At 44.5% G+C, this 72,089-nt stretch overlaps 1 protein-coding gene across 1 annotated transcript; it reads right to left on the reverse strand.

The window, feature by feature from the left end:
- Nucleotides 1–26,707: 26,707 nt before the first annotated feature.
- Nucleotides 26,708–46,532, reverse strand: LOC141133465 (histidine N-acetyltransferase-like). The gene is made up of 3 exons (XM_073622854.1): nucleotides 46,105–46,532; nucleotides 31,202–31,426; nucleotides 26,708–29,981 (listed from the first exon to the last, which is right to left on the reverse strand). Exons 1-3 carry the CDS (start codon nucleotides 46,336–46,338, stop codon nucleotides 29,346–29,348), a joined length of 1,095 nt encoding a protein of 364 aa, XP_073478955.1. The 5' UTR covers nucleotides 46,339–46,532; the 3' UTR covers nucleotides 26,708–29,345.
- Between the last annotated feature and the right edge of the window lie 25,557 nt (nucleotides 46,533–72,089).

Here is a 72,089-nt window from a genome sequence, read left to right on the forward strand (position 1 = left end):
CTGTGAGATGGACATCACACTGTGTTCCGCCATATGTCTTAGAGCCTTTTATGATCGTTTTAAATGTGAGTAGGAACTTTTATATCCCAATAAAGCCTGGACTAGTTTTAACAGAGTACTTAGATCTCCTTTTACTTACATGTGCCTGTGGAACCTTTGGGAGATTGTCATCTGCTGCACTGGCCATACTTTACACCTAAAGGGACACGCACTGTTGATTCCCTGTTAGCTCCGGAGTCCCTTGAGTAAGCAAGCAAGCATCTCAGTGGTGGAGGGATTGTCACGCATATCGTGGGTCTCTGGACCTCTGTCTTCCCACACGTGGATTTCTCTTGCAGCTGTCTGGGCATTGTGGTTCATTCTATGGAAGATTTGGACTTTTTAATATTTTTATATTGATGAAGCACCCTGGAGTTTAGGCAGGGTTGCTCCTAAATTTACCTGCCAGGAGTAGCTACTTTGGCTAATTTTTCTCTTCTGCTGCTAGGTGACGGGGTACCTGGTGGCATTGGATACGAGAAGGGCAACGCAAGGTCAGATTATGGGTATATAGGGTATCTCAACCAATGGGCAAGGATTTTCTTGGATCCCTTGGCCTGCTGGGAGAACCTATATATTTGGGTGGAGTCAGGCGATCACAGTTTTGTGCCACCTGGACAGCTGTCTGGGTGGAGGTGTGTTGTATTGCCCGAGCTTCTAGGCCAGAGATTGGGCCTAAATCTGGCTGCTAGGCTGTATGAGGGCCTATCCAGAAGCAAGGGAGCAGCGCAGGGTTGGGATTGCGGCTTGCAGTCAAACCAGAATTGATGGTTTTTCCAGCCGGATAACCTGTCTCGGTGGGAGGTAGAGGGGAAGCTGTTGCCACTAAGGGACCGACCACCTTATTACCAGAGACCACAGTGAGTAGCTGAAGCAAGTACCGGAGCAGTATTCTCACCAACCGGGGACGGTGAAGAATGGTGAAACTGTCAGAAACCATGAATCAGACTGGGACAGAAGTACAGTTAAATCTCACTTGTTTAATAATAATAAAAAAGGTAAACAGAGTAAACGTAGTCAAAACATAGCCAGAGTTCAGGAACCGTAACGGATAGTCAGACATGCCAAAACGTCAGGGAGCCAGAGATGAACGTAGTAGAACAGCAAGCAGGATCTGGAGCCAGAAGGAATGTCAGCCAAGCAAGTCTTTAACAGGAACACAGAAGAGCGTCTCTAGAGATGTGACCAAGGCAAAGGCAGAGATCATCTGAGCTGGACAGCTTAAGTAGGCAGGACTGACGAACAGGATATCATCAACAGGTGAGTCACTGTGGAGAGATAGGAGCTGGCAATCAGCCGACAGCTGAGCGGCCAGCTCAGAGAAAGAAGGGCTGAGCCCAGCCCTGACAATACCCCCTCTTCAATGACCCCTCCCCCTCAGAGGACCACCAGGCTTGAGGGGAAAACGTCTATGAAAATCACGAAGGAGGACAGGGGCATGTACATCCGAGGATGAGACCCAAGAGCGTTCCTCCGGACCGGACCCTTTCCAATGCACCAGGTACTGTATGTGCCCATGGAACCTACGGGAGTCAATAATGGACTGTACTTCATACTCCTCATAGTTCTCAACCAGTACAGGGTGAGGACGAGGCACCAAGGTGGTAAAGCGGTTGCAGACCAAAGGTTTTAATTAGGAGACATGAAATACATATTAGAAGGAAGGTCTAATGCGTAAGCCACTGGGTTAATCCTGCGAAGAATATGGAAAGGCCCAATAAACCGAGGTGCGAACTTCAGAGAAGGAACACGAAGTCGGAGGTTGCGAGATGACAGCCAGATCCTGCCCCCAACCTGGTAGGAAGGCGCAGGCAGGCATCTGCGGTCAGCATGGAGTCTGTACTTATCATCAGGATGTCACAAAACCTCCTGGACTTGTGCCCAAGTGGAACGAAGACAATGGAGATGCTCCTCTAACGCAGGAAACCATAGTTCCCTATAAACGGGAACAATCGGGAAGCAGAATTCAAGGCACGATTGTGAGCAAACTCCGCCCACGGTAAGAGGTCTGACCAGTTGTTATGATGGTCAGAAATATAGCAATGTAGGAATTCCTCCAAGGACTGATTGGCTTGTTCTGCGGCCCCATTAGACTGCGGGTGATATGCAGAGGAGAGAGCAAGCTGAATTCCCAACTGTGCACAAAAGGCTCGCCAGAACCGGGACACAAACTGACTACCACTGTCCGAGAAAATCACCTTGGGTAGCCCATATAAGAGAAAGATCTCCCGAGCAAAAATGGAAGCCAGTTCCTTAGAAGTGGGCAACTTAAGTGGAATACAATGAGACATTTTCGAGAACCGGTCAACCACCATAAGGATAACTGTGTTGCCCTGGGAGTTGGATAACTCCACAATGAAATCCATAGACAGGTGGGTCCAGGGCCTCTCTCCATTGGGTATGGGTTGTAGGAGGCCCACCAGAAGGTGTCGTGGAGTCTTACTCTGAGCACACACGGAACAGGCAGCTACGAAGGCAGTTACATCAGCAAGTAGACTAGGCCATCAAAATTGTTGGGAAATGGCCCAAAAGAATTGATTCTTCCCAGGGTGGCCAGCAGCCTTGGGAGAATGGTAAGTCTGGAGCACGGCAGTATGGAGACTCTCTGAGACAAAGCAGCGGTCACAAAGTTTCTCAGGAGGATCATGGACCTGAGCAGCAAGAATTTTGTCACCCAAAGGAGAAGTGAGACTGGAGCGAACCGTAGCCAGAATACGATCAGGAAGAATCACAGGAACCGGAACCGACTCCAACTTGGAAGTGGAGGAAAATTGTCATGACAAGGCGTCAGCCCTTACATTCTTAGTACCGGGTAAGAATGAGACAATATAATTGAAACTAGACAAGAAAAGAGCCCATCGTGCCCGTCTGGGAGAGAGGCGTTTAGCCTCAGACAAGAATGTGAAATTCTTATGGTCAGTAATAATGAGAATCGACACAGTGGTACCTTTGAGATGTCTCCATTCTTTCAGGGCTAAAATGATTGCTAACAGCTCTCTGTCACCAATCTCGTAATTGCACTCCACAGGTGACAATTTCTTGAAAAAGTAGCCACAAGGATGCATAGAGGTAGGACGTTGAGACAGAAGGGCACCAACACCAGTCTCAGAAGCATCAACCTCAAGGATAAAAGGTAACGTAGGATCAGGATGTGCCAACACAGGAGCAGAAACAAAGGCAGCCTTGAGACTCTCAAAGGCCTTAATGGACTCCGGAGACCAACACTGTGGGTTACCGTCCTTTCTGGTCATATCAGTCAGGGGCTTGACCAGAGACGAGAAGTTATGAATAAACGTCTGATAATAGTTGGCAAAGCCAAAAAAACGCTGCAGAGGACGTAAACCCCTGGGTCGGGGCCACTGTAGGACTGCTGAAAGTTTCTCTGGGTCCATCCAAAAACCAGCAGTGGAAATGACATAACCCAGGAATTTAACTTGTTCACGATGGAATTCGCACTTCTCCAATTTACAACAGAGATTGTTCTCCCTTAGTTTCTGAAGCACACAATGGAAATCTGTGTGGTGGCTCTCCAGGGACTTGGAAAATATGAGGATATCGTGGAGATAAACCACCACACATATCTGCAACAAATCTCGGAGGACATCGTTAATAAATTCCTGGACTGCCGGGGCGTTACAAAGGCCAAAAGGCATTACAAGGTACTCATAATAGCCTGTTCTGGTATTAAACACAATTTTCCACTCGTCGCCCTCCTTAATCCTCACGCAAGTGTATACCCCTCTCAAATCAAGCTTTGTGAAAACCGCTGCTCCTTTGAGGCGGTCAAATAACTCCGTATTTAACGGAATCGGATAGGCATTCTTAATCGTGAAACTATTGAGACCCCTATAATCAATACAAAGTCTCAGTTCACCATTCTTCTTCTTCACAAAGAAGAAACCAGCACCAACAGGAGAAAAGAATTTGCGGATGAAACCTCGAGAAAGTGCGTCTGCAACATACTCCTCCGTGGCCTTATCCTCCAAGACCTACAAAGGGTAAACCCGGCCACAAGGGGGTATGGCACCAGGTTGAAGGTCAATTGCGCAATCATACGACCGGTGTGAAGGCAAACTACTGGCTTAACCTTTGTCAAAGACATCGCTAAAATCGCGGTACTCCTTTCGGCAGGGAGGGGAGAGAAGAGGTGCACAAGACCTTGGCTACCTTCTGGAAGCATGTCTTACTGCATTGTGGCGACCAGGAGAGAACCTCAGCATGGAGCCAATCAAAAGAGGGGTTGTGCCTCTGTAACCAAGGATAACCAATAACCAGCGGGAAACTTAGGTGCACAAATAACTTGGAATTGGATTATCTCATGGTAAAGAGCCCCTACAGCCATGGACAACAGAACAGTCTCATGAGTCACATGGGCAGGCTGTAGAGGTCAAGTAAATTTTGTAAATAAGTAATTTTTCTCCTTCACTGATGGGCGCTGATGAGGCAGCACTGATGGGCACTGATAGGCTGCACTGATGAGGTGGCACTTATGGGCACTGATTAGGTGGCACTGATGAGAAGGCATGAATATGCTGCACTTATGGGCACTGATAGGTGGCACTGATATCTGGCACTTATGAGCACTGATAGGCAGCACTGATGGGTGGCACTGATGGTCACTGGGCATAGATAGGCAGCACTGGTGGGGACAGATAGGCGGCACTGGTGGGCACAGATAGGCAGCACTGATGGGCGGCATTGATGGGCAGCAGTGATGAGCATTGATAGGCAGCAGTGATGGGCATTGATGGGCAGCACTGATAGCCAGCACTGACTGGCATCACTAATGGCCACTGAATGCTGGCACTAATGGCCACTGATTGCTGGCACTTGTGGGCACAGATTGGTGGCAATTGTGGGCACTGGTTGGCACTGATGGGCATTGATGGGTGGCATTGATGGACAGCAGTAATGAGCATTGATGGGCAGCACTGATAGCCAGCAGTGACTGGCATCACTAATGGCCACTAATTTCTGGCACTTGTGGGCACTGATTGTTGGCAGTGGTGGGCAATCATTGCTGGCACTGGTGGGCACTTAATTGTAATCAGGGCACTGATGATCAGTGCCCTGATTACATACCTAGCTGTCCCCTGTGAGGAAATGCCGCTGATCAGCTCTCCTCTCCTCACACTCTGTCAGTGTGAGGCGAAGACTGCCGATTACCGGCATCTCCGGGTTTACATGTGACCAGCTGTGATTGGACACAATCGGCCAAAAAGGCTGTGGCTCTTTACACAGATCGGGGTTGTGCGGTGTCATAGCAACGCGGCGAGGTCGCAATCGCGGGAAGTGCGAGAAGGGTCGTTCTGGGAGGCAGTCATATGACGTCCACCCAGAATGAGAGCCACACCGCCCAGACGGTGGGTGGGCGGGAAATGGTTAAAGGAGTCTTTCTCCAAGTCTGGAGTCAATGAGGATGGCAAACGTGATCAACTTCTTCAATATTTTTTTTTTTTTTAAATTTGGCCTTTTTAAATTTTTTTAACAAAAAATAAAAACCGCAGAGGTGATCAAATACCACCAAAAGAAAGCTCTATTTGTGGAAAAATTATAAAAATTTCATTTGGGTACAGTGTTGTATAACCGCGCAATTGTCATTCAAAGTGCAACAGTGCTGAAAGCTGAAAATTGGTCAGGACTGGAGGGGGTTTAAGTGCCCAGTAAGCAAGTGGTTAATAATAATAATAAAAGGTAAACAGAATAAACGTAGTAAAAAAATAGCCAGAGTTCAGCAACCGTGACGGACAGTCAAACAAACAAGCCAAAACACCAGGGAGCCAGAGATGAGCATAGTAGAACAGCCAGCACGATCTGGAGCCAGAAGGAATGTTAGCCAAGCAAGTCTTTAACAGGAACACAGAAGAGCGTCTCTAGAGATGTGACCAAGGCGAAGGCAGAGATCATCTGGGCTGGACGGCTTAAGTAGGCAGGACTGAGGAGCAGGATATCATCAACAGGTGAGTCACTGTGGAGAGATAGGAGCTGGCAATTAGCCGACAGCTGAGCGGCCAGCTCAGAGAAGGAAGGCCTGAGCCCAGCCCTGACAGAAACTTCAGCGGGTATCAAGCCAGGGACCCAGCCAGTGGAGGTGACGCTTACAGAGCAGCCTTGTGTGTCAAGCCAGGGACCGAGCAGGCCAGTGGGGTAAAGCTTGAGAGATATCTTGAGTACCAAGCTAGGGACCAAGCAGAGAAGTGGGGGTGACGCTTGAGGAAGATACTACAGTGAAGACTGGAGGAGCTCAAGAGATTCAGTGGCAGTGAATCATCAAGTCTAGTGAGAGAGACTGGGAGCTCAGTAGTCTGGGGAACTACAAGAAGTGATTGTAGTGGAAGGGAAGGAACTGTTACACTTTGTGTTAGAAACTGTTAAAGACTGTTGCCATAGGAGACAGCGCTCCTCCACGTGCAGATGTGGCATCTTGCTGGATGCCTTTCCCTGCATGGCTGTTCTCCTATAGAAGTCTCGGAGTCTGCCAATTAACCTTGCCACTACCTAAGGTTGTCCTGGCCCTAAACCCCCCCTCCCAAAGAGTAGGGATGGGTGAACGGTTTGACCCAAGCATAAGATCGGGCCGAAATTTCGCTGTTCGGTTGTTCAGCGAACATCCGAACAAACAGGTAATTCGACCATTTGTTCACCCCCCCGAACCGACCACAATGCATTACAGCGCTGAAAAGTGCATTGCAAGCCCTGATTGGCTGAAGCAGGGAAAGCTTCAGCCAATCATGGCACAGAGCACTGTCAGAGTCATGATTGGACACTGTCATCATGACTTTATACAATCATGGCTCATTCCCGCCCAACACTATAAAAGTAATCTTTCAATGGCAGCCATTTTCAGTGTGATTTCAGGATTGAGAGAGATAGAACAAGGCTCTGTTCAGTGCTATTAGTTAGTGTGCTATACTGTGCTATACTGTGCTATTTTTCTTCAGTTGTCAGTGTAGAATATTAGTTTAGTGTCAGTCTAGGGATAGGTGTGATTGTAGTGAGGAGAACCATCATTCAGCTTTGCATAGTGTGCAGCTAGAGTAGGGACAGCTCAGATAGTTTCACTGTAGTGTAGTGAGACCGTGTCATTCATACATACATTAGTGTAGAGTAGGGACAGCTCATATAGTTTCAGTGTAGTGTAATGAGACCGTGTCAGTAATCTTTAAATTAGTGTATAGCTAGAGTAGGGAGAGTTTAGATAGCATCAGTGTAGTGACAGTGGAACTCCATCTATTTAATTGCGCTACTGCCAGTTTAACGCCATTTACTTCTGTGTGCGTTACTGCCAGTTTAACACCATATAGTTTTGTGTGCGTTACTGTCAGTTTAGCGTTTTTAACGCCATATAGTTCTGTGTGCGTTACTGCCAGTTTAATGCCATATAGATCTGTGTGTATTACTGCCAGTTTAACGCCATGTAGTTTTGTGTGCGTTACTGCCAGTTTAATGCCATATAGTTCTGTGTGCGTTACTGCCAGTTTAATGCCATATAGATCTGTGTGTATTACTGCCAGTTTAACGCCATGTAGTTTTGTGTGCGTTACTGCCAGTTTAATGCCATATAGTTCTGTGTGCGTTACTGCCAGTTTAACACCATTTACTTCTGTGGGTGTTACTGCCAGTTTAACACCATATAGTTCTTTGTGCGTTACTGCCAATTTAACGCCATATAGTTCTGTGTGCATTACTGCCAGTTTAACGCCATATAGTTTTGTGCGTTACTGCCAGTTTAATGCCATTTACTTCTGTGTGCATTACTGCCAGATTAACGCCATATAGTTCTGTGTGCATTACTGCCAGTTTAACGCCATATAGTTCTGTGTGTGTTACTGCCAGTTTAATGCCATATAGTTCTGTGTGCATTACTGCCAGTTTAACACCATATAGTTCTGTGTGCATTACTGCCAATTTAACACCATTTACTTCTGTGTGCGTTACTGCCAGTTTAATGCCCTATCTGTGCATCACTGTACAGTTGCCACATTATATTGCAGTATATTATAGTGTATCCGTTGAGTGTGTCTGTGTAGTGTGAGTACTCAAATTAAAGTGCACCAAACACCTCCTTACATTGATTAAAGTGGATCTACATACAGATTTAAACTTCTTCTTTGCATTTGCTTATAAGCACTGCCCCCTTCCTCCCAATAATGTCTGGAAGGACAACAAGGAGAGGCAGACATTCCCTCGGCACTGTAAGGGGGCCAGCAACAAATGTGTCCACAGGCAAAGGTGGACGTGTTGGTGAGTCCTCAGGCAGGGCATAATTTCCTCTATTTAGTGAGTTTGCCCATGTTTTCCAGCCACAGCATGCAGAGGAGGTGGTGGACTGGCTTATTAAACCTTTCTCATCCTCCTCATCCTCTGTCACGCAAGCAGAGAGAAGTGTGCAGTCCCCTGCAGTTGCCAGAGTGGATAAACCAGCCTCCTTGTCCACATCTTTTCCTGCCATAGCCCCAACATCAGCCATTGAGGAGTCAGCTGAGTTATTTGACCACAGCGTCAGCCACTTGCTCCTTGATGATGCCCAGCCATTACTGGATTCAGATGTTGGTTCTGAGGTTGAGGATGACAGGAACATGAGTCTAGAGAGAGGGAGGAACACTGGTAGACAAATTGTCATTCATGTTCCCCAAGCCGCAGCGTATTGCTAAGTTGTCTCCAGTGGTAATGATGAAGATGGAGGAGATGGAGATGGAGATGATGATGACGAGGTCACTGATGTGACTTGGGTGCCAGATAGAGCAGAGGAGGAAACTGAAGGTGAGGCGGCACAACCCCAAGGAGGCCGAGTAGAGAGCAGCCACTCTATTCCATCACATTCTGCAGCTTTTATTTCCTGGCCCACTCCCCCGAAGCTCAGCTGTCTGGGCCTTTTTCAGCACATCTGCAGCAAATCGCACTGTTGCTATCTGCAAACTGTGTCTCAGGCACATCAAACGTGGCAAAAACACCAACCATTTGGGTACCGCATGCTTAACAAGGCATTTAACGTCCAACCACTCCCGTGGCACTCTCTGCCCGTTGGCAAGAGCACCTAAAAGCCACACAAAAGGGGCACAAATCTGTCCCTTCTCCTCCTCCCCCTTACCCACTTCAGTCTGCCCCTGCTATACCGAGTAATTTCCTCTCAGCAGCCTCCACTGACAGAGATGGAATAGCACTGGGTGTCCCAGGTCCTAGCAGCACACCACCAGCTGTAGACTGTAGCCAGCAAATTTCTCTGCTACATCCACTGCAGCGGGAAAAAAAATACAGTCCCTGCCACCCACATGCCCAGCGTCTAAATGCAAGCTTGTCAAAGCTGTTGGCTCTCCAATTTCTGCCATTCAGCCTGGTGGATTCTGCCCCCTTCCGTGAATTCGCACAATGGGCTGTACCACAATGGCAGGTTCCCAGTCGCTAATACTTTTCACGTAAGGCCATTCCATCTCTATACCATCATGTGGAAGGGAATGTTCTGGCATCGTTGGGCAAGGCAGTCAGCCGTAAAATCCACTTTACTGCTGACAAGTGGTCCAGCAAGCATGGGCAGGGATGATATATTTTGTTCACAGCACACTGGGTAACACTGCTTGCAATTTGAAAGGATGCAGGACAGGGCTCGGTGCTGCAGCTTGTCATGCTCCCACTTCTCTATACAGCTGGTAGTGATGATGCCAGACCTGTGAGCTCTACCCCCTCTTCCTCCTCCTCCGCCACCTCCATGCCCTCCTCTGCAGAATTGTTCTATGAACATCAGGTACCCCCTAAGCATTCAAAGGGCTATTCCCAGAGTCAGGCTAAAAGGTGCCATGCAGTGCTTCAGCTGGTGTGTTTAGGGGACAGGAACCACACCGGATCAGAGATTCTTGCAGCTCTGCAGGGACAGGCCCAGAGATGGTTCACACCACGCCAGCTGGAGCCAGGAATGGTGGTGCGCGATAATGGCTCAAACCTCCTGTCCGCCCTTAGATAGGGAAAGTTGACACATGCCATGCCTGGCAGATGTCCTCAATTTGGTGGTGCAGTGTTTCCCAAATACGTACCCAGGGTTGCAAGATGTGCTAAAGCTGGCCAGAAGAGTCTGTAGCCATTTCAGACGGTCATGCACAGCCAGTGCTCGGTTGGCTGAAATTCAGCAGGAGATCCACCTGCCCGTACACCACCTGATTTGTGACATGCCCACCAGGTGGAACTCGACTTTGTCAATGCTGCAGCGGCTATACATGCAACAGAGAGCCGTCAACGAGTACCTGTGCAAATAGGGCATGACGACAGGCTCAGGCCGCCTCGGCTTTTTTTCCCCATGCCAATGGCTGATCATTAAGGATGCATGCACTGTATTGTCACCATTTGAGGAGGCCACAAGGATGGTGAGCCGTGACAGTGCATGCATCAGTGACACAATCCCTGTTGTGTTCCTGCTGGAGCAGACTCTGCGTGGCATTATGGACAGGGCACTGGAGGCAGAGCAGCAGGAGGAAGAGGAGGACTTCCTTTCCTCTCAAGGCCCACCTTATCCAGACACCATCATTCCTATGTCACAGAATACACAGGAGGAGAGAGGGGAGTAGGATGAGGAGGAGGATTCCGGCACTTTCATAGGCTTCGAAGAAGAGACAGACATGCGTCAATCTGTAATCAATGGCTTTCCAACCCCAGGACCCTTGGGAGTAGTACGTGGCTGGGAGGAGGAAGTTCCAGATGCTGTCATCCTGAGTGACCTCGAGGAGTCTGCTTCTCAAGCCTCAGCAAATTTGAGGCACATGGGCAACCTCATGCTTCAAAGCCTGCGAAAGGACCCAAGAATACGTGGCATAAAGGAGAACGATGATTACTGGTTGGCAATTCTCCTTGACCACCGTTATAAGGGGAAGGTCTCACAACTCATCCCGTCCCCACAGAGAGTGCAGAAGATAAAATATCTTGAGGACATGTTAAAGAGGATTTTATTGAACGTTTTTCCCCACTTCAGTAGGGTACAGTGTCATGGAAAATGTTTTGAGTCTTCTGTTGGTCAAGAGAGGAGTGTTGAAGAAGGCGTCCGCCTGAGTGAGGCATTTCGGATTTTTAGAGTTGAAAATGTTTTTATTAGCAATAAAAAAAAAACATAAATGAAAGACAATCTTTCCATAAAAAAAAATGTTTTACAAAGCAATGATATCCAGTGTGCCAAATGGCTATCGCCTGCAGCAAGGCTGGTAACTATGAAACATAAGGAGTCATATTGTCAAGTTATATCATATAAACCAAAATAGTAAAAGAAGGATGAAGAAGAGAAAAGAAAGGGGAGTAAGGATAGAGAAAAGGGAGAGAAAGGGGGGGAGGGGAAGGGGAACTGCTAGCCGGTACCGAGGGGGAGGGGCTCCAATTTATCAAATACTGTCATTAATCAGGGATTAGGTAAAGATCAAGTAATAGGGGGAGCTGACTTCGGGGAGGTAGGAAGCAACGTATTCAGCGCGTCTGAGGAGGAGAAGCACCGCCAGACCGACCATAGTATGGTAAATTTCTCATAGGTATCATTGTCCAGCGCCAGCATCTCCTCCATACGCATAATATTGTTCATGGTGGAGATCCAAAGAGCTAACGGGGGGATAGTGTTTGTCTTCCAGAAGAGAGGTATGAGTTGGCGAGCAGCAGACAGAAAGAAGCGTAATAAACAGCGTTTTTAGGAAGCTATAGATCCTGGTAGGATAGAGAGAAGAGCTATTTCAGGAGTCATCATGGATTTTTCCATATACCTGAAATACCTGTTCCCAGAAGGGTCGGATCCGATCACACTCCCACCAGACATGAAGATACGTGCCTGTGGCTGCATTGCATCGCCAGCAGGTGGATGAAGTGGAGGGGAATATTTTCCGCAAAGTAATTGTAATTTCGGCCGTGCGAGTAATTTATATTTAATTCTAAATAAACCTTTGTTCCATATAAAGTGGATGGAAAGGGAGCGAAGTGCAGAGAAAAAAGATTTGGGGACAGTAACTGATATGGTCTGGAATAGATATAGTAGTTTGGGTAAAGTGTCCATCTTGAGGGTATTAATGCGTCCAAACCAGGGTATAATTTTGTCCCCCCAGGAAGCTAAGTCTTTACGGAGACGGGAAAGGAGGGGGATATAATTTAAAGTGAAAAGATTGGAAAGGTTAGCCGGTATTGTTACTCCCAGGTAAGTGATGCCCTTGGTCTGCCAATGGAATGAATAGTTGGAGCGAAGTGAGGACATGGTAGATGCAGAGAGAGAAATGTTAAGTGCCTCAGTCTTGGAAATATTAAGCTTAAAATTGCTTAGCCGTCCAAAACATTGGAATTCTAAAAAAAGGGAAGGAAGAGTTATATGGGGTTGTCGGGCATAAATGAGTAAGTCATCCGTATATAATGATAGCTTATGATGTGCAGATGACATGCGGATGCCTTGTATTGAATCATTTTGACGGATAGCACATGCCAAATGTTCCATTACAATAACCAAAAGAAGGGGAGAGAGGGGACAGCCTTGGCGAGTCCCGTTGGCGATGTCGAACGCTTCTGACGAAGTACCATTCACCAAGACCGATGCAGAGGGATGGGAGTAAAGTGACATAATCTTGGAAGTAAAGGGGGATCCTAAACCAATTTGTTCAAGGGAGAGTTTCAAAAAGCGCCAATTTACCCGGTCAAATGCCTTCTCTGCACCAAAGGAGAGAAGGCAAACCTGTTGGCGGTGGCGTTGAGAATATGAGATGAGGTGAATTGTTTTGGTGGTGTTGTCCCGGGCCTCTCTGCCCGGAACAAAGCCAACCTGATCTCTATGTATGATCCCGGGGAGTAAAGGGGAAAGATGGTTAGCAAGGATTTTGGCAAAAAGTTTAAGATCTATATTTAGTAAAGAAATGGGGCTGTAACTACTGCATTGGGAAGGATCTTTATTAGGTTTCAATAGGATGGATATGTTAGCTGACAAAAGTTCTTTGGAGGGGAGGGTGGCATCATCCATAGTGTTAAAGGCCTTAGTTAGAAATGGTACCAGCAAGGGCGCAAAGGTTTTGTAAAACCTCGGGGTGTAGCCCCTGGAAGACGTGATGATGTCACGAAACGCGTAGGGCGGAGCCAGACGACGCGCTGACGTCACCCCCAAGCTAATCGCATTCCAGTAGGATGGGTTTGTCCGCGCTCCTGTGGCCAAGGAACCGGACTTTAGGCTTTTTGATCTACTATGTTTGTAAGTGTGCACTCTGTGTTTTTTAACTTTGAATAAATTTGTCAGTTTTACACTATGTGAGTTTCCTCCATATATTTTATGGTACCCTTGCCCTGGGTTTTCGCTGGTATGGCTGATGATGAGATGACCTCTAGTGGATGCCGTTAACAGTTTCCATTCTCCGGCTCACAAAGTTATCTGCTTGCTGTGATCCTCTGTAGTGGGGGGTCACGGCCATCTGGTAAGGAGTAACCCCTTCCATTCCCGGTGGTGGACCCTCCCTTGTTGTCACGGATTAACACTTACTATCACGTGGACTTGTTTTATATTTACGCTGCTGTTTTGCAGCCATTAGGATGCTGTATTGATTTTTCATTCAATGGGATTTTTTTGACCATTATCACATGTTTTTTAGATTCACTTCATTTATACTTAGGATGTTGTATTGACTTTTCATTCAATGGGACTTTTTTTTGATCATTATTACAGGTTTTGAGATTCACTTCATTTATACTTACCATCACTATCTTCTTTCATTGTAGATTCTTATGGTATGATATATAGGTATTAGCGCAATTCTTATTTTTTCTATTCTGTACCCCAGGACCCGGACATTTACCCGGTTTTAGTCCTTGGCATTTCGGATTTTTAGTCCTCGCCTCCCAGGGCTGTCAGCTTCCACATCCCATTGGCAGTTTCTGCACTGGGTCATGAGAATAGACCACTGGCCAGAACTTGCCCGGTATGCTTCTGAGTTGTTGGGCTGCCCTGCATCCAGCGTGCTTTCAGAACTGGCATTCAGTGCTGCAGGAGGTTTCGTTACTGATCATAGAACGCGTCTGTCCATAGACTCCGGGGACCGTTTGACTTTTATAAAAATGTATCAGTCCTGGATTACCAGTGTAGCGCCCTGCTCCTGTTGACCAGGCGCTTGTATGTAAATTTAGTGGCTTATCTCTTCTGTACATAGTTCAGATTCCATGTTATGGCTAAATTAGCCTCTGTTCCAGCATTGGCTGTGTTGCATGCAGTTCCACACTGTCGTCTGTAGGTGTCGTTGTCACCACAGGCCAGTGATGGAAGGGCAACAGGCTAAGGTGTATTGAGTGTCCTTCTTCCCCAGAAACAGCCCAATGGGAGTGGTTCGCCGCTGTGCATTCTGGGAAAGGATACTTAAGGGGCAGACGCCATTTTTTCGCTCTCTCACCTCATGGCCCTCCTGGCCTAAGGTATGTGACAACTCCCTTTCTGTCTCGGGGGCTCTGCTGGCCCGAGGCTATGTGACTGCAAGTAGGCCCAGAAGCTGTCTGGGGCCTACTGGTTCAGAGGTGGTCCTGTGCTGTCTGTCCTGTGGGAAGAAGCCGAGGGGAAAGATCCGGGGGAGGACTCATCTTGGAGAGGACCGAGCAAAAGGCTGGTATCTCAAGATGAGCCTGGTGACTCAATTGGAGGATGCATCCTAACCAATCTACCTCACAGTACTGCTGGATGGCTTAAAGGAACTTTTGGTACTGTGTTGCTGTGTTCGTTACCATTACTAAATCCTGTGGCAGAGGATCGTCCAACTAACACTAAATCCTGTGGCAGAGGATTGTTCAACAATTATTTTTCTCATCAAGTCTGTAGCAGGGACTTTTGTCCGTGCATCATTCCGGCTGCTAGGCCGGTGAGAGAGGCCTATCCGGGTGAGCAAGATCCGTTGACTGAAGGTGTACTTGTCTCCGGGATCTCAAGTTCCTCAGTGATCTGTACAAGGTATCTGAACTTTCTCTTAACCTTACATCCCTTTACTGCTTAAGTTGTTTAATAAAAAGCATTGGAAAAAGAACTAATTGACTGGTGCATACATCGGTGGGCGCAAGGCCCAGTATACACTCTAAATTTCTGGTATGGTGAACTGTGGCTAAAGGGTGACCCAAAATAATAATCAACAGCTCTTTCGGGGGTCAGTGTTACACCAGCTATGAAGCCCTTGATGCTGATTGTCTTTTTGGGATGTGGAATCTCTGCAGGACTCTGAGGCTGCCTAGCTTTGAGGGTGTTCAATCTTTTCATCTGGAAGAATATTTTTGGTATAGCTTTCATGGGCACAATTAACACCCAAAGACTAATTTTTCTGCACCTGTTTGACAGGTGCATATCATTGCAATTTTTTACAGCAAGGCCAATTCTTGCTTTCATCAAGATTACCTCTATAGGGTTATGGTGGGAAGGTGCCACCGACACCCAAAGACCAATTTTTATACACCCGTTACGTCTATCCAAAATCAAAGTGACACCAGAATGTATCCAAAAAATCTCTAATCTTGTTCCCAGTGCACTATATTGTGGCCTCATCATACACACTGGCTCCCCAGCTGTTGCTGAGCAAAATAAAGACAGCTTACAGGGAAATTTTTTTTTTTTTTTACTTGATAAATGCAATTATTGCTGCAGCAGATTCTACACATGGTACAGATCTATCACTTTACAGGTAGACGAAGGGGACCCCCCAGGCACTATATTGGAAGGAATTTTTAATTTTTATGCTTTCACTTTAAAAATAAAAAAAAAAATCACTGCTCATTTAAAAATGACGTTTTTCACAAACTTTTTTTTTATTGATACGTGTCCCCCAGGGCAGGACCTGGACCCCTATAACCATTGTATGCCCAATTACTTGCATATAAGCCTTCAAAATGGGCACTTTTGATTTTTGATGTTTGGGTCCCATTGACTTTAATGGGGTTCGATATTCGGGTTCGAACTTTCGCGGTGTTCGAAAGTTCTGGTGCGAACCAAACAGGGGTCCATTCGGTCCATCCCTAGTTAAGAGAAATAAAATCACTTTTGCATCCAAGAAGTTTCTGGCGCCCAATGAATCTACTTTGCATTGCACCCACCATGCCTCTCAACCCACCATATACAGAAGGATGTCAGCTATCTCTGGCCCTGGAGGTTCTCATTAGACTGAAGGAGGCCTGGGACCTTGCTACATTACCTTTGGAATTTTGATTTAATTTCTTTTGCGCTGCTCTTCTTTTTAACCTTTAGTGTATTTTGAGTCATTGATCTGGATAGGATATACAGATCAGAGCCTTCAATTTCCAAGAAGTCGTAGGCTCCTACTATTTTACAACACTTACCAAAGCACTAGAGTTACACTGCCTTATGACCTTCATGTCAGAGGCCATGATTGTTGCACGCATACCACTATGCATCTGGTTCCATGTATGAAACCTAAGCAAAATGGCGGACGGATTGTTTTGATGCCGGCGCCATTCATTCCAATGGCGGGCTTCAAGAAAATGGCCGCTAGGGAAGTAGGGAACCTAATTAAGAGGACTATTTAAAGACATGTACCTTACCCAGTGTTATTACCTGATGAAGTCATGTGACGTGACGATACGCGTCGGGATTGGAGCACTGGGTACATTCATAGTCTGACAGCAGGAGACGAGCTCGGTGCTCGTGGATGTTTTTACTTTGTTGATCATCTCATATGTGAGTTTGTTCTTCATGTTTCAACCAATAAATTGTTCCATATGCGGGATTATGCTATGAGTATTCTCTCTCTATATCAAAATCCATTGAGTCTCTATCTGGCAACACCTGGGAGCAGGAGCGGACCGAGGATCCCACACAAAGGGTGTACGAACTCGGCGTTTGTGGATTGACGCCTATGCTCCTTTCTAAAAAGTGAGTGCATCACTTTTTGGATCCGCCCCTGTCCCACTGTGTTTATCGCAGAATCACGCTATATACAATTTTTTGTGTTTCTCCATATGATCTAAATATCTGCCACTGGGATCGTTCAAGTAACATAAAGGGGACTATCATACCATTGCATCTACCATCTCTATCTGTGACCAGTATATGCTGTACACATTACAGCAGTAAGGTGAGCTGCTTGCAGACACAGAGGTGTCGTCAATGAAGATTCTATTTTGAACACGTGTGTTTCCTGGTGGTGGGATTGATCGATTTTTGCCTTACACGGACTTCTTCCATTATATCATATTACTACATGGACTTTCTGTCACTTTAAAATATTTTAAAAATATTTTTTTGGATTTACTTTTGTGTGTATTTACATGAGCATTTATTTAGTTCTATGTGGTATATGTTTCTTATATGTTCCTCATGTGTTCATTTTTGTGATTACACTGCACAAGCTATCATCTGTTGCACTAGGATTTTTTTAAATTCCAGGATTATTTGGTGATAACACGTATATAGTTTTTGTCATTTCACATTTTTTACCCTTCACATATCACTAGCATCTCTTTGCAGCACCCCACTTTCCTCCATTTCTTACTCACACAGTGAAAACATCATCACTTTATCATTGATTCAACAAAGGCCTTTTCACAAAGTGTCAGAGTGTTTATTTCCTTTTTTGTGAATTAGTAAGAGTACCCCTTACTCATTCACATGGTGGATGGTAGGCATCTAGGGACCCCCTTTTTTTAAAGGGGGGCTTCCAGATTCAGATAAGTTCCACACCTGCAGACCACCACAACCATCAGTTCAGGGTTGTGGAAAAAAGGTCCTTGTCCTCATCAATATGAGAACAAGGTGCTTTGCCAGGGGCATCACCAAGGGCAAGAAGCCCTTCTCATGTTTAGGGCATATGGCCTGTTATGATTAAGGGGGGGGGGGGGGTGTGCACACTCATTTCACCACTTTTCCTCACCAGCCAGGCTGCGTGCTTGGATAAGGGGTAGGTAAGGATTTTTTGGGGGAACCCCGTGGGGTTTTTTTCCTTGATTTTTGCGTGGGACCCACACCATTCCATTTACATATTTGTTTGCATAGGGTCCTCCTTAAAATCCATACCAAACCAGAAGGGTCTGTTAGGATTTCTTGGGGGGACCCCCATGATATATATTTTTTTGGTTTTCTTTTTTTAAACTAAACTTGTGTTTACACTTACCTTTCATGTGGGAATCCCCGGTACATTAGGCAGAAGGCCTACTGGGCTTTTTGCTTTGTGTTTTTCTGAATCAACGATTATGAGAAAAGTATTTAAATTTCAATAGACTGATATTGATCTTTTTTTCAGCCTCCCTCACCACGTTATTTTGTTACCCATGGATGCAAGTAAAGAGAGCAAGCTTATTCTACATCATTAGATTCATAATACCATTTCTCACAGAACGACCTTCAACTGTAGGACATTATCAGCTGAGATGATTAAATGAATGGCTGAACTATTCATATCTTTTTCACTGCTACGAGCCCTTTGTTGCCACCACCAGGGCCATGAATGGGACTCCCGGTACCTCTGACGTCTTAGCTTTACATGACGCGGCAGAACCTAATTCAGAAGCCATGGTGCCAGAAATAAGAAGTCTCTATTGAGCCCCTCAGATGGAACCACAAACAGCTCATCAGGAATAATGATAGCCTAGTGTTGCAAATAAAGCATCCGATTGCTCCCAGACTGATCTCAAGAGCACACAGATGTCTTCTGATCAAAGACAGCACGCAAACAGCTGATCTCCTGGGAACCAGGCTGATTCTTCTATCTCTGCCTGGAAAGCTGAATTTAGAATAGCATTAATGGGGTTTCCTTCCTCCCTGGGAGATTTAACCAATCCCTTCTTCAGCTTCATAATAACCGTCCAGTAAAATTCCCATTTAAAGTGGAGCTAAATCTTTAAAACTAAAAATCATCAGCAGGGAGGGCCTTTTGAAGGAAGAAATTTTTTTAAGCTTCTTATAGATGCCGGGACTGTACACTGTACTGCATACACACCACATGGATCCAGAATGCATGTGCAATTCATGAGCATCATCAGTTTCTGCCCAATGTGTGAAGCAAGCCAGTGGACCCAGAAAATAGAAATAACCTAGCAGGGGGGGGGGGTGGATGTGTCATAGACACCCTTTAGAATTCCCTGAAAATGTTGGTGTTTGTGTCCAATTGATATACCTATCAGAGAAGGGTACATAAAGGCTGTCATGCCCAAACTGAGGTCAGAGTGTCCGTACTAGACATTTCTTCCTTAGTGCACTCCCTCCTTGGCCACTGCACCCATAAACACTGAAAATTGCATGGTTGAAGAGTTTTGACATAGGGGAGGGCAGAGACTGATATGAAATTATGGAATTGAGGCTGCCCAAGCAGATCTTCTGCAGCCTTTGTCCTATAAAACAATTTGAGCATTTAAGCAAGTTCCAAAATAGTGTAATTGATTCATTGTCCCGCATTGCCTAGACGAGACTCCAACAATTTGATGTCCAACAAAGTGATTGTAAAGTCTAGTTTTTTTTCTATTAAAATAAACAAACATGTTATACTTACCTGCTCTGTGAAATGGTTTTGCACAGAGCAGCCCTGATCCTCCTCTTCTTGGGTCCCTGGCTGGAGCTCCTGACCCCTCCCTCCTGTTGAGTGCTCCCACAGCAAGCAGCTTGTTATGGGGGCACTAAGCCCAGCTGCAGCCCCGTGTATCCATTCAGACATGGAGTGGTAGTTCGGCCCTGCCCCCTCTCTCTCCTGATTGGCTGAGTTTAATTGACAGCAGCAGGAGCCAATGACGCAGCTGCTGTGTCTCTGCCAATCAGGAGGGAGAGTTCTGGACAGCCGAGGCACTCATGGATAGAGATGGGGCTCAGGTAAGTATTAGTAGGGCAATGCGAGACTGCGCTGATGGGCACTGGTGACTGATAAGGCTGCGTAAATGGGCAATGGCGAGGCTGTGCTGATGGGAACAGGTAAGGCTGAGCTGATGGCCACTGATCAGGCTGTATTGAAGGCACAGGTAAAGCTGCACTGTTCAGGCTGCATTGATGGACACAGGTAAGACTGAGCTAAAGGGGCACTGATCAGGCTGCACTTATGGGCACTAATCAGGCTGCATTCATGGGCAAGGCAGTGCTGATGGGCACTGGCAAGGCTGCACTGATGGGCACTGATTGGGCTGCATTGATGGGCACTAGTAAGTCTGAGCTGATGGGCATTGGTGAGGCTAAGCTGATGGGCACTGACTGGCCCAGATTTACTCCCTTTGCCGCCCCAAGGCCGGGCCCTTCAATGCCGCCCCCCCCAACCCCCCCACACACACACACACCACCAGAAAGAGCCCCCAGACATAATACGGTCAAAGACTGCAGACATGATACAAGAGATGGTCAGAGACTGCAATCATAGTACAGGAGATGGTCAGAGATTGCAGACATGATACAGGAGACGGTCAGAGACTGCAGTTCCTATGGACATTAGTAGATAATGGCCGATCGGCCCTCTCACCTGACCCAGCGATACAGCAACGGTTCCCTCTGATCAGGAGTCAGCTCACTCTGAATTGCCCGTGGCAAGTCTGTTGGGTAGCACCCAGATCTGTATTCCTGCAATGACTCCATTCCTTTCTCCGCCAGGGATGGCGCTAGGCTGTGTGGCTTTCCCTCTGGTGGCGCAGGGCAGCGGGGTTCTCTCTCTGATGGTGTTCCCTCAGCACTGCTCTCTCCCTCTGGAGTCCTGGGTGTACTTTCCTGGGTGTAGACCCCCCCAGGACAAACCACCCCCCTCCATTAGTACAGACCCCCCCAGGACAAACCCCCATCCATTAGTACAGACCCCCCCCAGGACAAACCACCCCCCTCCATTAGTACAGACCCCCCCAGGACAAACCCCCATCCATTAGTACAGACCCCCACCAGGACAAACCCCCCTCCCTTCATTAGTACAGATCCCCCCAGGACAAACCCCCCTCCCTTAGTACAGTCCCCCCCTAGGACAAACCCCCCTCCCTTCATTAGTACAGACCCCCCCCAGGACAAACCCCCCTCCCTTCATTAGTACAGACCCCCCCCAGGACAAACCCCCCTCCCTTCATTAGTACAGATCCCCCCAGGACAAACCCCCCTCCCTTAGTACAGACCCCCCCCTAGGACAAACCCCCCTCCCTTCATTAGTACAGACCCCCCCTAGGACAAACCCCCCTCCCTTTATTAGTACAGACCCCCCCAGGACAAACCCCCCTCCCTTCATTAGTACAGACCCCCCCCAGGACAAACCCCCCCCCTTCATTAGTACAGACCCCCCAGGACAAACGCCCCTCCATTAGTACAAACCCCCAGGACAATCCCCCCTCCATTAGTACATACCCCCCAGGACAACCCCCCCTCCATTAGTACATACCCCCCAGGACAACCCCCCTCCATTAGTACAAACCCCCCCCCAGGTCAACACCAGCTCCATTAGTACAAACCCCCCAGGACAACCCCCTCTCCATTAGTACAAACCCCCCCAGGTCAACCCCCACCCCCTCCATTAGCACAGACCCCCCCCAGGACAAACCACCCCTCCCTTCATTAGTACAGACCCCCCCAGGACAACCCCCCCTCCATTAGTACAGACCCCCCCAGGACAAACCCCCCCTTCAATTAGTACAGACCCCCAGGACAACCCCCCCTCCATTAGTACAGACCCCCAGGACAACCCCCCCCTTCATTAGTACAACCCCCCCCCAGACAAACCCCCCCTTCACTAGTACAGAGCCCCAGGACAACCCCCCCCCCTTTACTAGTACAGAGCCCCAGGACAACTCCCCCTCCATAAGTGAACAGATGGAACAGATGGAGACAGGCTTGGGCGGGAGTGAGAGACACAGGAGAACACGCGCCCCCCCTGCCCCCCGCACAGAGACCAGCCGCTCCGATCTCCGGCGGCTGCTCTCCTTCTTTGACAGGAGGAGGGAGGGGGGACAGGCTGAAGCCTCGAAAAAAACAGCAGCGGCGGCGGTGGGAGCGGAGGGAGCCGCGTCTGGACACAGAGAGTAGGAGGAAGGAGAGGAGCACTCTAGCGCTTCAGCGCCCCCACCTCTCTGGTGCCCGGGTGCGCTGCATGCTGCTAGGTTAGTGTGGGGGGCGGCTGAGAAGTCGTTGCAGGAGCGGCGCCGGGCCGCCCCTGTACCACTGCCGCCCCGAGGCCTGGCCTCGGTGGCCTTATGGGAAATCCGGCCCTGGGCACTGATCAGGCTGCATTGATGGGCACAGATAAGGCTGCACTGATGGGCATGGATCAGGCTGCACTGATGGGCACGGATCAGGCTGCATTGATGGGGACTGGTGAGGCTGAGCTGATGGGCACTGATCATGCTGCACTGATGGGCACTGGTCAGGCTGCACTGATTAGACTGCATTGGTGAGGCTGAGCTGATGGACACAGGTAAGGCTGCACTGATCATCCTGCATTGATGGGCACTGATTAGGGTACATTTATGGGAATTGGTGAGGCTGCATTGATGGGGCTGAGCTGATGGGCACTGGTGTGTGTGTGTGTGTATTTATCATTGCAGCATGCACACATACAATGATATCGCAAACAAAAAACATCACAAACACATACTGACATTACACATAGCTCCCAACTGTCCCTGATTTCGAGGGACTGTCCTTGATTTGGTGCAATGTCCCCCTGTCCCTCATTCCTCCTCATTTGTCCCTCATTTTGGTCTGATCTATATAGTTGTAAATAAAATGCACTTTTTATCTTTCAGAAAGTGTTTCCCAGTGCTAAACCTTTCATCCAAATGATAAATTGCTGCATTTGTACATTTTAAAAGCCAATATAAAGGAATAGTAGTGGTAAAAAAAAGCCCTTGTGGATTTAATTAACCTTTTTTTTTTGGTTAAATCTCCTTTAAGGGGGTGTGGGAGGAGGCATGTCCTATGCCAGTGATGGTGAACCTTGGCACCTCCGATGTTTTGGAACTACATTTCCCATGATGCTCAACTACACTGCAGAGTGCATGAGCATCATGAGAATGTAGTTCCAAAACATCTGGGGTGCCAAGGTTCGCCATCACTGTCCTACGCCTACACACGTTTGCATGTTCCTCATTCCCATCTCAATGTTGGGAGGTATGTTACACACTCACAGAAACTATGACAGCCAAACAATAGAAATTACTTTCTCAAGACAGGGGTACATTTTTTTTAGACCTGCAGGGGTACTTCACCGTAAAAGGTTTAGAAACACTGATATAGACTACATAGAATGCATGCTTTCCATTTCGAAGATTGTCATCTGTGTGCTCAGCAGTGTGGCTGAGAATGAGAGGGTGTGATTTATGTTGAAGTGGGTGGGTTCATATTTAACATGTACAAGCCTAGTGTATCCACCCACATCCACTGCAATTTCCAAAGGTTCATGGGAAATGTAGTTCCTTTTCCTGCAGAGAGAGAGGAGAGGGAGCAATCCTCCTCCTTGGCAGAACTAATGCTGGTATCTTTTAGAGCTGCACGATTCTGGCCAAAATGAAAATCACAATTTTTTTGCTTAGAATAAAAAGATCACGATTCTCTCACGATTCTTGAGACGTAAAATCTTTAATTAATTAAAAAATAAATGAATAAATAAAAAATCTAACCAGTAAAGTTAGCCCTTTTTTTTTTTTTTTGTATAATGTGAAAGTTATTTTTTCCAAAAAAATTGCATTTGAAAGACCGCTGCGCAAATACAGTGTGACATAAAATATTGCAACAACCACAATTTTATTCTCTAGAGTGTCTACTAAAAAAATATATATGTTTGGGGGTTCTATGTAATTTTCTAGCAAAAAAAAAAATGATTTTAACTTGAAACCAACAAATGTCAGAAAAAGGTTTAGTGTTTAAGTGGTTAAACTTTTTTCACTTACACACAAAGTCTATTCCATTGACAAATTGTTACAATGTTTATACTTAAGTTCAACTGATAAAGAATGTTTTGATTCTTGGTATACTGCCCGGTTTTTCTCTTCCTTTCTTTTGAGAGCTGTGGCTTCAGAAGAGCAGAGAGAATTCTTTGCATAGAAAGAATTGTGAAACACTTTAGTCAAGATCGCGATAACGATTCTTGACGATTAATCACGATAACGATTCTTAACGATTAATTGTGCAGCTCTAGTATCTTTTGAACTACAGAGGTGACTTCCTGAAAATTCAATTAGACTTTCCTTTTCAAATTTCTTTGAAATAAGAAATTTCGCAAATGCATTAAAAGTTTAGTGTGGGGGGGGGGGGGAGCCGCTCTGCACCAGATCACACCTCCAGGGTCTGGGGCGCACACGCGCACTGCCGGCGGCCTGTTACTGCTGTGATCGAACACAGCGGGAGCCAATCAGCAGGCCCGGCAGATGTGATATCCTCCAGGACCCGCCGATCATTCAAGAGAAAGGCAGGAACACAGATCTTTACATTCCCCCAGTCAAAGCACCCCCATAGTTAGGAATTACTCCCAGGGAACACATTTAAGCCTTTGATGGCCCCTGATGTTAACCCCTTCCCTGCCAGTGTCAGTACAGTAACCATGATTATATTTTTTAGCACCGATCACTGTATTAGTGTCACTGGTTCCCAGTGTCAAAAGTGCCAGCTAGGTGTTCGATTTGTCCGCCACAATATCGCAGTCCCGCTATAAGTCGCTGATTGCCGCCATTACTAGTAAAACATTTAAAAAAAAATAAAAAATATACCATTGTTTGTAGACACTAACTTTTGCGCAAACCAATCAATATATACGTATTGTGATTTTTTTTTTTTTTTACCAAAAATATGTAGCAGAATACATATTGACCTAAACTGATGAAGAAATTGGATTTTTTTTATTTGGAATGTTTTATAGCAGAAAGTAAAAAATAGTTTTTATTCAAAATTGACTTTTTTTTTGTATGTTGCGCAAAAAATAAAAAACCATTGAGGTGATCAAATTTTTTCCCTGTGGGGGAAAAAAAGGATTACATTTTATTTGGGTACAGTGTCGCACAGCAGTACAATTGTCAGTTAAAGTAACACAGTGCCATATCGCAAAGAAAATGGCCTGGTCATGAAGGGGGGGGTAAACCTTTCCGGAGCTGAAGTGGTTAATAAATCGACGTGATTTTTTTGTGTAAAAAAATATAAAATACATTTTTCTTTCTGCGTTTCTTTAAAAGCTTGTGGCAATAGAATGAAAACTTCAAAAGACTCACCATCAGTGGCGGCTGGTGCTCAAATATTTTGGGGGGTACGCAAACAGACTGAAAAATTCTGAAAAAAAAAACCCATCAATTGCAGCCTCAATGTGCCCATCAAACGCAGCCACTGTGCCCAAATGTTTCCACTGTGACCGCCCCCTCCCCCCCCCCCCTGCCCGCTTGCCTTCTGCCCGGCACTTACCCTATCTCAGTGGGTCATCAATTTCAGCCTCACTGTGTCCATCAAACGCAGCCACTGTGCCCATCAATTTCCACCACTGTGCCCATCAATTTCCGCCACTGTCCATCAAACGCAGCAACTGTGCCCATCAAACGCAGCCACTGTGCCCATAAAATGCTCTCACTGTGTCCATTAAATGCCGCCACTGTGCCCAAATGCCACCACTGTGCCCATCAAAAGTTGCCACTGTGACCCCCCAAGCCCGCTGCCGTATGCCCGATACTTACCCTATCTCAGTGGGGCATCAATTCCGGCCTCACTGTGCCCAAACGCAGCTGCGGTGCCCATCAAACGCCACCACTGTGCCCATCAAATGCTGTCACTGTGACCCCCCCCCACCCACTGTCTGCCCAGCATTTACCCTATCTCGGTGGGGCAGCAGGTGACGACAGCGAGCTGTGTCCTCCATGCGTCTTCTCCTGATAGGCGTCCAATCACAGCGCCTGTCGTTTCAGCCAATCAGGTGACGGGTAACACACCCGCGCTTCCTGATTGGCGGAGAGGCGGTTCAGTGTTAGAAAATTGAATATTCATTCGCTTTTCTGACACACCTGGGTGAACTGCGAGCGCAATGCCCTGCGCTCACAGTTCACCTTTTTTGAAGGCTATTAGAGCCTATGGCTCTAAACAGGTGCTTCAAAAATACACCCCCGCCGCTGGAATTCAGGCGCCCGTTGTCCGAAAAGGGGCCGGATACCTGAATAGGGAGTGGCGGCGGCGGCGGCCATGGATAGATTCATGGGGGTGTTTACTGTCCAAAATGTGTTTTTTTTTTTTGTGGGCGTTTCTACTGTCCTGGCACCCCAGAACCTCCAAATATGATAGGTATTCAGGAAATTAGATGCATAATTTATGCCCCTAGAAAGCTTGAAGGTGCTTCCTGGATTTTGAGCCTCTCTATGAGGCTGTAAAAGTCACACATGTAGTATCCCCATACTCAGGAGGAGTAGCAGAATGTGCTGTGGGTGTAATTCAAAGTATTCCCATACTGTGTGAAACCAGTGTAAAGATAGAAACAGTCTCCTCTCCAAGCCTAGTTACTCCTGGTCTGTGCTGGGTGCAGGGGGATCAGAGAGCCATCCATGCTCAAACACCCGGTCAAACAAAAGGAAACTTTTCACACTCCGTTAGCATCACATGGGTCCCAATTTATTGAAGCAAATAATCATCACAAAGTCCATGCCTTTAGGATCTCCCCTTTAATATGTTTCACAAGAGGCTTACTCAGATAGGGGGAAGGCAAGAGGGATATAGCTAGAGATCTATCTATCTATCTACACACACACACACATCACATGTTCACTATAATATTTAAGGGAGTCTTAAAAGGCTATATGGTACTCTGAAAAATCCATATTTTAATAAAAAAACAATAATAAGGCAGCAAAATCAAATAAAAATGTTTATATGTAAACCCTATCCTTTATATTATGCCAATCTGTTATTAAAAAATTGATTTTTCAACATTTATATAGTACATACAAAATTAAAATAAATGCCACCAAAAGAAAGCTATCTCAAAAAATGATACAATATTCATTTGTGTACAGAGTGTTGCATGACTGAGTAATTGTTGCTCAAAGTACCACAGTGCTAAAAACTGAAAAATGACCGGGACAGGAAGGGGGTTTAAAGTACAAGAAAAGTCTGGTGCTAACTATGCTTATAAAATGTTCCCTCTCTCCTGTTCCTAACCCTCGTGCCTAACCTGGTTAAAAAGGTTTGTGTACTCATCTATTTTTAATATGCTTTGGTGTGGTTGTGGATTCTGCAGCCCTGGCTCCTCTATGGCAGGGAACGCTCAAGCATAGCTGGGAATTCCAGGAACAGTGATATCGCTCATAGGCTTCCATGGCCCAGCCATTGTTGGTGCTCCCAACAGTTGAGCTTAAAGACTTAAAGACAAGTTAAGGTAGAAAAAAATGTCATTTTTTTAAGCTGAATACCAGACAAATATAAAAAAAAAAAACCCTCAATTTAATACAGTACTGTAATCATTAATACATGATTAAATGTGTTATTTAGATGCAAGTAGCATTAGTACCCGATTTGGACCTGGTATCTGCCTTTCTGCATTGAGGTGAACTTTGCAGCAAAAGCTGGTTTTATCATTTCATATTTAATGGGCTATTCATTTTTATCTTATTTTGGTTGACATTTTACTTTAAAAGAAAAAAAATGGTGTGGCCCAGACCAATCAATACAGCAGCTGGAATCCTCAAACCATAACTTCTTTATGGAGCTGGCTTTGTGCACAGGGACACAGCAGATATCTCTCCCACATTTCGGCTGCGGCTCCCTGACACCCACACAATATCCCGGCTGCAGGGCCGATCTTGGGTGGGTGCGCTGGGTGCACCGCACCCAGGGGCCGCAGAGGGTTGGGGGGCACCGAAGTACTTCCAACACCAGGATGGGGCAGCCGCCCAAAAAGAACAGACTGCAGCCAGAATTCACAAGCCAGGGACACAGATCCCTCCCTCTACCCCCCCCCATAGCTGATAGGGACATTCGTAGTAGGAGCGAGTGCCCAAAGATAGAGCCTACTGCTAGGCTTGCATTGTGATTGGGCGGAACTCAGGGAGGGGGCGTGGCTGGCCTCGGAAATGATGACACCCAGCATGCCGTCGCTGGTGCACAACTCAGTCTCGGAGGGAGGCAAGTGTGCTGCAGCCTCAGACATCATACACCACATTACACTACAGGCATATACCCTGACACCAGGAAAGTCTCCTCTGTTGTAAGGAGTGAGGGGAGGTACAGGGGTAAAGAAGATCATGGTAAAAAGGAAGGTGGGGATGAGGATGAAGGTGATTATGGAGAGACAGAGGGAAGGACAGAGGCTATTGGAGGGATGAGGATGATGATGGGGAGAGCGATGAAGATGGATCATGTGGTGATGATAGAAGTTTGACTTAGGAAAAAGCACAGGATAAGGATAAGGATGATTGCTGGGTTACAAAGCAGAGAGGAATGAGGATGATTATAGAGAGAGAGGCTGGAGATGAGAATAGAAGTGTAATAAGAATCCAGGGATGAGGATGATTTGGTTACAGCGTGGAGAAGAATGAGGCTGATGATTATAGCGAGTGAAGTTGGGGGATGAAGATCAACGAGGATGATGGATTTACATTGTGGGGAGGGATGAGAATGCCTCTCAGCATACGTCTCTCTCTCTCTCTCTCTCTCTTTCTCTCTCTCTCACCTTGCACATACTGACTCCTTCCACCATGTCAAGTCACTGAAGTGGTTGGAGTGTCCCTTTATTATCTCTCAGAAGAAGTAAACCTCTGTACACGGATTCAATTTCATTTGATCATCCTCTAGTTGTGTTAAATTGGTGGGGGCCACCTCCCCGAAAGGAGTTTTTTGCAGGTTGTGATGTCTGACAGTCATGCAGGAACAGAAAAGATCCTTTCCCAAGCACACAATTGTCTAACATATCTTGTATTCTGTAGCATTAACAGTACCCTTGACTGGAAGCAGAACAAATTTGAGGTCCAAAAATTTTTGGCTATAAATTTAGGCGTGATAATCAAACGCCCATTAACTTTTATTCTGATGATCTTGCAAGATTGTCACCCAAAAGGTGAGATTAAGTAGAATTTTTTGTTTTGGATAGAGTAGAGAGGGATTAAAACCCCTGTCAGGTTTGTATTGCTGTCTGTGCCTCTGTTAGAGAGACTCGCCCTATTTGGCATGTTTACCATTATCGAAAGCAAAAAAATTCCCACATTTTGGGTTGTCTCAAACAGTACCAAAAGGGGAAATCTTCCAATGGGCACACTTGTTCTAGTGAACTTTGTGACAACCAAGGATTCTCTATTTGGAAGGGTTTCCTTTCCCTTCCTGTTTTGGTTATGGGACAGGAAGTGAAGGGACATCTCCCCAATAGGACACAGATGGCAAAAAATACCTGACAGGGGTTATAACACCCCCTTACTCTAGGCAAACAAAAAAAGTTTTGCGGTCAGTCCTACTTTAAAATGTTCATTTCTAAGACCACCTGTTTCTTTACAAAAAAGAACTGTGTCAGTCCCTCACACAGTTTACCAAGTTCAGCTTGTAGTCTCTCTTCTGCAAACATGTGGAAGATTATACTTTGTCCAGCAGGCAGGGACTGTATACACAACTTAAGTTGTTGTACAACATGCATCTTGGCGCTTGCTGGGGCATATCCAAACAAGTCAATCTCAAATTGATATGTGGCTTCTGCATAAGGCACCGGATGTGCTTGAGTACCAAGGCTGAGGAACCCAACAGGAGAGGGTGGTAGGAATGGTGATCCTCCGTTCACTGTGTTTTCAAGGTTTGTTTGTTGTTGCTCTGCACTACTGCTTGTATTTTGTGCTTGTGAGTAGATCCAAGTGATTTTCTTTTCAAAAAGCATCTCCAAATTGGACCTTTGGGTGGTAACAGGAAGCCATCCCTGGATCAGGAGATGTCCACGAAGCAGACCTTCTGCAGTCTTTGTCCCACAAAAGAGGTTGAGAATTTCAGCAGGTTCCAGAATGGTAAAATTATTCAACTGGCCCACACTGTCCAAACGAGCCTCCAACAATCTGATGGCTTCCTCAAGCTGGTCAGAGGGAAGGATCACAGACACCACAGCCTGGTGGAAAAAGGGTGAATACATCAGGATGTAGAAAGCCTTTCAGTAGAACAATGGGCAAAATAAAAAAATGACATTCACGATGGTGCCCTTAGCATTGAGGCAGCAGTCTTTGTTTTTCTGAGCTCCCCTCAGAAAAAGGGAGCTAATGCTTGTATAAATATATAATTGATCCACCAATAGGAAAGAAGGTTACACCTTCTGGGCCAGGTTTCTGAAGGTTTCAAGAGACAACTCCACCCATTGATTGGCAGCCTTCTTGTGGGGGTCTGATTCACAGCCATTTTAAAGCCTACCTGGTATACTTGAAGGGTAAATATATTATTTTCTTCGTGATTTTTGTTTGCTTAAATTAGTAGGCCAATTGCAATAATCCTTGCTGTAACTTAGTATTTCTCCCACAATAACATAACCACTAGAGTTAGGTCTTTTTTTTGTTTATTAATTTTTTTTTTATATCATGTCTCCTTTCTTTGGCTGTATTGGGACACAGTTTTACGTATTTCGACACTTATTCTTTCTGCGAGAGAAGAACAGTCAGATTCTGCAAAACACAGATTATTGTCTCCTAGGTAGTTATCAATGGTTATACTGTCCACAGGGGGAAATTATTGCATTTAATCCAATATATATTTTGCTGTAACAGAACTTCATTGCATATATCTTATGGATTATTATTGGATTATTATGGCGCTTGTAAAGTGACTTCTTTCAAATAAATATACATTTTTTATAGTCTCAGTCCATACCTACACCCAATCTTATCGTGTTATTCAAAGACTTTCTGCATGGCAAAATAACTCAGGAATAATTGAGTCAGCTTAATTTTTATAATTTATTTTTGTATTGGAGGCACTGTTGTCCATCGATCAATTAAACGATCAATATTGCTGACTAAATTAATTCAGACATTCCCTGACACCCTGACACTCATTAAGGGAACCCAGTTAATATAATTTGGACGCATTCCTTATCTAGCAGAGGTGACGAGATAAAGAATATGATAACTATAATTTGTTGCATTATTTGTCACCTATCCTATTATCTAGGAAAACAAACATGGTTTACTTCAGTGAACTCCAGCCAGACAAAAAGTCAAACAATTTTCAAATGTAAGGAATCGTAAGAAAATACATTTTGAAATACAGCTGTGTTCTTCTGTAATAAGTAGACAATGTGGGGATCTATTTAATGGTAGGGAGAGAGAAAATAAAGAGTACCTTGGAGTGAATCACTTTGTACTTCTTCAGTATGCTCGGTGAAGGGTCCTCTACATGGACAAAGCGGATTCTTTTCACTTGCGGGTGGTCAGAATGAAGTTTTTCCAAGAGAAACTTTACAAATATCCTGGCTAAACCTTTTCCTTTCATCCAGGGGGCCAAACGAAGACCTTGCGCCACAGCTGTCTCACCATCATCAACCAGCAAGAAGGATTCAAAGCCTACCTGAAGAAGAGACATCAAAAGGACATGTAATAAGGAGAGAATCGGCTGGACAATAAGATTAAAGTGATTGTAAACGATCACCTTGCAAAACATCCAATTCAGTTTAAAATCAAAATGAAAAGGCAAGACATTTGTGCATCGATATAAAAAAATAAAACACATTAAAAATACCTCCCCCCCCTTTTATATAAGAGATCACATTCCCTCTGTACTCAGCTGCATAAGAGCTGGGGGTAGGAGAAGCAGCAGCACACTGAGCTTCCCAGTGAATGGCTGTGCAGGGGAGGCATGTCAGAACAAGTCTGATCATTAGAGAGCAGGTGGAGTTCCCAGCACAGCTAGAGAACTGGCCACAGTGTGCTCTCCTGCTTAGTGTGTTCAGGTTTTTAATAGGAAACCAGAGCGACTGGTGACAAATGAAGCAATACAAAGAAAACAGAACAGGATACTTTTTCCAAGTACATGGTGCAGCAGGCACATATCAGGAATGTGAAAAGTTGGGGTAACAATTTAATTGCGATTCTTTTTTGTTTCAGAAAATATACATGTACATTGTTTAGAAGATCATGTAATTCATAAAGTACAATTGCCTGGATTCCTGAATTATATGATGCTCTGAAGAAACAGACAGGACTACAGGAAAATATTCAAGAGCATCAGAAAGTGATGTAAATTGTATTACCGATTTTCCTGATTTGATTATTTTTATTTGGAAGCACTTTATAAGAAACTGGACTATTCACATTGTTCTCTGACCCCTAGGGAAGAACATCATTTTTTGCACCTACAACAACCATACAAACTCTAGACATACACTATATGGTAAAGAGTATGTGGACTTCCCTCCAAATTATTGACTTCAGGTTTTTCCTATGAAGGCTACTGTGTGATGACTTCCTTTTGGAGACAGAGTGTACACACATGTGCTGCCGAGTCTTCAATATCGTTCCGGAAGCGTTGCTGTGCATGTGGACCAGGGCCATTTTGCTGGTTTGACCAGAAGTGTTTTACATGTCATGCTTGTTTTTATCTTCTACTGTGTGAGTATATCTATGTTGTTACAATAAATTTTAAGTGGTTTTACATGCTACACCATGAAGTGGTATTTGTTCTTACACCTTTTAACAAGAGGAGAGATGCCTGGATTCATGCTGGAGCAGTCTGTGGTGGATAAGACTCAGAAGAGACTGGTGTTTGGGCGTTAATGACCACCTGTAATCTAGTGGTCCATTCCTAAGGGTGAGGCTTGGCTTACTGTGGTATTGGTGGAAGACTCTTGCTCACCAATAAGTCAAGGATCACTCACCTATCGGGTGCTTCCCAGGATCGATGGACTTTTCTTTTATGGACATTTATGCACTCCATTTTTCTTAAAGCAGAACTCCGGGCAAAAACTTTTTTCCATGTTCTCTTTGCTGATCTCCTACCTTCACCAACTATGTCAGCCATGTTCTTCTGAGCTCTGTAGTTCCTCTGCAATAGCCTGCTGAACTTGATGAAAAACCGTTATTGCCTGGTGATTTCCTGTTTATAAGACCGCTGGCTGCTATCCCTCCAGTAACCTCAGCCAGCGGTCTGACACGCCCCCTTGTAGCCCTTTGAAAGGGAGCAGGAAGTTCTATTTCTGCCTGGCTTGCTGTAGTGGGCGGAGGGGTCTCACAGCCCCTGGTCTGTGCCGCCCATAGAGGTGGTGTCCTCCTCCTCTGCTCCCTCCTCCTCCCTGTCAGCACCGCCCCAGGCCCCCCCCCCACGCCGCCACCGCCTCTAGTGTGGGGAGAGTTAGAGATCATCAGTATGACAGAGTGGATCTCGGGCCGATAGGTCTGTATGTGAAAACACAGCTCGCCGTACAGCCCCGCCTCCCTGTACATTGGAACAGTGCTCTCTGCGCTGTCTATTAAAATTCCGGTGCAGGGAGGTGCGGCTGTACGACGAGCGGTGCTTTCACATACAGACCTATCAGCTCAAGATGCACTTTCTCATCCCAATGATCTGTAACTATCCCCACTCTTCACTTATGGGCACTGATAAGGCACTGGTGACACCGCACTGATAATCGGCAATGGTGGACACTGACCTTCGGCAATGGTGGACACTGACACTTTGTACTGGTTTGCATTTATATTAAAATGCTTTGTATTTATAAGGCTGTAACCTATCATACGTGTGTTATGTATAGCTTGCTGGCTGCAGAATGAGGGGTGCGATTTATGTTGAAGTGGGCGAGTTCACATTTACATGTACAAGCCTAGTGTACCTCCCACATTCACTCCTATCCCATTCACATATTGACCTGTCCTAGAGTAATGTGAGCCCAGTTTGAATGTTGGTGTGCCTACTTGGGGACTTAAAGACAGGCTGAGCTCAGAAGAATTGGCCACAATCATTCGACTGCCGCTCTGCCTGAAAAGGATTGCTGATGCTGGATTGAGAAGGAAGCCAGGGACACCACCAGAGCATGGAAAACATTTTTTTTTTAAACAGATTGGAGCCAAAAATAATGTAACTTGATTTTCACTTTGAGGCTAGGTTCACACTGCTGCGAATTTTATTGCGAATTTGAGCCGCTGCGATCGCTCAAATTCGCAAGTCATTTTAATAACATTGTTTTCCATGAGTGCTGTTCACATCAATGCGTTGCGAATTTAACCTGCGTAAAAAAAGGGTCCTGTCCGAGTTTGATCCGTGTGCAATGCGAATTCAGCTCCATAGATTGCAAAATTTGCAGTAGAATCGCAAGAACACACAAAGAATTTGCAATGCAAATTTGCAACGCAATCGGATCAAAATCGCGCTAAATTCGCACTGCAGCAGTGTGAACCTAGCCTAAAGGGGAGTTCCAGGCAAAAATTGAATTTAGTTTAAAACAAACGTACTCGTTTTTTGATATTTTTTTTTTCTTTCATACCTTTTTGGTATGTTTTCTTGGGGACTTATGTCCCATGTCGCCACACCGATGTACGTCAAGTCCATGTTTTTTTCGTGCCCCCCCCCCCCCCATATTGCCTTCTGGGACCTGTGTGTGTCCCAGAAGATGAGGGGGCCATTCAGAAAGCGCTGCATGACTTGCGCATGTGCAGTAGGAAACAGGCTGTGAAGCCGCAAGGCTTCACTTCCTGCTTCCCTTAGTAAGGATGCCGCCACCTGCACCCAGAGCCCATGGGCGGGTCAGATTCGGGGGCCAACATCGCAGGCTCTCTGGACAGGCAAGTGTCCTTATATTAGAAGTCAGCAGCTACAGTATTTGTATTTTTTTAATTTTCACCCAGGCTGGAACTCCGCTTTATGGACTTTCTCCCCTACCTGACGTGACAGTCCTGAATGACCAATTGTCAGGCTGAAAGACTAAGTACTGCATCCTGGGAATAAAGAGAGCAGGTCACATGCTCCCTCATACCTACAAGTACCAGGTATTTCCAAGTGCACAAGCAGACAATCTGAGCAGCAGATGAGTGCGGCAAAGGCATGTATGAATGGGGTTTGCTTGCCAATACAACCTGTCACATTGCCCTCAATATACAAAACAACACATTTGCTTTAATGACTTTTGCAGTACAACTCTGGGTTTTGCCCCAAAAAAAAGCCTCTTCAGGTAAACTACTACTGTAAATACTCTGCAAGGATTTTAGAAATTTTAGGAACATACAAACTAAACTATGTGGCATGTTCACCAATGCCAGGAGCATGGCGGACAAGATGGGTGAACTAGAGATACTGTTGTACAAGGAGGATTTGGATTTTGTGAGAATTTCAGAGGCCTGGTTCAACAGCTCTCATGATTGGCTGGCAAACATTCAAGGGTATACCCTATACCGCAAGGATAGAGAGGGTAAAAAAGGGGGAGGGGTATGCCTATATATCAAGAATAATGTACAAGTGAATGTGAGAGATGACATCACTGAGGGGGCTAGGGAGGAGGTGGAATCTTTATGGGTAGAGCTCCAAAGGGATGAAGCTAAGGGGAAAATAATACTGGGAGTATGCTATAGGCCTCCTAACCTGAGGGAGGAAGTGGAGACGGATCTCCTATCACAAATTGGATTAGCAGCAAGGATGGGAAGTGTTATCATAATGGGGGATTTTAATTATCCAGACATAGACTGGGCGGAGGGAACCGCGCATTCATTTAAGGCTCGCCAGTTCCTTAGTGTCTTGCAGGACAATTTTATGGGTCAGATGGTAGACGCACCAACTAGAAATAAAACCTTACTAGATCTACTGATTACCAACAATACAGACCTGATAACAGATGTGGAAATACGGGGCAATTTAGGTAACAGCGATCACAGGTCAATTAGTTTCAGTATAAATCACACAAATAGGAAACATGAAGGGAACACAAAGACACTGAATTTCAAAAGAGCCAACTTCCCTAAACTACAAACCTTGCTAAAAGGCATAAATTGGGATAAAATATTAGGAACAAAGAATACGGAGGAGAGATGGGTTTGCTTTAAGAGCATATTAAATAAGGGCATTAGCCAATGTATCCCATTGGGTAATAAATTTAAAAGAGTGAACAAACATCCTGGATGGCTTAACTCCAATGTAAAAATGCATATAAAAGCAAAGGAGAAGGCCTTCAAAAAATACAAGGTTGAGGGATCATCCTCAGCATTCAGAATTTATAAAGAATGCAATAAGAAATGTAAGGGTGCAATTAGGATGGCTAAGATAGAACATGAAAGACACATAGCGGAGGAGAGCAAAAAAAATCCCAAGAAATTCTTTAAGTATGTAAACAGTAAAAAAGGGAGGACAAACCATATTGGCCCCATAAAGAATGAGAAAGGACATCTGGTTACAAAGGATGGGGAGATGGCAAAGGTATTGAATTTATTCTTCTCCTCAGTCTTCACGAGTGAATCGGGGGGCTTCAGTAACCAAAACTGCAGTGTTTATCCTCATGACACAACACAGGAAGCACCTACATGGTTAACAGAGGACGGAATTAAAATTAGACTTGAGAAACTTAACATTAATAAATCACCGGGACCAGATGGCTTGCATCCGAGGGTACTTAGGGAACTCAGTCAGGTGATTGCCAGACCGTTGTTCCTAATTTTTACAGACAGTCTATTGACTGGAATGGTACCAGCTGATTGGAGAAAAGCCAGAGTAGCACCAATATTTAAAAAGGGCCCAAAAAACATCCTTGGGAATTACAGACCAGTTAGCCTAACATCAATAGTATGTAAACTCTTGGAGGGGATGATAAGGGACTATATACAAGATTTTAGTAATAAGAATGATATCATTAGCAGTAATCAGCATGGATTCATGAAGAATCGTTCTTGCCAAACCAATCTATTAACCTTCTATGAGGAGGTGAGTTGCCATCTAGATAAAGGAAGGCCTGTAGACGTGGTGTATCTGGATTTTGCAAAAGCATTTGACACAGTTCCCCATAAAGGTTTACTGTACAAAATAAGGTGCGTTGGCATGGACCATAGGGTGAGTACATGGATTGAAAACTGGCTACAAGGGCGTGTTCAGAGGGTGGTGATAAATGGGGAGTACTCAGAATGGTCAGGGGTGGGTAGTGGGGTTCCCCAGGGTTCTGTGCTGGGACCAATCCTATTTAATTTGTTCATAAACGACCTGGAGGATGGGATAAACAGTTCAATCTCTGTATTTGCAGACGATACTAAGCTAAGCAGGGCAATAACTTCTCCGCAGGATAAATCTTGCAAAAAGACCTGAACAAATTAATGGGGTGGGCGACTACATGGCAAATGAGGTTCAATGTAGAAAAATGTAAAATAATGCATTTGGGTGGCAAAAATATGAATGCAATCTATACACTGGGGGAGAACCTCTGGGGGAATCTAGGATGGAAAAGGACCTGGGGGTCCTAGTAGATGATAGGCTCAGCAATGGCATGCAATGCCAAGCTGCTGCTAATAAAGCAAACAGAATATTGGCATGCATTAAAAGGGGGATCAACTGCAGAGATAAAACAATAATTCTCCCGCTCTACAAGACTCTGGTCCGGCCGCACCTGGAGTATGCTGTCCAGTTCTGGGCACCAGTCCTCAGGAGGGACGTACTGGAAATGGAGCGAGTACAAAGAAGGGCAACAAAGCTAATAAAGGTTCTGGAGGATCTTAGTTATGAGGAAAGGTTGCGAGCACTGAACTTATTCTCTCTGGAGAAGAGACGCTTGAGAGGGGATATGATTTCAATTTACAAATACTGTACTGGTGACCCCACAATAGGGATAAAACTTTTTCGCAGAAGAGAGTTTAATAAGACTCGTGGCCACTCATTACAATTAGAAGAAAAGAGGTTTAACCTTAAACTACGTAGAGGGTTCTTTACTGTAAGAGCGGCAAGGATGTGGAATTCCCTTCCACAGGCGGTGGTCTCAGCGGGGAGCATTGATAGCTTCAAGAAACTATTAGATAATCACCTGAATGACCGCAATATACAGGGATATGTAATGTAATACTGACACATAATCACACACATAGGTTGAACTTGATGGACTTGTGTCTTTTTTCAACCTCACCTACTATGTAACTATGTAACAAACCTTTAAAGCAAAAAGAGTCCTACATATTATTGTGGCAAAATTCACCTTTTTTTGTAAGGGATGCTTCGAATTTGACTTCCAGCTCTGTGCAGACTTCTGGTTAAAGCAGGAAGGATATTTCTGGAGCATCCTGCATACACATTGTGCATAAAATTAGCCTGTCCCATTGCTAAAAAAAGCAACGTTTTCATTGGCGTGGCAGTTTTGTTGCAGACTGAAATAGGAAGGTTATTTTTAATTAAAAAAAATAAATAAATGTTCTAGAATGACTTACCGTATTTATCGGCATATAACACGCAGCTTCATTTTAGGAGGGAAGTTTCAGGAAAAGAACTTAAATTTTAAATAAAGAACTTTGAAGCAAAACAGTGCCCATCAATGCAGCCTCACCATTGCCCATCAATGCAGCCTCACCATTGCCCATCATTGCAACTTGACCAATGCCCATATGCAGCCTCACCTTTGCCATGAATGCAGCCTGATCAGTGCCCATCTGCAGCCTCAGCTCAGATTACTGCTGACTCGGAGGGGACAGGGAGGGGGGTGGGACGAGCACCGTCAGATTACATACAGAGAGAATCTCCTGTTTACTCGGCTGCCTCTTTAATACAAAGTTCTATAATAGACAGAACACTGGTCCAATGCTGGCCCAGGAGACGGGACTTACTATTAGAGAGGGCGCTGAGTAAACAGGAGATTCTCGCTCTCATCCCGTCCCCTCCCTGTTCCCTCCTAGGGAGCCCAAATTGCAGTATCGGCGTATAACACGCACACACTATTTGCACCCGATTTTCAGGGTGAAAAATTGAGTGTTATACGCCAATAAATACAGTACTTATAGATGCTACATTTAGAAAAAAGGTGGAGTTTTCTTTTAAATTTCTCCATCAATTGGTATACCATAAAGCCTAATCCATGAATAATTTCACGTGTTGAGCATTTGCACCAAGCTAAATCGCCAATTTACATTTGGCATAGTTCTTGCAACAAATGTTTACGAATCCATGTATGATTCTTTATTCAATTATAGGTCAATAAAGTGTCACACATTACTCAAATTAGAAACTTGTGGCTTAAAACTGGAAATTTCTATTATATTTAAATTAAAGAGATTCTCCTAGGAGGTCTAAAGCCCAATTCTAAACTGAAAGTGGGGACATACTGACATTCAGGACTATCCATGTCTCTAGTACAGCCATTCTAATCCAAGGTTCAGTGGAACCCTAAGGTTCTTCTAGGAGGTAGCTATGGGGTTTTTAAGCTGTGGCTGATTGATCTGTCATCTGATCAGTGGCGGCTGGTTGTATATTTTTTGGGGGGGCAGAAAATAATCCACCCGCCGACACCCCTCCCCCCATTGGTTGGTCATCAGCCCCACACTTACCCCATCTAGGTCGCGGGCAGCACTTCCTCCAGGCGGTGAGCGGCATCTCATCTTCCTGGTGCTTCCCCTGTGTCTCCTCGCTCCTCCGCAGCCAATAGGATCGCTTCTTTCGGCCAATCGGGTGAGAGGTCTCAGGACCCGCTTGCTAATTGGCCATGAGAAAAATCAGGAAGACAATAGCAAATATTAATTTACTATTGTCAAACAACTGGGTGGGCTCAGGGTGCAGTACTCTGGTTCTAATCATGTGCTTAAAAAAAAAAAAAAAAAAACCCAAAAAACACCCCATTGGAATCCATGCGCCTGGCACCCCACGTGTAGATTAGGAAGTCGGACACATGGATTAGGTGGTGCGGCATCCCTGCGTCCTGCATTACGGACCGCCACTGCATCTGATGGTGGTTACATTGTTCCATGACCAAAGCCACTTAGCAATACTGTACCAGCTTTATGATATTATAAAATTTGTATTTTTAGCTAACTATAAGAGCCATTTCACACTGGAGTGCCGACCGCGTTAACAGTAAAGCGCTGCTAGTCTTAGCGGGGCTTTACCGCTGTTATAGCAGTGCTTTTCGGCCTCTAGTAGGGTTAAAAGCGCTAGCGGCCGAGGAAAGGGTTAAAACCGCCCGCAAAGCACCGCTGTGCTTTGCAGGCACTTCGGCAGCGCTGCCCATTGATTTCAATAGCAGGGGCGGTTTAGCAGCGTTGTATACACCGCCCCAAAGACGCTGCTTGCAGGACTTTTTTTTTTTCGGTCCTGCAAGTGCACCGCCCCACTGGGAAAGCATTCGGGCTTACACACTGTGGAGGCTTAAGAGGTGCCATTTTTAGCGCTAAAATGCCTGAAAAGCACCTTCAGTGTGAAAGGGGTCTAAGGATGGCATCCTGACCTCCAATGTAACCCCCAAAAAAAGTCCTGTGCATCGACCCCTACAACCACGGGACCTGGGATGTGGGAAAAAAGCCCTGATCCTCTTCAATATGGGGATGGGGTGCTTTGCCAGGAGGGTCTCCCCTTTCCTGACCCGCCAGGCTGCATACGTGGATAAGGGGTATTGATTTTTGAGGGCAATCCCAAAACTTACTTGATTTTTGTGGATTTCCTTCTTAAAATACATACCAGGCCCTAAGGGTGTGGTATAGAATTTGGGGGACCTCACACCATTTTTTTTTTGTGTTGGGTCCCAATTCAATTTCATATCAGACCTGAAGGGCCTGGTATGAACTGGGGGAAAAAACCCAAAACTGTTTTTTCTTTTTTGGAGTGGGGTTCCCCATTAACATCTATACCAGACCTTCATCTAGGATAAAAGGTCTATATGGATGAAGGGAATCCCTGGCTGCTTTGTTTGCAAACAGAACAAAATGGCTAGGAGCTGTCATTTTTGGCAATTTAAACACAATTTCTATTTTTAAAATGAGAGTTTTGCTATAGTAGGTTTTATACACGTCGTACAGATGCAACACTTCATAGGCAGGGTCAGGGCACCCCCAGGCGTGTTATTTAACCACCTCAATACCAGACACTTTCACCCCCTTCCTGCCCAGGCTAATTTTCAGATTCCAGCGCTATCACACTGTGGATGCCAGTTACTCATGCACCATTGTACCCAAATTAAATTTATATATTTTTGTTTAGACAGATAGAGTTTTCTTTTGGTGTATTTAATCACCACTGTTTTTTTTTGCTATGTACACTGTAAATGAAAAAAAATACAGAACATTACAAAAAAAAAACCACACACCTCAACTTTCTTGTTCTGTTTCTGTTCTGCAAATAAATCTTTCTTCATAAAGTTTGGCCAAAAACTATTCTGCTACATTTCTTTGGTAATAACCCAAATCAGAGTATATTATTGATTGGGAAATTGCATATTTCATGTTTCCTTATTATAGTGGTCTAGTTGCTTTACAAATATATAAGAAAGCATCTAATATCCTGGTTACCGTAGCTGAAGGTATGTCACTACAAACTGACCAGGTCTATAAAAGTAAATTTTGCTTGTAAGGCGAGTTGCCCAGGGGTTGACCCTTTCTTACACACAAATACTATACAGGGCCGCCATCAGTGGGGTACAGCTGATACAACTGTAATGCCGCGTACACACGGTCGGACTTTTCGTCTACAAAAGTCCGACAGCCTGTCCGACATACTTCCGACGTACCTTCGGCGGACTTGCGGCAGACTTTCTTACGAACGGACTTGCCTACACACGACCACACAAAAGTCCGACGGATTCGTACGTGATGACGTACACCGGACTAAAATAAGGAAGTTCATAGCCAGTAGCCAATAGCTGCCCTAGCATGGGTTTTTGTCCGTCGGACTAGCACACAGACGAGCGGATTTCGGGGTCCGTCGTACTTACGACGTAAAGATTTGAAGCATGTTTCAAATCTAAAGTCCGTCGGATTTGAGGCTAAAAAAGTCCGTTGAAAGTCCGGAGAAGCCCACACACGATCGGATTACCAGCCAGCTTTAGTCCGTCAGCGTCCGTTGGACTTTTGTAGACGAAAAGTCCGACCGTGTGTACGCGGCATAAGGGGCCCTGGGACTGGCCCAGGCCAGAAGAAGGCAGGACAGGTGAAGGGGAACCGTGTTGTGCACTATAGAAATGATCTTGCAGCTTCTGCTGCTCTCTGTGTCATGGAGCTTAGAGATCGAGCCGTTTACTGCCACCTCTGGCTACCATGTGCATGTGCACCCCTCGTGTGAGCTGTCTGTATTGTGCTCCTCTGTGTCAGCAACATGTCAGCTTTTTGAAAAATAGCTGGGACTAGGTAAGAAGATTTCATTTACAAGTAGGGGCTGTGAAGGAAAGGGAGGGGGGTTTGTGTAAAAGGAGGGGCCAGAGGCTTGTGTTTTTACAGATTTGTGTACGTGCGAGGCTGACATATATACAGGTGTGAGGGGGGCTAGCATATATACAGGTGGGGGCGCTGACATATATACAGGATTGAGGGGGGGCTGAGTACATACAGGTGAGGTGGCAGTTGTGTGGATTTGGTGGGATGGCCCGTGGGCAAGCTCTGGGGAATGTTGGTTTGTCAGGCTGGGGGGGGGGGGGGGGGCAGTCCTAAAGCTGTGTGAGGGGCCCAAACATTTCTGATGGCTGCCCTGATCCTATATACTACAGTTATAACTTGGAACATTCAGTCTCACATCAGAGCTGCCATTAGGCGTGCATCTGAATCTGGTCGTTGGCCGCGCTAATCATGGGGGGACTCCGTGGCGAAACAGCATCTTTAGTTAAGTATTCTTGTTATATTTTCTAATATTATTATCTGTATCTGTCATTAGTTTTAATTACATTTGTTAAATTTTAAAAACTTAAAAGTATTTATATGATCTCTCTGCACATTTCAAAAAACCCTAAAAAACGTGAACTATCACGTATCCGTGAGAATATAATTTACTCTGTGTGAAAATAACTACAATCTATGGTATATACGGTGTATAATTATTTTTGAAAAATGGTCAATTCTGATGTACTGATCTCATTTCTTGAGGCCCTAAATTTTTTTACATATTGGTCACCACAGAAGTATAGCATTACCATATGACTGGTGTGGTAGTGATCAAGGACACTGACTGGTTTTAAAAAGGTTTTCTTTTTTTTACAGAGATATGGGGTTAATGGAGTTAAGAAAAAACAGATATATCAAAACAAGTCCAGTATGTACTACTGAAACACACATTCAGACTCATTCATTATTTGTTGGGACCCGTTCAGTGCTGTCCATGGTCACTAATCGGATTCTGATCATGGAACAACATCTGACCTCTGATTGGATTATGTTGGGCAACAAAAAGATTTACTACTCTATAAATGTCAACTCATATTACTACAGATAACCCATTCTCTTTTAGGATTTCTCCCCTACTCTTGGTCAAAAACATAAAATAAAGTTAGACCTCATTTAGAATACTGCATCCAGTTTTGCAGACCTCACTTACAAAAATTTATTGTTAAGATAGAACAAGTCCAGAGACGGGCAAGAAAAATGTTGAAAAGACTGAAGGTTAAACCATATCAGGAGTGACTACAGGATTTTAATATGTACAGTCTGGAGGAAAGGAGGGAAAGGGAAGACATGACTGAAACCTTCAAAATACATAAAGGATGTAATCAGGGTTGAGGGCAGTAGCTTCAATTTGAAGCCAAGAACACATGGACAGGACCTCAAACACGAGGAAAGGTCAAAACTAACCAAAAAAATAACCCCCCCCCCCCAAAAAAAAAAGTAGAATTCAACTACTTGTTTTTCTGCCATCAAGCTTCTTGTTTCTACTACTAAACCTCTGATGACAGTATGCTGGAGTTTTTCTAATTTGGATGTGTGATGACAGCCATGCAAGAAATGTTTTATACTACACCTACAATAATCCAAAAGATTTAATTGATCACTGAATCTGTGAAGCTGAAGAGTCTGAGACAATCTAAAATGGCCCACAGCAACCGTCATGTTATAAAGCAAAGGCTTGAGAAAGTCATGCTCAGAATATCATCTGTGATGTTTTAGGGACCCATGGATTGAAGCCACCCAACAATGGTCCTATATCATGCAAATCCAGCATCTACATGGCCACACTTCACTCCATATATAGTTTCTCTGAACATGTATCTAAAGTCAGTACAACTAGAGAGCATGGAAAGTTATCAACTCAAAGCTCCACTTCTGGATGGATTAAAAGGGGATTTTGTTGTACTTATCGAACAGATATAAAAATGCTTTCAATGGTATATAGGGATGGGCCGAACACCCCCCCGGTTTGGTTCGCACCAGAACATGCGAACAGGCAAAAAACTTTGAGCAAACATGAGAACCCTATTAAAGTCTATGGGAAACGAACATGAAAAATCAAAAGTGCTCATTTAAAAGGCTTATATGCAAGTTATTGCTGTAAAAGGAGCAGTGATTTTAATAATGCTTAAAGTGAAACAATAAAAATCTCTCTCGCACTGTGTGTGTGGGGGTGTGTGTGTGTGTATATATATATATATATATATATATATATATATATATATATATATATATATATATATATATATATATATATATATATATATATACATATACATATATATATATACACATACATATACACACACACACACACACATACACACACTAGATGTGTGCCATTAGTTTCGTACGAATTCCCGGAAATTCGTACCTTCGTATGAATCCGAAATACAAATTTTTATGCATACGAATTCTGTACAAAATACGAAGTTAAAACCCCAGGAAGTCAGCACAGTGCAGGGATGGTGGGAACCCCTCATAATGGGCACAGCAGGTGTACACTCAGACCCGAGAACTCAGCACAGGGATGGTGGGAACCTCTCATAATGATAAATTAATCATAACGAACATTCGTTATTTTTACGAAAAGTTAACGAAACTAAAGGTTAAAAACCCAGGAAGTCAGCACAGCACTGGGATGGTGGGAGCCCCTCATAATGATAAATTCATCATAACAAATTTTCGTTATTTTAACAAAAAGTTTACAAATCTAATGAAAATTCGTATTTCGTATGAATCCAAAATGAATTTCGGACAACGAATTAGGAAATACGTTTTTTTTTTTAATACAAAACATAACGGAACGAAACAAAACAAATTTTTTTACGGTGCACATGTCTAATATATACACACACACTAAATTGCCTGCACGCCACTAATTAGCCTGCCTAATCTAGCTCAAGTTCTCTCAATCTCCTCCACATATCACACTACATACAGACGCTGTGTAAGGAGCCTTATATAATGTGGGGCGTGGACTTGGCCCCCTGAGCCATGCTTGGCCAAAGGCAGGATGCCTTCTAACGGCAGATCGTGCTGTGATTGGCCAAAGCATGCAGGTCATGTGCATGCTTTGGCCAATCAGCAGCCCTCAATGCACTGCAATCTCGCAGTGCATTGTGGGGCGCTCGAATTTGCCGCAAATGCCCCATATGTTTAGTTTTTTCTGCAAACAAATGAACACCTGATGTTCGAGTCGAAGTTATGTTCAATTTGAACATCGGGACCATCCCTAATGGTATATTTAAACTGTTTTTAAACCCTCACAAATACCCAGTGAAGTGAATAGCCTCGATGATACACAGGGATTAAAATAAAACCTCCTACATACAGTATTATTTTACTTGTATATCTGCTGTCTTCTCTTTTCTACACTCTTTGGAAAGTGCAGATCATGTTACAAATCTTTCTTCCTGTTTCAGCAACACATAGGGCTGGGAGGGGATTCTGGACTTACACTGTGTGAGAGCCAATTGGAAGAAAGGGACATATACCCCCTCCACATAGGCAGAGGAATGAAGGAACATGCAGAGCTGTAGTCTAAATAGACAAGCTCTCTGCTTATCTACCTCTAAGCTCCCTCCCCGACACAAATGTTTAGCTCATGTTATCTCATGTGTCGGAGAACTTGTCAGAAGTGACTCATGCTGATAACAGAGGAACGGAGCACCAGAGAGAAACGGCACTTAGAGTTTTGGAGATAGATAAGTATACATTACAGATAGATGTGCTTAGGTCAAATTTCATGAATGGGGTTTACAACCACTTTAGTGGCCAAAAAGGAATAAAAAAAGAAAAAGTTCATCATTAAGCATGTTAAGTTATGTCCCGCAATCATCACTCAGATGTTCACTTATGTCCCACGGTCATCAGATTTAAATCTTCAATGGAAAATGATAGCTAGGACAACAAAGAGCATGTCATTAGGAGATTGTCCTTAATACTCACGATTCTCCCCTCAGTCTTGGCCACAAACATGCGTCTTCGATGATCCTTCAGCCATGCATGGTATCTGTAAGGCAGATAGTCTATTCCTTTGTATATACCAACTGAGATAGACATCAGCTCCCTGTAGTCTTCAGCAGTGGCTGGTACAAAATCTAAGTGTGTCATGGGTGATTCCGACATGTTGAGAGACGTGTGGCAGCTGTTCAAGAGAGAGAACCATATATGAATGAGCATCGTTCAACAGATGCATCACTTTCTATTAGGAAGCATCTTGTTGGCATCCTGTAGAGCAGTGGTTCTCAACCTCCGTCCTCAAGTACTCCCAACGGGCCAGGTTTTCAGGTTCTCCCTTACTTTGCACAGCTGCTTTAAATCAATATCAATGACATGGTATTGATAAGAGCTATTTTATCTAAGGGAAGTTCCCAAAACATGGCCCAATGGGGGGCACTTGAGGGCTGAGGTTGAGAACTACTGCTGTAGAGCAGGTATGGTCAGTTCTGTGAGCTGCACAGGGGAGACTGGATGTGAAACTAAGTGTAAAAAAAAAAATAATGTTTATTGAACACCCAACACAGGTGAAAGACAATGTAAAAACTGCAACACATACTGTATAACACATGCAAATTTACAGATCACCTAACTTTTCCAACTAAATACAAATTGAAATAAGGTAAAGAAGAGCCAGGCAGGGGGTTTAAGAAGCAGTGGGTCAAACAGGTTAGGAACAGGGCCAGAATGGGGGTCAGGTTTACAGGAAGCAGGTACATATGTAGGAGATTTTCACACAAGGGCAGGATCAGGATAATAGGATTCAAAGAACATCGGAGCATAGGATCACAGGTATAAAAATAAAACCGGAGGGGCTGAGAGCTGCCTCTGGGTGCTCCCAAAAGCCCTGGCAAATCCATATTGAACCTGGAACTTCTGCATGGTGCCATCCAAACCGGCAGTCTGGTTACTTTAAACAAGTTAATAGTCCAAGTACATTTGACACAAAAAAAAAATCTATATCTCAACAATTAAATAAGCTGTTATTGGAGTCCTGACTCCAGAACAGGTTTACTGAGAGGAATCTCTGCTGCTAAGTTGGGCAACAGGCAAGGTGCTGGATGTCAGAGTCTGGCAACAAACTGGGAGAACCACTGCTGAGGTATGTCAAGAAACTGGGTGCCCTGCCACCTTGAGTTTCAAAGTCATTTAAAGCAGCTGATATTTCAAAGCCCGTTATACTGCAACTCTGAGGATTAAAAACTGAAAACCTTCAATACAGGCAACCTGACTCCAGTACATATTTAAAAATAAATCATAATACCATACCCTAACAATTTAACTTACTGAATTTCATAGGCAGACCACCTGAGGAAAAAAAATCTAATTTGTACAAGCCCAGATGCTCCTATATCAATATACAAGGTGGCATGGTATATCATCATGCCCTCTAAGGAACCCCTATAAAAGCCAACAGGACTTCCTGTCGCAAGCCAGCTTTCTTAGGTCTCCTCAAAAAGTAGACTATCAAAAGTTCATTTGAAATGATTGTACAAACAAAAAAAAAAACAAAAACCTTAAAATTACTCCCCATCTGGACCTCCTCCACATCTAGAACCATCGGGATATATCCCTCAACCCCTCTACTTCTGAAATTCGGAAAGCTTTACTCATCTCCTTAGTTTTACTTAAATTTAACTGCAGATCATTATTCCTGCACCATTTCCACAGATTTTCTATTTCTGCCCTATATATTGCCTCATCATTATTTATAATCCTGCGTACAATAGTACCATCATCTGCAAATTTAGTAACGTGATTTTGTCAAAATAACCAAAACAATCAGAAATATACTAGGTAAATAATAGTGAGCTTAACACACATCTTGGTGGAGTACCTGTACGTAAAAACAACATGGGAGAAGACTACTTACAATGTTAACTATATGCAGGCTATTTATTAAAATCCCAAAAAGTTTGTTTGGGCCAACTTGGCCCAAACAACCTAAAGTGAACTCTTATACCGCGTACACAACGAGCGGACTTTCCGGCAGAAAAGGTCTGATGGAACGATTCCGTCAGACATTCCGATCGTGTGTGGGCTTCATTGGAACTTTTCTGTCGAAAATTCCGACGGACCTAGAAATAGAACATGTTTCAAATCTTTCCGACGGACTAGATTCCTATTCAAAAAAACGTTCGTATGTATGCTAGTCCGACAGACCGAAAACGACGCAAGGGCAGCCAAGGGCTACTGGCTTTTGAACTTCCTTTTCTAGTCCGGTCGTATGTCATCACGTTCGAAAGGATCGGACTTTGGTGTGATCGTGTGTAGGCAAGTCCATCTCGTCAGAACTCAGTTGAAGTCCTTTGGGGTTCAGTATGATGAGAAGTCCGCTCGTGTGTACGCGGCATAAGATGGAATTCTACCAGTGGTGGCCTGTCCATAAGGGGCGCAAGGGTGTGGCCGCCCCCCCCCCCCCAGTCCATGCGCCTGGCCCCAAATCTACATGCAGAACAAAAGATTACAGCGTACACATGTAAAAAATGTAATTTAAATCCTGCAAGGCTATTTAAAGCACCTGAACATATTAAGCAAAAATATGGGATTTGGGTCGCACCATATGGCCACACACAATGCACATTGATGCGGCTGCTATGCATGCTGCATTATACTGTAGTAATATTAGCTACATATAGTAAGCAGTGCTGTGTTCTGGCAGCCCCCTCTGCTGGCAGAATTAGAGCCAACCTAGAGTGCTTTTCTACCATTCAGGACAGGCCTTGTGTTTTTATAAATTAATATAAGGCTTCCTCTGACTGGCCTGAGTTAAATGGCGGGTGGATGAAGTCATGATTTCCACCTCAGTCATCAGAGAAGCCTTGTATTCATTGCTAAAAAATACAAGGCCTCTTCTGAATGGTGGAGCAGCACTCAGATCGACTATGTAGTTCTGGCAGCAGACGGGAAGTTGCCCACACTGCTGGGGAACACAGTACATGTAACCAATGCTAGTACTGCACATTGCAACACACATCAACGTGTAATCAAAATAGTTTGTTTTTGCCTTCATGCCCCAAATAAACTATTTAACATTAACTTGAAAAACAAACAAAAAAAAAAATAAGTGAACTGAAAGGATATACATCCCCCTCGTCCTACGGAAGCTTTATTCCCTTTTTACCCCATATGGTCATGGTATACCACAGTGGACCATGCTTGCTTAATGTGCATTAAAATGACCACTTGTAACCTCTGCCGGGTTAGCCCCCCCCCCCATATCAAAATTTTTGAAAAAATCTTATGCAGTTTGTTAGACCTTTGTTAGATCAGATTAGATCAACCGTTGTTTGCGTTAGATCTCACACAGAAGAAGCAATATTAACAGTTATTTGCTGGGGGGCTAACCCGTCATCAGCCCCCCTTATCAAAAAATTTACCAAACCGTTAGCTATTTTGGAAGCAATTTGTTAGATCCGGTAAGATCAAGTGGTTTTAACATTAGATCTCACATAATTAGAGACTTATTAAGTGATTAATGAGGGGGGCTGGCCCCCCCTTATCAATTTTTCTGGACAAAAATCATTCAGGATAATAGATAGTCGTTAGATCCGGTAAGATCAAGTGGTTTTAACGTTAGATCTCACATCATTTCAGAGATATTCCACATCAAAATAGAGATATTAGATGGTACATATGGACGGGTTAGCCCCCCCTTATCAAATTTTCTGGCCAAAAATCATTCAGGCTAATAGATATTCGTTAGATCCGGTAAGATCAAGTGGTTTTAACGTTAGAGATATTAGGTGGTAGTACATAAGGATGAGATTAGATCTCACATAATTAGAGACTTATTACGTGATTAATGAGGGGGCTGGCCCCCTCTTATCAAATTTTCTGGCCAAAAAATCACCCCGCCTAATTGATATTCATTAGATCCGGTAAGATCAAGTGATTTTAATGTTCGATTATCCATAATTACAGGGATATTATGGATATTTGGTAGCGATGCACGTATATCCATACTAGTGTCTATATCGGAGGCGGTGATGAGCATTTTCACGTGTACCAGTGAGGAGTGCCATTGAGCATACAGAGGTATGCTGAAATTATGTGGGACATTAATCGACAGGTGTGTCTAAGCCCAGTGAAGCCTGAAGCACAGTGCCAGAAGCCAGAGGAAAACTTTGGAGGGCTCTGGTGAAGGAGCCAACCGGATGCCCATCTACGGTAGCTGGCTCAAAACCAATGACATGAAGAGACAGCAGCGAAAGTCCAAACCCTTGCAGAGGGCCCCCCGTTGTTGCCTCCAAGCAACCCAGTGTCTTGTTTCTTTTGACAAATGCTGCCTGGTGTTGGAGAGTCAATGCACACCAGACTCCCAGAACTTAGTGCAGACTTAAGCCCAATCCGAACCTCGCAGAGAGGAGAGCAGATACAAACCACCGAACAGGCCAGGGCCACCACTTCCTCCATGCTCCCTGACAAGCTCGTGGGATCTTCTCCTGTTGTTCCCATCCAAGTAAAGGGAGTCTACACCAAGGCCCTTCTGGATACTGGAGCTTAAGTGACCCTTCTCTACAGAGACATCTATGACAGGCACCTCAAGCACCTGCCTCTGCAGAAGTTGGAAGAGCTGCAGATATGGGGCATTGTGACTCAGAACTTCCCCTATGATGGCTATCTACCGGTCAAGCTGACCTTCGATCCCTCCATGGCTGGGACAGCCGAGACTTTTGAAACTTAGGCAGAGGTCTGTCCTCGCCCACCAGGGGCCAGTAAGAGTTCTCTCATCATAGGGACCAATACTGATCTTGTCAGAAGGCTGATGACACCTCTTGTTCTGGAGCAGGGCACTTCAACTACAAGTTTGCACCCCATGCTGAGACAAGCCTACTAGCACCTGGTACAAAAACAGAAGGGAAAGATCTGGTGCTTGGACTAGTGTGAAAAGGTGTTACAGCCTGGTAAAGTGGCCTATTTACGAGCATCTGTCAAGCTAAATTGTAAGCAAGCAGGCCCTTTCATTGTTCTTCAATCAGACGGACAGAGAGAAGACATGGGAGTAGAGATAATTCCCCAGGTGGTTTCAACCAAAGGGTTGCAAAGAAGTCACGGGAAGATCTTGGTTAGTGTCCGCAACATAACAGCCTCACCAGTGAAGATGCTGGCTCAGATGTTGCTGGGACAAGTGAATTTGGCCATCCCAGTCCCGCCATCTGATTTGGTGGGGGGAGCAAAGGATGGGATCTCTGTGGAGGAGCTCTATCCGAAAAATACTCCCCTTTTGCCTAAATGGAAAGGAAGGGCCAAGGCTGATGATGAAGTGGCCACTGACCTCCTGGCCTAGGCCTACCAACGTGACTGAGGTCATTTTTGGGATTCTGCTCTTATTACAGAAGATTTGTCAAGGGATTCGCTAAGACGCTGACCCTGATCTGGCGAAGCCTGTCAGACCAGCTGGAGGGCCCAGAAAACCCAGAGAGTCAATTCAGGAACAATTGACTCTGAAGTGTGAAGAGGTTTTAGGCAGCTGAAGTGAAGCCTAACAACCACTCCAGTCGTGGCCTATGAAGATCCAACCAAGCCATACGAGCTACACTTTGACGCCAGTCGAGATGGGTTAGGTGGGGTGCTATATCAAGAGCATGACTGCCATCTATGGCCTGTTGCCTACGTGAGTCGGAACTTGGCCCCCGCCGAGAAGAACTATCCCATGCACAAACTTGAGTTCCTGGCCTTGAAGTGGGTGGATAAGCTGACGGATTACCTGTATGAAGCAGAATTCGTGATCAAGACCGACAACAATGCTCTCACCTACATCCTCACTACAACCAAGTTGGACGCCACGGGTCACAGATGGTTGGCTGCTCTATCAGGGTTTATTTTCACAAAATATAGCAGTGCAGCGCTTAGTAAGCATGTAAAGCATATACACATAAAAATATATAAGAAGTATGAGGCAAAGTCCCAAAAAATATATATCTTAATCCGAGGAGATGAATGACTGCCCACTTGTAGACAAGGAATTCCTCAGATGGTAAGAAAGGGTGCAGTGATAAGATAAACTAAGCATTTGTGTATCAACACCACTGTGTTCCACCACCAGGAGTCTAGGCCGCTCACCTTATCGAGTAGACCTTCTGCGCTAACAGAAAGGTAACTCATGCATTCCCTTCCACAGGGTTATTATGAAGATGAAGGTCCACTTGCAGTATCCCAGAGTCAATCTCATTGGTGGGTATATATGTTAAAACAAAATAACAGGACATAGTGCTCCCCATACGAACAATATAAAATTTATTGAAATAAAAGAGTATTACTCACAAGGATAGAACTGATTCCCAGTGCAAGAGTATAAAGCATATAAAAATAGAACCAGATGGGTGGCTGTACTGATGTCACGGAGCCTTGAGGCTCCAGACACCCAGTATATCAAATCTGGCCAGAGGGAAGCACAGGCCTGCTGAAGACTTGCCATCACAATCATCTGTTGCCTCTGTCGGAAGCAGTTCATGTGCCACTACAGCCAGATTTACAGTTCACACCCACGGCCTCTCAAAGATCCCGGCCAGTGACTAGATCTCGCTCTGTACCCCTTGCTGAAGATGAAAACAGCGAAGATGAAGATAAAGATTGTCTGTGGCCATCTCAAATGCCAGGGCCTGCCACCCCCCCCCCCTTTCTTCTCCTACCACTGAGGTGAGTCTCAGGCCAGAGGCTCCTGAGTTTGTACCTCAAAGTCCACCTTTTGAAGAGTTGGAAGACCCTCAATCTTCCCTGCTGACAACAGACCCCTAAAACTTTCCATCCTTCATTGAGGAAGCTCAAATGCAGGATGAAGAAGAGACCAGTGTGCCTGTAACCCCAGAACCTAAAGAACAGCGAGAGCGAAGGGTTATTCACCTGCCCAAAAGACTAACATGATACTTTGGGTGAAAGCTCTGATGAGGTCGTTCTCATTGCAAAAAGGACTCTTGAAGAAACTGACCCTTCCACCGCAGATTTGGTGGTGGACAATCCCAACTCACTGTCAGGGCTGGGCTCAGCCCTTCCTTCTCTGAGCTGGCCACTCAGCTGTTGGATAATTGCCAACTCCTATCTCTCCACAATTACTCAGCTGTTGATATCCTGCTCCTGCCTACTTAAGCCGTCCAGTCCAGAGGATCTCTGCCATCGCCTTGGTCAACATCACAGAAACAATCTCCTGCAATCCTGTTCAAGACTTGCTTTGCTGACATCCCTTCTGGCTCCAGATCCTGCTTGCTGTTCCACTACATTGATCCCTGGCTTGGCTGACTATCCGTTCCGGTTACTGATCTTTGGCTATGTTCTGACTATGTTTGTTCTTTATACTTTTATTATTAAACAGGTGTGATTTAACTGTACTTGTGTCTCAGCCTGATTTCTTGGTTTCTGGCACTCACCCCCTGGCACATCTAGCTGGGCCATTCCAGTTAAGGTGGCCTGTAGGCAGGACAACCTCGCCTCCTATGCTAATTGATGGGATGTTCCTCTGCCAGGGTTTTATGCAGATCTAAATTGTTTCCTGTGCACACTAACCTGTATTTTTTTTCCGTGTGTATATCAAAAGCATGTAACAGGTCATAGACTCTTTACCTCCTTTGGCAGACCAAAGGTTCTTTGGTGGGGGGAGTGTGTAGCGGGGGTTACTCTATCACCCGTGGTCCCGCACCTCCTGCCAGTGACCGCCGGACTGAATAGACACTGACACAGGCACTCACTGAGGGGGAGCACGCCTGTCAGTCCCTATGGGGGATTTCTCCCCCTCCCTCTCCTCTTCCTGTGTCCCTATTGGCAGGGAAAGGGAGCCAATCAAGCAGCAGCAGAGGACCACGGCCCACAATACAGCCCCACTGATTTCTACAGGGGGTGGAACTACCAAGCCCAGCCTGCTTTGCAAGAAGGGGGGGCTAGCTAAAGACTTAAGCTTGTTGGTCTGAGGAGAGATCACCATGAGGCAGGGAGGTGAACGGAGGTGTGTGGTGAATGGTGAGACTACAAGCACCCGCTGAAGAAGCATGCAAAGAAGGTTCCAGAGACCATCCAGAGACGAAGATGGATGTACCTTCTGTACCACCTAATATCTCTATTTTTTATGGAATATCTCTGAAATTATGTGAGATCTAAAGTTAAAACCATTTGATCTTACCGGATCTAATGAATATCTATTAGCCTGAATGATTTTTGGTCAGAAAATTGCATGTGGGGGGGCCAACCCGTCCTTATGTACCACCTAATATCCCTATTATGTGGAATATCTCCGAAATTATGTGAGATCTAATGTTAAAACCACTTGATCTTACCGGATCTAACGAATATCTATTAGCCTGAGTGATTTATGGCCAGAAAATTTGATAAGGGGGGCTAACCTGTCCATATGTACCACCTAATACCTCTATTTTGATGTGGAATATCTCTGAAATGATGTGAGATCTAACGTTAAAAACACTTGATCTTACCGGATCTAACGAATATCTTTTAGCCTGAATGATTTTTGGCCTGAAAATTTGATAATGGGGGGGCAGCCCCCCCTCATTAATAACTTAATAAGTCTCTAATCATGTGAGATCTAACGTTAAAACTACTTGATCTTACCGGATCTAACAAATTGCTTCCAAAATAGCTAACTGTTTGGTCAATTTTTTGATAAGGGGTGGCTGATGATGGGTTAGCCCCCTCAGCAAATAACCATTAATATTGCTTCTTCTGTGTGAGATCTAACGCAAGCAACGGTTGATCTAACCTGATCTAACAAAGATCTAACAAACTGCAGAAGATTTTTTCAAAAATTTTGATATGGGGGGGGGGGCTAACCCGGCAGAGGTGGCACCATGACATGCTGGACTAGGACTGCTGGCAAAGAGGCAAGCTGAGTTTTACAGTTACAAGTGAAACCCCTGGCAGGTGATCTGGACTGCCCTTCACCATAGCATCCCACATGGAGTGATGGGCCATCCCCTAGGTTACTTTGCTGCAAGCTGACACCAGGTTGAGCCCTCAGGTTTTGCCCTACGGGAGGACTGCAGGTGCAGGATAGTCAGAGACCAGGCTAAACTGGCACAGGGGTAGGCTAACCTGAGACACCTAGCACAGAGACTAAAACTGGAATGGTGGTTGAAACTGGAATGCAGTGTGACAGAATGGTGTGGACTGGAAATTTTTTTTTTTTTCTTTAGAATTGGACACAGGACTCCTGTGGATGATGCTGGATATTGATCAAATTGTTTTGTGGACAGAAAAGTTGGAGTGTTAGTGGGAAGCTGTGGGTGTATGGGACCAGGGACAGGATAGGGTGTCTCGGTGGTTGCCATGGATAATGGAGCTGTGGAGGGAGACATTAAATGATGGGTTACAGGGGTTGTACATCTAGTGTGAGCGGGAACAGAGGGCTGTAGAGAAGGGTAAAGATATACGTTTGGCAGTAAAGTATATTTAGGTGCAGATGGGGTTGCTACGGGTAATGAAAATGAAGATCTTTTGGAATGCTGATGTCTAGAAGTAGAAATGAAGTGGTGAAGAGTACCCAATGCTGGGGATGATAAGTCTGACCAAGCTTGGAGTAGGGGCTGAACAAAATTTACAATTTCCCTGTCTGACTAGGGAATCTACCGTATTCAGGGCTTGTTTGTATTTGTGGGTCCCTCTGAAAAGTGATCCACATGGGGTTGCTTTTCAGAGGGTGTCTGCCAGGCAATAAGACACTTCCTCACCACATGCTTTAACCCTAAAAAGCCAGCACCACCAGATTAGACACAGCTGCAGCGCAGCCCCGTTTACTTCATTGGGTTACATTCTGCAGAGGAACAATTTTTGCTGTGGCATGTGTAGAACCCCCTCCAGGAACTGGGTTGGGGGGGGCAGTAAAACCCCAGCTCAACTGCCTATTTTAAGCGCTCTGGCTGAAAGTATTGAACGAGTCCCAGTACAGTCCAGCAGAGCCTCTCATGAATATACTGAAAAATGGTCATAAAAGTAGAGTTTATCAACCACCAGCAACCAGAGACAAAACCGGATACAAATTAACCAGCGATTCTGCACAAAATAAAAGTAATCTGAGCGGCTAACGAGTCACCTGGATTATTTTTACAGACAGCAGAAGGGGGTCCCACCCCCTCCCGCCTTTATTGGTCTCTCCGAACGCACAAGAGAGCCCGGTAAAGGTGACGGTAAAGGGAACCCAGCTCTAAGCCCACAGTGAGAGGAATTGATGTTGTTCCTCCCACTGTGTGATGTCAGAAACAGGAAGCAATAAGATTTTTGGCACTTCCTGTTTCTGTTCTTTGTTTACTGGCCAGGTATGCAAAAATCAGAGCGAGGAAACATATTTTAGTACCAGATCTCCTGTGTAACTGTAAACTGGTAACCCGTAAATGCTTTTAATGTGTTGCTCATGGAGATTTTTAGGTAACGTAATTTGGTGCCGTTCCACAGGTGGACGCAGTTTTAAAGCATGACATGTTTGGTATCTAATTTACTCGCCCTAGCATCATCTTTTATATTTTTCCCAACAATTGGATATTATATTACATAGTCAGGTTGAAAAAAGACAAGTCCATCCAGTTCAACCATAAACCATAATGTGGTTTTGTGAACGAAAGTTCATGAAAGTGTCTTTTTTCAAAAAAATTTGCATTTGAAAAACCGCTGCGCAACATTTTGTGATAAAAATATGCAACACCTACCATTTTATTTTCTAGGACCTCTGCTAAAATATATATATTTAGAGGCTGTTACTGATTAAAATTTCCGTGTTCGATTAATCGACTAATCGATTAATTATAACGCACATACAGATCCAACTACTTTTAGCTGATTTAGCACTGTGCCCATAATCTCAGACTTACCGTGCCCATAATCGCAGCCCCACCGTTCCCATAATCTCAGACTTACCGTGCCCATAATTGCAGCCTCACCGTGCCCATAATCTCAGACTTACCGTGCCCATAATGCAGCCTCACCGTGCCCATAATGCAGCCTCACTGTAGTCAGTGCCTGTGCCTGGATTACACAGTCTGCGGGCATCTCCCGCTTTGTGCCTCAGAGCGGAGTGTGAAAACTTTGGCCGTGCTGTGAGAAAAGTCCCTCCTCCTAGATCAGCTCGTGTGATAGACGCAGTGTTCTGTTTATCACAGAGGGAGCAGAGCCCTAATTATATATATATATATATATATATATATATATATATATATATATATATATATATATATAAAAACAGCCCTAATTTTATATATATATGTTTTTCTTAAACGATAGGTGCTGGAACTCAACCACGACCCCCCAAAACCCCTCCCCCCACACACACCCTCCAAATCACATCACATAGTGGGTGTGGTCATATTTTCACAAATAGAAGGGTCTTAAAGGGGCATTAAATATCAAGATTGCATTACACACTGAGTGCAGAGTTCATGGGGGTTACATACAGAAACCAGACTTCTGTGTTTACAAGTGATTGTGGTGAGCAGGCACCAAAGGGTCTGAGCCAGAGGTGGTGGAACTGAGTTCCACCAAGTTCCCTCTGAAAAAAAGCCCTGTGTATGTGTATGTGTATATATATATATATATATATATATATATATATATATATATATATATATATATATATATATATATATATATATATATATATATATATATATATATATATATATATATATATATATATATAGTATTGATCGGCATATAACACACACTTTTTTCCCCTTAAAATCAGGGGAAAATCGCGGGTGCGTGTTATACGCCGATCCCCTGAGATCCTGAGCTTCAAAATCGCCGATCGCGATTTGAAAATGGCGCCGCCGGCACCGAAATACACGGAGCCGGTCCTCGGCTCTTCTCGGCCACTTTCGGCTTCACTCGAGCGCCGCCCGAACCTAGCCGAGTGTATTCGGCTAGGTTCGGATAGCTCCGCTCACAGTCACGGCCATCCCGGGCGGGACTACGAGTGGAGCCGAAAGGGAAAAAGAGAGCCGCCGGCTGGGGGCCATTTTCAAATCGCGGTCGGCGATTTTGAAGCTCAGGATCGCAGGGGATCACAGGAACGCAGGGGAGTGGCACCATTTTCAAACTGCGAGCTGCAAGGCTGCACTGGGATAAAGCTGCAATGGACACTGGGGAAGGCTGCACTGACATGGCTGCACTGGGGCAAGGCTGCACTGAGAAGGCTGCAATGATGGGCATTTAAATGTAAGTTTTTTTCTCTCAAAATTTCCCTCCTAAAAGTTTTTTTTCCTTAAAATTCCCTCCTAAACTTAGGGTGCGTGTTATACGCCGATAAATACGGTATATATATATATATATATATATATATATATATATATATATAAATATATATATATATAAATATGTTTTGGGGTTCCAAGTAATTTTTGTACCGCTAGTACAAACTAGCCTTTAAGAAAGGAGAAAAAGCATCACCACTTATCTTACCAGACAAAGGCAGCTCAGAACAGATTAAAATCAGTGGTTGAATCTCACCAAAATGTTCAGCTGCCCCAAATAGATAGATTAAATACACACACGCACACCTCAGTAGTTAGAACCTGCATCAGCTGATGGCAATATCCACATCCAACCAACAATAGCAACAATAGCAAGACAGAATAAAAGTACATTATCTGGATGTTTTTTAGAAGCAACAAAAATCAAGTGGTCTGGTCATTACAGCCTTAGTATCATATTAGGAGATCACATGTAGGACCGGTGTGAGCTGCACAGAGCAGACAGCACTCAAAACTAACTACAAACAAAATCGATTATCATTGAACAAGTGAAAAACAACATAAACACAAAAACCTATAGAACATCAGTGAGCACCATGCAAAAGTACAGACCATCTGACTTATCAAACTGACTTACAGAAAAAGGGAATGAAAGTAAATCAGAGCCAGGCAGGGGGTAAAAGGAGCAAAGGGTCAAACAGGTCAGAAAAACAGGGCCAGAATGTGGGACAGGTTCACAAGGAGCAGATAAACGCATTAGGATCAGAGGATTCAAGACACTAACCAGAGAGCATTGACATGCACAAGAAGACCTAAGGAGCAGAGAGCTTGCTGAGGAGGTACTAAATACCCTCCCAGCAGAAGGAAGACTAATTCCTGGGACCTGATGACTGCTGGAAGACACCTCTTGGTGGAAACTGGAACTACACTCCACAGGTCGTGGACCACAGTGCCACCAGCAGGTGATCCAGCTCCTAAAGTCCTTCTGTCAACAATTTCTGCACAAGATCAGCTAGTGTTGGACGAACGGTTCAGCCTGAGTATGAGTTTGGGCTGAACATTGGCTGTGCACTCTGCAAATTCGTCCAACACCTGAATTTGCAGAGTGTTCGGCGGGCGTTTGCCCCGCCGAACACCCTGCAATTCACTGCGCGCAGCTCAGTGCGTTTTGCACCCTGATTGGGCAGAGCTTTGCCCAATCATGGTACAGTATAAGCTGGTTGTTAAGGAGCGTGGCTGGGAAGCCGGCCGCTGCGTCTTTAGCAACAGATGAGTCATCAGCTGTCAATGGGTTTCCCCGCTGACAGCTGAATAAAAAATAAATAAGTTGCTGGTTAAAAATAAAAAGAAAAAAAAACAGCGTGGGGTGCCCCCGTCCATACCAGACCTTTCGGGTCGCCAGCCACACACAAATATGTGGCCTCTCGGTGCCTGGTCCTTGGTCACCAGCCACATACAAATATGTGGCCTCTCGGTGCCTGGTCCTTGGTTGCCAGCCACACACAAATATGTGGCCTCTCGGTGCCTGGTCCTTGGCGCTGAGGGGCTGCATATTTGTGTGAATTTCTGTCCATACAGCTGTGCCGAGAGTACATGCGGGGCATGCTCCCAGTACAGGTACCGGCACCTAACCGAGTTTTTGGATCACATGACTGCCGTAACAGCCAATCACAGCAGTCACGTGCTCTTAAGCCCCGCCCTGCCTCCCCGCCCTAACCTCTTAAAGGGCCAGCAGTAATGCATTACAGGGAACATATAGCAACAGTATATATTTTTTTTTTTTTTTAAAGTGTGCCCTTTTATCATTGAATGCAATTCTTTTTATTATCAAACAAAGGTAGGCAACCTTGATGAGGTGGAGATCTACCGAAACATGAAAGACACCAAAGATCACCAGTATGCAGCACTCTTTTTTAAAGGAATTCGGGGGACAGGAGTAAGTAATACAGAGTTCAGGGGCCAGTAGTATATATAACGGAAAATTGAATACTTATCTTAACTAATTTCCTGGTGCCTACCCATGGCAGCATACCTATGGTTGGTTGCTCCGCCCTCCAACCAACCCACAGGACCACTTTTAACTCTATAAAATAAAGAGGTGCCGACCCCCCCCCCCCCCCCCAAGGTATTGTAACTAGTCTTTAAAACTGAGGATTATAAAAGGAAGGGCGTAGGTATTCAATTTTCCATTTTCCTGGTGCCTCCGTGGCAGCATACCTATGGTAAATAACTTGCTCACAGGGAGGGTTACTGCAAAAGGAAATTTTTATGTGGTTACAAAACCGACAATTGTAAGGTTTTTCCCCAAAATCACAGGAAGTGTGAAAGGCTGGATCTAGACTATAGTGTGCCATGAAGGTGCTAAAGGAGGACCAACTAGCCTCTAGCAGAACTGAACTAGCAGAGTTCAGAAGTCAGTGATATGTAAGGATGAGCTCAGGCATGTTCACAAGCCGCACATGTAGAACCCGCCAGGAAGTTGGTACTCCACAGAGCTAATCACAGGCAGTGAGACATTTCCCAATCTCTGCAGCCACGCATCGGGACAATGTTTCACTGCTTGTGATTAGCGCTGTGCAGTGCCGACTTCCTGGCAGGCTCTGCTTGTGCGGCTTGCGAACACGCCTGAGCTCATTCTTAGTGATATGTAAGGCACAGTGCAGGGGTCAGGAGTAAGTAACAAAGAGTTCAGAGGTCAGTAGTAAGTAAAGCAGAGTGCAGGGCTCAGGAGTAACAGAGTTCAAGGGTCAGTAGTATATGGCAAAATGTAGGGGTCAGGAGTAAGCAACACAGAGTTCAGAGGTCAGTAGTAAGTAAAGCAGGGGTCAGTGATATGTAAGGCACAGTGCAGGGGTCCATAGTAAGTAACAGAGTTCAGAGGTCAGTAGTAAGTAAAGCAGAGTTCACAGGTCAGTGATATTTAAGGCACAGTGCAGGGGTCCATAGTAAGTAACACAGAGTTCAGGGATCAATAGTATGTAAGGCAGAGTGCAGAGCTCAGGAGTAAGTAACAGAGTTCAAAAATCAGTGTAATGCATGTGTAGGCAGGTGTAGTCTGCTATATCCACTGCAGGTGGCGCTCAACTGCAGCAGCAATGGGCAATAGGGATGGGCCGAACGGACCCCTGTTTGGTTTGCACCAGAACTTTCGAGCACCACAAAAGTTCAGACCCGAATAACGAACCCCATTAAAGTCAATAGGACCCAAACATCAACAATCAAAAGTGCCCATTTTGGAGGCTTATATGCAAGTAATTGGGCATACAATGGTTATAGGGGTCTGGGTCCGGCCCTGGGGGACATGTATCAATTAAAAAAAAAAGTAATTTTTTAAATGAGCAGTGATTTTTTTATTTTTAAATTGGAAGCATAACAATGAAAAAATCCTTTCAATATAGTGCCCGGGGGTCCCCTTAGTCTACTTGTAAAGTGGCAGATCTGTACCATGTCTAGAATCTGCTGCAGCAATAATTGCATTTGTAAAATAGTAAAAAAAGTCGCGCTAATGGTGTGATACAAGCAGCAAATAAATGCCTTAGGAACTTATACCAAAATATAAGTAAAAATATAAGCAATAATCAATATATACAATGAATGGGTGATAATCAATATTGTAAAACAGATTAGAAACATAAATGATGTCCATAAACTTTGTGCACAATAAACAGTGATTGGTTACAGTCCATACGTTGTGTAAACCAAACGGGAAAAAAAGATAAAATGTCCCCAAGTGACAGGTGAAAAAAATGTGAAAAAAAATACTAGAAATAATCTTGCTGCAGTGAATAGGGTGCGTAGATGAAACCTCCACCTTCAAAAAACTGCTGCCTCTTACCAGAGAGTGTTGGTCCCTTAATTATAGGAGACCTCACTAGGCAGGCGGCTGTAACCCCAGCCAGGGATCTCAGAGACAGGCACTGGGTGTCATCCGGTCCACAGGAACCCTCTCCACAGACCGCAGCAGGATGGATTGAATGTGTCAGCGTGAAAGAGATAAATAGCTCCACATGGCATGAAATCCTCACATTTATTGAGTAAATAAAGCAATAAAATACACTTACAAACAGCGGTTGCAAGAAAGCATATAGAGAAAGCCGGCCGGCTCCAAAACAGCCCGACACACCAACTGAAGCACTGCATGGCACCTTTTAGCCTGACTCATTGAATAGCCCCTTGAATGCTTAGGGGGTACTTGTGGTTTATGGGACAATTCAGCAGAGGAGGGCATGGAGGAGGAGGGCATGGAGGAGGAGAAGGCGGAGATGACAAATCTCGCATCATCACCAGTAGCTGTTTGGAGATGTAACGGCACAACAAGCTGCAGCACTGATCCCTGTCCTGCATTCTTCCGAGTTGCAAGCAGAGTTACCCAGTGTGCTGTGAACAAAATATATCGTCCCTGACCAACAGGGCCATCTTTAAGGGGGCAAAAGGGGAAGCTGCCCTGGGCCCAGTCATGATTGTGGGGCCTGAATCAGCTGCCCCTATACTTGCCAACTGTCCTGGTTTGCCATCCCTTTGTCCTGTGAATTCTTAATCCCACACTATGTCCCGATGTGAAGTGCTATCACTTATGCTGCCCAGCTCTGCCCTATGTGTACAGATGACTCACGGGCAGACCGTGTCAGCATTCACATCTAAATAACAGGCAATAATATGTAAATAGCAGAGCCATTGATATGTAAATAGCAGCGGTATTTATATGTATGACGCTCCCCTGAGGACACATCAACCATCACCTCTGCTGAATGCTGCCCAGTGCCCACTGGCTGCAACTGTGGTCATCACTGAGTCCACCATCAGCGTGTTCTGCAAAAGGTAAGCAACGTGGGGGAGGGGTTGGTGTAGGGTGTGCAGAGTAGGGATGGGCGAATGGTTCGTCCCCCAGACCGACCACAGTGCATTGCGGCGCTGAACAGTGCATTGCAAGCCCTGATTGGCTGAAGCAGTGAAATCTTCAGCCAATCAGGACACAGAGCACTGTCAGAGTCATGATTGGACACTGTCATTATGACTTTATCCAATCATGGCTCATTCCTGCCCCACAGTATGAAAGTATTCTTTCAATGGCAGCCATTTTCAGTGTGATTTCGGCATGGAGAGAGATATAACAGGGCTCTGTTCAGTGTTATTAGTTAGTTAGTGTGCTTATGGAAACAAGGAAGTCCTGGACTGCCGCACTCCATGGAAAAGCTAGTTAGTGTGCTATACTGTGTTATTTTGCTTGAATTGTCAGTGTAGAATATTAGTTTAGTGTCAGTCTAGGGATAGTGTGAGTGTAGTGAGGAGGACCATCATTCAGCTTTGCATAGTGTGCAGCTAGAGTAGGGACAGCTCAGTGCGTTACTGCCAGTTTAACGCCATTTACTTCTGTGTGCATTACTGCCAGTTTAACGCCATGTAGTTTTATGCTTTACTGCCAGTTTAACGCCATTTACTTCTCTGCGTGTTATTGTCAGTTCAACACCATATAGTTCTGTGCACGTTACTGCCAGTTTAACGCTATATAGTTTTATTGACAGTTACTGCCAGTTTAACGGCATTTACTTCTGTGTGAGTTACTGCCGGTTTAATGCTATATAGTTCTGTGTGCGTTACTGCCAGTTTAACGCCATATATTTCTGTGTGCATTACTGCCAGTTTAACACCACATAGTTTTGTGAGTTACCGCCTGGTTTAACACCATTTACTTCTGTGTGCGTTACTGCCAGTTTACCGCCATATAGTTCTGTGTGCGTTTCTGCCAGTTTAAAGCCATATAGTTCTGTGCATTTTATTGCAATATATTATAGTGTATTCATGGAGTGTGTCTGTATAGTGTGAGTACTCAAATTAAAGTGCACCAAACACCACTTTACATTGATTAAAGTGCATCTATGTACAGATTTCCACTTCTTCTTTACATTTGCTTATAAGCACCGCCCCCTCGCTCCCAATAATGTCTTGGAGATCAACAAGGAGAGGCAGACTTTCCCTTGGCACTGTAAGGGGGCCAGCATCAAATGTGTCCAAAAGGTGAACATGGTGGTCAGTCCTCAGGCAGGACATCATTTCCTCTGTTTAGTGAGTTTGCCCGTGCTATCCAGCCACAGCATGCAGATGAAGTGGTGGACTGGCTTACTAAACCTTCCTCATCCTCCTCATCCTCTGTCACACAAGCCGAGACAAGTGTGCAGTCCCCTGCAGTTGCCAGAGTGGATAAACCTGCCTCCTTGTCCACATCTATTACTGCCATAGCCCCAAAATCAGCCATTGAGGAGTCAGCTGAGTTATTTGACCACCACAGCGTCAGCCACTTGTTCCTAGATGATGCCCAGCCATTACTGGATTCAGATGGGTGTTCCACCGACACCCAAAGACCAATTTTTACGCACACGTTACTTCTATCCAAAGTCAAAGTGACACCAGAATGTATCCAAAAAATCTCTAATCTTGTTCCCAGTGCACTACATTGTGGCCTCATCATACACACTGGCTCCCCAGCTGTTGCTGAGCAAAAAAAAGGCAGCTTGCAGGGAAAATGTCATTTTTTTTTGGCTTTATAAATGCAATTATTGCTGCAGCAGATTCTAGACATGGTACAGATCTGCCACTTTACAGGTAGACTAAGGAGACCCCCCAGGCACTATATTGGAAGGATTTTTTTATTTTTATGCTTTCACTTTATCAAAAAATAACTGCTCATTTAAAAATGACGTTTTTGACAAACTTTTTTTATTGATACATGTCCCCCAGGGAAGGACCTGGACCCCTATAAGCATTGTATGCTCAATTACTTGCATATAAGCCTACAAAATGTGCATTTTTGGTTTTTGACATTTGGTTCCTACTGACTTGGGGTTCATTATTTGGGTCCGAATTTTCGCTGTGTTCGAAAGTTCTGGTGCGAAGCAAACATGGGTTTGTTCAGTCCATCCATAGTGCAGAGGTAGGCAGAGAAGGAATTACAGTTTGTGGTGCACAGGTGAGCAAAAAGGGGATGTACAGAGCTAAGGATGGTGGGTGCAAAGATTAGCAGAGGAGGCTTGTAGATCTGAGGTGGGGGGGGGTGTGGAGTGGAGAAGATGGGGGAGGTTTGAGGTGCAAGGTAGAGCAGGGGGATTTAGGATGCAAACGTGTACTGATGAGGTGGATAAAGAAGTATGTTGCGTGTAGGGCAGACTATTCATTTCAATGGGCTGCTCTATGTGTTAGGAATGTGGAAAAAGTCCCTGACCCTTTTTTAAAATTACACCGAACCACGCGGTGCCACAGCCCTGTGAATTTTGGTGCTTTTGAAAACTCACACGTCAGCAGATGCATGAGGGTGTCATTAACAATTAATGGCACTTCTGTGTATCTGCTAAAAGGCAGCACGTCTTTATGGTGTCAGAAAAGCGATTTTGCATGCATTCCCAACACACACACATATGTGAACGTAGGCTAAATGTCTCAATTACATTGGTTGTCAGTGTAAATCTTCCCATTATATTGGGGCTTGGTGTAGAATCCTTTCATTCACACTAGTGGTCAGTGTGAATTAGTGTAAATCCCTCCTTACATTGGTGGTCACTATGAATGCTCCTATTACATTAGTGGCCCATGTAAATCCCCATTACAGTGGTAGCCAGTGTAGAAACTCCTCTTTACATTGTTAGTCAGTAAAAAATCCTAACTCGCATTTGCAGTCAGTTTCAAATCCTCCCTTACATTGGTGACCAGTGTAGAAATCCTCCTTTATTGGTTATTGGTGTAAAATCTCATATTACATTGGTGGTCAGTGTCAGATCCTCTCTTACATTGGTGGTCTATTTAGAAGCCCCCCTTAAATTAGTGGTCAGTGTAAGTTTCCAATTACATTGGTGGACAGTGTAGACATCCCCCTTTATTGGTTGTTGGTGTAAAATCCCTCATTACATTGGTTGTCAGTGCAAATACTTCTTTACATTGGTGGTCAGTGAAAATTTCCCTTTGCAGAGTTTTCTTTTTGTGGGTCCCCTCACCTCCCCAGTCCATGGTGTGCAGGCAGTGAAGAGATGATATGCTATTACCTCTAGCAACCAATCACTGAGCTGTAATGATGTGCCGTAACCTCTAGCAACCAATAAGTAGTAATGATGCACAGTAACCTATAGCAGCCATTCAATTAGTGAGCCGTAACCTCTAGCAACCAATCAGTGAACAGTAGTTATCTTTTAGCTCTCTTTTAGAACTATAGCTGGTGCTCCTTGTTTCCTCCTTTCTCTATAATGGGAGGTCCCAGTACATTTCTCTATTCTGCTTCCCCTTGGTGCAGGCAGACATGACAAATTGATCCAGTATGTACACTGGATTGGATAATTCATATTTACATTTTTTTTCTTTTACATGGTCTCTTATATGCCCTGTGGGAGAGGAGGTGTTATACACCATATGTAACTGATATACATCTAATATTTGTTTGTATATTGTATTTGTAAACTTAGATTGGTGTTACCAGATTGTATATCAGAGGGAGAACTCTCTAAACCCAGAAGAAGCGGCTGTAACCGCGAATCGTGTAGGAAAAGACCTCATTGGTCTCTGTTAACTGTCTCATTGTTACTTTTCTGTGCAATTACTCAATGGAAATCTACTCTTTTACTATTTGTACAATTTTTAAAATCTAATATTTTGTAATAAAGCTTTGATATTTATATGTTACATATGTGGCTTTGTATGTTGAAGTACTGAAGGACCATCCATTTTTGTTCTTTTTCCTATATTATGCACCGGGTTGATGACCCTTCAGTATTAAGATTTATTAGATAATATGTATTAGATCAAAAAAATGAAAACTCAAACCAACGCGCCCTTCCTGAGTTCTCACCACTGCGCTCAATGCCAAATAAAGGGGTGTTCACCCCCCTATGAGAGATGTGAGAAAATTAAAGCACAAAGTGTATGAAAACAAATGTGTAAAACTTAAATGTATGAGAAGTTAATGGAGTGAATCCAAAGCTGCCACTTATTAGATAAACAGTGCAATACGTCCTATTATTTCCAAGAGCCCAAATGCGATCCTTGTGAAATAATATAAGTGGCGCTAAATACCAGTGATAAACCATACAACACTCGAAGGTGATCTAGTGCATCTATCTACAAAAGGAAATTGGAATAGATGAAGTGAATAAACCTATATCAGAGAAAAACTGTTCAATATAAAATTAACAGTGAAAGTGTGCCATACACAAAGCAATATCAATGACACATAAAACAAAAGTGGGATCAAGTGGTAAAGTCCATAAAGTCCATAGACAGACCCCCGTGCAGGAAATGTGATGAATCTGGAAACGGTCCACCAATTCACTTAGTGTCAGTGACTCCACTCCCCTTGAATTCAGCACTCACCGACTCAAAATGCCTCACACTCTCGTGTTTTGGCAACAAAGCATAGATGTAAAGCGGATCAGCTGAGGGTGTAGGCTCCGAATTCCTTGTTAGTCCCAGTGTCACCTCAATGCATAGAAAAAACTCAACATAGTGGTGCTGGGCGTTTCACAGAGGAGGATTGTATTGGAAGCTTTTTTTGCAGTGTCATTTTGGCTTGATTCAAGAGTTTTTATGTGAGTGCATTGATTGAAGGTTTTAAGTTCAATAAATTTTATATGCTTTACGGTATCACACTATGTTGAGTTTTTTCTATGCATTGAGGTGACACTGGGACTAACAAGGAATTCGGAGCCTACACCCTCAGCTGATCCGCTTTACATCTATGCTTTGTTGCCAAAACACGAGAGTGTGAGGCATTTTGAGTCGGTGAGTGCTGAATTCAAGGGGAGTGGAGTCACTGACACTAAGTGAATTGGTGGACCGTTTCCAGATTCATCACATTTCCTGCACGGGGGTCTGTCTATGGACTTTATGGACTTTACCACTTGATCCCACTTTTGTTTTATGTGTCATTGATATTGCTTTGTGTATGGCACACTTTCACTGTTAATTTTATATTGAACAGTTTTTCTCTGATATAGGTTTATTCACTTCATCTATTCCAATTTCCTTTTGTAGATAGATGCACTAGATCACCTTCGAGTGTTGTATGGTTTATCACTGGTATTTAGCGCCACTTATATTATTTCACAAGGATCGCATTTGGGCTCTTGGAAATAATAGGACGTATTAATATGTATTAGATGCAGTGACCCCTCCACACATATCTTTGCTCTTCGAACAGCAGTGATCTGCTGTATTCTCTAGCAACCAATCAGTGAGCAATAATGATGTGCAGTAACTCTAGCAACCAGTGAGCAGTAATCTCTTGCAACCAATCAGGAGGCAGAAATAATGTACTGTAACCTCTAGCAACCAGTCAGTGAGCAGTAGTAATATGCTGTAACCTCTGGCAACCAATCTCAATTGCTGCCTGATCTGCTGCAGTAAACTGATTTTGAGTCTAGCTGCTAGTTATTGTATAGCTCAGAGCAGTTAGAGAGTGAAATTACATGGGGGGGGGGGTCCAAGAAAATGTTTGTCCAGGGTCCAATCAATATTAAAGACGGCTGACAATGCTTGCTGGACCACGTGTCAGCAGTAATGTGGAACTTCCGTCTGACTGCCTTTTCCAATGATGCCACAACATTGCCTTCCACGTAATGTTAGAGAGCTGGAATTGCCTTACGTGAAAAGAAATAGTGACTGGGAACCTGCCATTGTGGTACAGCACATTCTGCAAAATCACAGAAGGGGGCAGAATCCACCAGACGGAAAGGCAGCAGTTGTAAAGCCAGCAGCTTTGACAAGCATGAATTTAGACACTGGGCAGTGACAGTGACTGTATTTTTTTTTCCACTGCAGCAGATGGGGCAGAGAAATTTGCCTGCTGTAGTCTACAGCCGGTGGTGTGCTACTCGCAGATGTGCTGCAAGGACCTGGGACACCCTGCGCTATACCATCATCCCTGTTAGTGGAAGCTGCTGAGAGGTCATGAGGTATCATTCCTGTCAATGGAGACCAGAAAAGGAAGGAGTGAGAAGGAGCAGAATTGTGTCGCTTTTGTGTGGCTTTCAGGTGCTCTTGTCAACGGGCTGAGTGGTGGGAGGTTAAATGCCTTGTCAAGCATGTAGTACCCAAATGGTTGGTGTTTTTGCCACGATTGATGTGCTTGAGGCAAAGTTTGCAAATTGCAACAGTGCAATCGGCTGCACATGATGGCTGCCTTTTTGGGGTTGTGCCTCACCCTCACTTTCCTCCTCTGCTCTATCTGGCACCCAAGTCGCGTCAGTGACCTCATCATCATCACCCCCTCCATCATCATTATCACTGGAGACAACTTGGTAATACGCTGTGGCTGGGGGAACATGACTGCCAATTTGTTGTTTACCAGTGTTCTCCCCTCTCTGTAGGCTCATGTTCCTACCTTGTTCAACCTCAGAACCAAGATCCGATTCAAGTATTGGCTGTGAATCGTCAAGGCGCAAGTGGCTGATGCTGTGTTCAACTAATTCAGCTGACTCCTCTATTCCTGATGCTGGGGCTTTGGCAGAAGTAGCTGTGGACAAGAGGTAGATTTAGCCACTCTGGCAGCTGCAGTGGACTGTGCATTAGCCTTTGCTTGGGTGACAGAAGATGAGGAGGATGATAATAGTTTAGTAAGCCAGTCCACCACCTTCTCTGCATGCTGTGGCTTGATGGCTCGGGCAACATCACTAAACAGAGGAAATGATACCCTGCCTGAAGACAGACCACATCCAGCTTTGCCTGTGGACACATACGCTGCTGGCCCCCCTGCTGCCATGGGGAATGTCTGTCTCTCCTTGTTGGCCTCCCAGACATGATGAGGTGGGTGCTTTTTAACAAAATGTAATACAAATGTGGAAATGTGTACGTGGATGCACTTTAATCATTCGAAAGTGGTGTGTGGTGCACTTTAACTTGAGTATTGACTACAGACTCACTCCACTGACATACTACAATATAAAAACTGCACTGATGCACTGCAATATACTGCGGTAAATGTGCAGTAACGCACTGAAAAATACTGCATTAAACATGCAGTAACGCACTCAAATACACTGTGTAAAACTTGCAGAAAAACACTAATATATACTGCGTTAAATGTGCAGTAATGCACAGATATATACTACGTTAACGCATTGATATATTCACTGCAGGAAACCTGCCCCCCTGACAAAATAAACTGACACTAAAGTAAAAATGAATGGTCACACTAAACTCACTAGGTTCACAGTAAACTCATTCTACACTGGCAGTAGAAGCACAATAGAACACTATAGCACACTAACTCGCTAGCAGCACTGAACAGAGCCCCTTTCCATCTCTCTCCACGCCAATATCACACTGCAAATGGTCACAATGGGGAAAATATTTTTATAGTGTGGGGCCAGTGCAATGAGCCATGATTGGATAGAGTCATCATTACTTTCTACCATCATGGCTCTGACAGTGCTCTGTGCCCTGATTGGGCAACGCTTTCATTGCTTCAGCCAATGAAGGCTTCCAATGCACCAGTGCATTGTGATCGTTCGGCGGGCCGAACAAACAGTCGAACGCTCCAATAATTTGGGTGCTCGTCAAATGGGCGAACAGTTTGTCCAACTCTTCTCATCAGGAATAATGGCAGCCAAGTGTTACAAATAAAGGATCTGATTGCTCCCAGACTGATCTCAAGAGCTCACAGAGGTCTTCTGATAAAAGATAGCACGCAAACAGCTAATCACCTGGAAGCCAGGCTGATTCCCAGAATCTGAATCTATCTATGCCTGAAAAGCTGAATTTAGAATAGCATTATTGGGGTTCCCTTCCTCCCTGAGAGATTTAATACCTTCTTCAACTTCCTAATAACTGTCTAGTAAATGTCACATCTAAAGTGGAGGTAAACCTTTAAAACTAAGAATCACTAAGAGCGAGGGTCTTTTGAAGGAAGAGAATTTATAAGCCTCTTCTGTAAAAAAAAAAAAAAAAAAAAAAAAAACTTGTACTTACCTGCTAGAAAATTTTAAAAATCTGTACACTGACTGCTGTGCAAAGTGCAGTACAGTGTACAGTTCTGGCATTATTGTATACTGCACTCCATACATGCCACACAGACTCAGCATGCATGTGCAATTCATGAGCATCACCAATTGCTGCGCCATGTGTGTAGCAAGCCACGGCACCCAACCCAGAAGAAAAGGAAAATAACATGGTACCAGAGGGGATCCCAAAACTCACATTGCTGAATGAGAGCAGACCTAGAAGTGAGCATGTCATAATATCCAACTTGGATATTATGCAGCTCTCATTTGTTTTTGAAAATGAAGAAAGACAAGAAAAAACATTTTTTTTTTCTTTTTTCAATTTTCAAAACTTTGTGACAAAAAGTGAGGTCTGCAAAATACTCACTATACCTCTCAGCAAATAGCTTTGGGTGTCTACTTTCCAAAATGGGGTCATTTGGGGGGGTTTTGTGCCACCTGGGCATTCCATGGCCTCCGAAACTGTGATAGGCAGTGAAGAGTGAAATCAAAAATTCACGCCCTTAGAAAGCCTGAAGGCGGTGCTTGGTTTTCGGGGTCCCGTACGTGGCTAGGCTCCCAAAAAGTCTCACACATGTGGTATCCCCGTACTCAGGAGAAGCAGCAGAATATATTTTGGGGTGTAATTTCACATATTCCCATGGCATGTTTGAGCAATATATCATTTAGTGACAACTTTGTGCAAAAAAAAAAAAAAAAAAATTTGAATTTGTCTCTTTCCCGCAACTTGTGTCGCAATATAAAATATTCCATGGACTCGACATGCCTCTCAGCA

The sequence above is a fragment of the Aquarana catesbeiana genome, linkage group LG03 (genome assembly GCF_042186555.1).
Source record: "Aquarana catesbeiana isolate 2022-GZ linkage group LG03, ASM4218655v1, whole genome shotgun sequence".
Classification (NCBI taxonomy): domain Eukaryota; kingdom Metazoa; phylum Chordata; class Amphibia; order Anura; family Ranidae; genus Aquarana; species Aquarana catesbeiana.

What these genes read in the sequence shown, in the direction of transcription:
- LOC141133465 (XM_073622854.1), bottom strand. Translation starts at nt 46,338, where the DNA reads ATGCTCATTCATATATGGTTCTCTCTCTTGAACAGCTGCCACACGTCT. An exon ending in CCAAGACTGAGGGGAGAATC is followed by an intron (nt 31,427 to 46,104) that starts GTGAGTATTAAG and finishes TCTCTTCTTCAG; the next exon opens with GTAGGCTTTGAATCCTTCTT. An exon ending in ACAAAGTGATTCACTCCAAG is followed by an intron (nt 29,982 to 31,201) that starts GTACTCTTTATT and finishes TTTTTCCACCAG; the next exon opens with GCTGTGGTGTCTGTGATCCT.